Here is a 72,089-nt window from a genome sequence, read left to right as displayed (position 1 = left end):
AAGCAATATTTAAGAGATCTTTGTGTTTACTTTCAACCACTCCATTTTACTGGGGTGTGGAAACGCAAGAATGTTGACGCTCAATGCCCTTATGGTGTAAAAGATTATTCATATTTATAGAAAAAAAAATTCAACTCCATTATCACTATGGATTTTTTTTTAATAAAGGATTGAAATTGACTTTCCACAAGATTAATGAATTTTTGAATATAAAAGAATGTTTCAGATTTACAATGCATAAGAAAAATCCACGTGCAACATGAAAAATCATCCACAATAGTGAGAAATTAACGTGCACAAGATAGTGAAGGTGTTTGATAACCTTCCCAAATACCACAATGAATCAATTGAAATATAATAGTGGTAGATATTGAACTATTAGGAAAAGGTAAACGAGTTTGTTGGCCAAGATAACATATGGAGCAACGTTCATTTTCATGAGAAGAATCAATGAAATTAAATAATGACTTTAGGCGGAAAAATGAAGGGTGACCGAGTCTAACATACCATAGAGTAGATTGGTTCAACAAGGCTCCAGCAGCGCGTGGTTCTTCATTTTTAAGGACATACAAGTCATTTTCCATTCTACCTTCCCAATCGTCCTCATCGAGTGTCGGTCCTAAATAATACAAGAGTGATTATCAAAGATAACACGACAATTGTTTTCAGCAACCAACTTAGGCACATATATAAGGTTAAAAGAAAAGGAGAGAACACATAAGACATGATGCAATACAATAGAAAATTTTAAACAGAACTAACCAACATGAGTAACTGGAGTAGTAGAGCCCTTAGAAAGTTTAACAGGACTATATTGAGCTAAAGAAGGAGAAACGATGTTAGACAAAGAATTGGTAATATGATGTATAGCTCTGATATCAATTATCCATACTTGAAAGGAGGCCAGACAAACAACGGGTGACCCTAACATTCCTGCAAGATTGATTTTTGGTGTTCTAGAGTTCATGAATTCCATAGATTGATGGTACAATTCTAATGTGAAGGAAATCGGCTGCTCTTGGGGCTTTGTAGATGGAGGAATCGGCAATGCATCATCAGTAGAATGAGAATTTACTTGACGCTGCTGACGTTGGCTACTAAAAGTGCCCTTCTTGGGAAAACCATGGAGGTGGTAGCAGCAGGCTTTGATGTGCCCAAGTCGTCCACAATGTTCACACTGAGTCTGGTTCAGCCTTTAAATTTATTGTTGTTGTCATAGTCTTGTCTATTTACAGAATGCCATTAGATTGAAAGGGGACATGAAGCTCATGTTGCATTCTTCTTGGATCAATAGGGCATAAGCTTTGGATGTGTTAGGAATGGGATCCATAAGCAAAATTTGTCTATGGATTGATCCATAGCTTTCATTTAGCCCCATTAAGAACTGAATCAGTTTGTCATGTTCTTGGATATCATGCACTTTTCTCACAGCTCCACATTCACAGGTGGGAAAGGTGACTAGCGAATCATATTCATCTCGAAGGCTCTTGATTTTAGTATAGTATGTGCTAATTGAAGATTGTCCCTGCTTGCAGTTAATAATTTGTTATTGGATCTGACATAAACATGGAGCATTTTATTGGGAAAACCTTGCATTTAATTCTTTCCAAACATTCGCAGTGTTTTTAGCATAAACTACTGTTGATGTCAAGAACTTGTGAAGAGAATTAAGCAGCCAAGAAAGTACCATGTTATTGGATCTTTTCCAAGAAACAACAAGAGAACGAGGAGCTATGGGTTTCGGTATAGAACCATCGACAAAACCCATCTTATTCTTGGCTAAAAGAGTCGTGGTCATGGCCCTTTTTCTATGTTTCATAATTATCTCGAGTGAGTTATTGGGGAATAAGACACGTACCAGGATTATCAAAATGATGGAGGTGATATGGGCTATCATCTTAAGTGGATGACATTGAGCTGTTGCTCCACGAGATTCTGCCATGGTTGAACTTTAGAGTCCCTTTGGCTCTGATACCATGATAATGTGCAATAAGAGAAAACAGAGAAGAAAGCAATATGATTTCTTTACTTTTCTATGAACAATACAAGGCTTTAAAATGTTGGACGACAAAAACCAGTAACGTCTATATCCCTGACTTCACGCAAATGCAAATACAACAGCTTACGAAAAATAAAGTTATCCTTACAATGATTCCTAATATTATGTGATCTCTTAATTTGTACAGATTTGAAACGTCCAACACTAAAAATTGCAAGTGCCGGTAAATAATTCACTGCCGACATTATGTTTCTCACTAGTATCCTGGTCACTGCCGTCTCTGATGCTTTGCAGGGAGATAGAGTGGATGGGAGGAGGAACTGTGGGAAAGGGGTTAGCAGGCGGGAGAGAAGGGTGAGTGTGGGCGGAGGAGAGAGAGAGTGGAAAGAAAGCATGAGGGGCCGGGGAGAGAGGAGTCCCCGGTAGGGCCTGTAGCTGTGAAACTTTTTTCTTTTTCTTTAATTTCAATTTCAGATCATCTGCTAAAAATGAATCAAACGGCCTGCATCTTATCCATCAACTATGTCCAGAAGTTTTATATATATATATATATATTCGAACATGCCCCAGCGAATGGCTGAGTTCAAGTCATTTTAAATGAACAAAAATCAGGCGATGGAGGCCCGACTGAGACCCTCTCACGATCTTCTCTCTCTCGAGTTCTCCCTGTCTCCCTTTGCGGTCGGCAAAGGGGTGGACGGGGATAGAGAGAGAAAAGAGACCCGGCCGAAGAGATCAGCTACAGCCTCCGTCTCGACCCATGGTCACCAGGTAGAGACCAGTCGGAGGCCCTCAGAGCTACGGTCGTCTGACCGGCGGTGGTTTCTACCAGCGGGTGGAAAGGTGGAGACACTGAAAGGTGGAAAGGTCGTGGAGACAGCTGATCTCAGTCATTCAATCTAGCTTCATCGAACAGCTGACATCAAGTCTTTTTAAATGCAAAAATCGGGCATTGAAGCGTACTTCGACCCTCTCTCACCCTCTTCTCTCTCAGGAGAGCTCCCCGTCTCCCCTTTTTCACCTGCCTATAGAAACCACCACTGGTCGGATGATTTTAGCTCTGAGGGCCTCCGACCAGTCTCCACCCAGCGACCGTGGGACGAGATGGAGGTTGTAGCTGATCTCACATGCCAAGTCTCTTTCTCTCTCTTCGTCCCCGTCTCCATCTTTCTAACCGTGGACTTTATTTATTTCTCTCTCTCTCTCTTTCTTTCAGCTTGGTGGCGCATTTGGGAGGAGCGCAATAACAGAGTCTTCAGTGACACCTTCTCTTCGCCAGATTCTGTGGCTCGGCTTGTGCAAGGGGATGTCCACTTTGCTATTCGGTTGAAGCGCTGTTGTCCGTCTGCGACTAGGTGACTGTGCCGCGCTGCCTTCCCTCTCTCTCTTATTTTTTCTGTGCATTGTATTGTATATTTCCTCTTCCTAATTCTGTTTTTGCGGTTTGTCTTTTGCGGATGTACCTAGGGGACCTCTTGTCCCCAAATTTTGTTATATATTCCCATTTTATCGGCTCTCTCTCTCTCTCTCCCACCCACCTATGTTTCGTGGAGATGGAAGTAAGTACCGCCATTGCTGAATAGTGACTTGCTAATGTCCAACCCGCCGTACATTTTTCCCTACATGTGGTATTTGACATCTAAATCAGTGTTTTGTTTTGTGAGAATAAAGTTTGAGATTGGCATTTCTTTAGCATCGTTCTTCATCTGTGTGAATTTTGTTGTCTCTGGCATGTCATATCTTGTGCGACATTCTCCTTGGCCTTCAATCATGGTAATTTACTTACCTTTCTTGAGATCAAGGAATTAAATTAACCACCAGCTTGTCAAAAATTTCTCTTTCCTTCTTCATAATCAACTTGCCTGGTGTGTTTGCGAGGCATTCAAAGTTCCAAGATGAAGGGGCCGGGTCATACAAAGCTATAGCTACGGTGCTGACCATGATTAAGGGTAACACTAACATTGCAGTCTCAGCATCAATCATGACAAAGCAGGAAAGCAGAAGTATGCTTCTTGCAGGAGTGAAACTATAGTTAAATGATTATCTATTTTGTATTATCCCCATGAAAATGTTCTTATTCATGGGGTTAGATCTATTTTTTTTTTTTAAAAAAAAAGTGAAATTGAGAATGAAGTATTGTGCCTTTCTTGCTTTCTTTTCCAACTCAAAAGTTGTAGGACACAATTGAATGGAATATGCTGTCTAAAGGACAAGCTTTTGATGCATCAATTCAGGCAAATCAAAAAGCTTCACATTCAAGATAATAATCAAACTGTAACGAATTTTACCTCTATTAAGATGAAAAAGAACCATATGTAGAGAGAAGGGTTAAGAGATCTATTTAGCGACATCTATAACAATGTCAAGGATGAATTCCACGAGTTTTCCAAGCCTAAATAAGGCCAATAACTTCTTGAAGACCATGCAATGAGCTTCATCTCCTACCTTTTGAGGGATGTTCATTGCTTTTTGCAAGGAAATTAACTAATCCTCAATTAAGCATTCTAAGTCATCCTCGCATGTCAAATCACCTTCAAATTCACTATATGTTGTATACAATGCTCTCTGGATGTTGCTCACCAGGTCCTACACCAAAACAACTTAGTAGGACAATTTGATGTTTGTTCGAAGTGATTCAGCACTTAGAAAACTCTTATTGGTATAAAGGTGGAAAAAAAAAACAATAAATCATTTAATTTTCTGCAAATTGAAAAACTAAAGTTTGCAGATGCTTGAAATAGAAACCAAGATTCTGACCTCACTCGCCTTGAACATCGTCTTTTTCCTATGAGTACGTTGATTTCATCAAAACATTGTAAGATGGCCTTTGCTTTTCAATGGATTGGCACTCCTCTTGTGTTCAAGGTTGCTAGCAGGTATTCTGCAAGACATCCTTCACCTACTCCAGAATCCTTACAGACCCTACAAAGATATAAACAGCCATTACAAATGGAATGAAAGTTTTTTCCTTTTCTCTAAGGTGTAGAGGTGAGTTAGTGGATGGTGAAAAAGTTGGGGAAAAATTACTGTCGGGTTGGACAGCAGCGACCCACTGTCAAGTGGTGGTGGTGGTTACTTTGGCGGTGGTTGGTAATGTGTAAGTGAGAAAAAACCTCCAAATGATTATATATATACATATATAAGAGCAACAGTAAAAGCAACCAATTCAGCCTGTTCCTCCCTTTTGTTGGTCTTTCTATACCGATTCAAGAAAAAAAATGGGATCAAAATCAATTTGTATCATTAATTTAGTTTTATATCATCAACACTCAACTTGTGCCTGACTTGGCCAAGTCAGCCAAGTCTGGGTGTAGATCGCTTGGGTCCTAACCGGTGACCCAGTAAAGGAACGGTACCGATCCAACTCGGGCAATTCCTGAGTCGGATAGCCAGGTTTGCCAACTACGCTAGAAGGGTTCTTACTAGTGAAAATGTTTGGGTAAAAGGTGGAATCTTATTAAAACTATATCCAATGGAAAGAAAGTGATGGAGGTGTAGTCAAATTCTGGGTTGATAGATGCCAAGGCATTGAGCTTGTCAAAAGTATTAGTGGGGAACTTTATGATAGTATAAGAAGAGAAAACCTAACGAAGTTACTGGGAAGACAAACTACCTAATTCGATGTTCATGCCAAGAAATGTTTATTGAACTATTTACTGCGAGCGAGTCAATCACAAGCAAAGCCAGTAGCGTTCAGCTTGAGCCGGTCACCACCCCTAACTGGATCCGATAGGTTTTAGGTTTGGTATATAAGAGAGAGGTGGCGGTTAAGTATACTATCAGACTTATAGAGCTCAGTCTTTAATTATTTGGTTTCGATATAGTTTAAGATGTCATACCTGATTCGTGTTCAACTTGAGTACTTCTAGTAAAGTCGGCAGTTTTGGAGCCCGAATAAGACATGGACCAGGTGTTTTTCATACCCACAACCAGGCACTAGACTACATTTGGACCACCAAATTTAACTTAGCGCGATCCAATCCATGAAACTGATGGCATGAGAAAGGTTGGAGATACATAGAAGCTGGTGTGGGTCACTGCCCATACCACCCGTGAAAAATTTCATTGGAAGCGCTCATAATCATACTCATATGGCCACATCAAAAGTAGACTTGTGATTCAAGTGCCCTTCAACCAAAAAATCATATCTCCGCCACTGCTGAGCCACCAACTATGTATTTTTATACCGGGCACTGTGTGGATCCAAGACTGTTTTGATTCTTTCGACAACTTGGATCCCACAATGTGTGCGAGATCGGATCGGGCCGCTGTCCGATCCAAAGAGTCTTGGTCGTCACTTGGTGGGTGGTGTGCTGCTCTCAAGTCTGAACTCATATGCCAAGAGAAGGATGGATGATCCTCAATTTATTGTAAAAAGGACAAAAAGATTATTAATCTTTTAGGAGCAGCAGGAGTCTTGTGCAAGAAACAGACCTCTTCCTCCGTCTTCTCTGTCAGCTATGGGATCATGAGATCCAACTATGAGTTAAGAAAGAAACATGAACATCAAGTTAATAGTTTTTAACTTTCATGAGATGCGATTTGGATTGTGTTAGGACTCTTCTCAACACCTCTTTTTCTAATGCTAATGACTACCTAATGTTGAAAATTAGAGAGGTATGTACTCTTAAAGCTGGTGAAATCTACAGAGCAACAAGGAGAATTAGCAATTGCGAATCTTGGAGGAAGCAAATCTGGTCAGGAAAAGTGCATGCACGTGCAAACTGGTTTAACTATCTAGCATATAGTAGCAAGCTCCTCACCCTTAACAGATGCCAAAGAATGGGCTTCCAAATTGCTAGTAGATGGCTGGCTATGTAAGAGGAATGAAGAAAACAATATGCACCTGCTTTTTCGGTAAAGAATTACTCTGGAGGTTTGGAAAAGAATTATGATCCTATTTAGAAGAAATAAGATCCCATAGATGGAAGCGCACAATGAACTTCAAACATGGCACAGAGTTGCTTTCAACCAGAAGTGGCTAACTAGCTGCTAGAAAGCTGCTTCCCACATTGTCTGTTGGAAGGCTTGATGGACGAAGAACAATATTATCCATGGTTGTATGTCACCAAATCGCCTATCTGAAATTTTGTTCTATGTTATATGGAAATCTTGTAAACATGCATTTCTGGCACATGAAATGGGACCAGTAGGAGAAGGAGATGGTGTATATGGCTTAGAACTGGCCTAATTTGTAGATAGGACCCAATTGACACCGATTTTATGTCACAACTTTACGTTATGGACATCAAGCGAAAAGGGATCCATGTAGTCTCAGCTGCCCTCGAGAATGGCAATGAGCCTAGCCAGTGGAATCAAGGGTGAAGCTAGAAATTTTTTTATGAAAGGGGCCGAATTAAAGTTTCTAAATTTTGACTAGGGCCGAAATATCATTTTTCAATATTTTTATATAGAATAAGTAAAATTTTCTAAAATTTACATGTAAATTTAAAAAAGGCCTTGTGTCTTGGCTCAGCCACTGAGTGGAAAATATATTCCCTATTAGTGTAGGGAGGAAGTGATGAGACTGAGCTCACGCTTGATTGGGGCCCCAGCAAAAAGAGAACTTTGACGGCTTTTTCAAGGTGGCTTCAAAAATGAAGGGTGGTCCAGACGCATTAAGAAACTGCTTGGAGGAGTTAGGAGCTACCCTAACAGGTGGCATCACGTAAGAAACAACACAAACTCGTTAATAGTGCTGAAGGAAGAGATTCCTAGATTAATTAGTAAAATGAATTTGAACCATGGAATTGTAGATCATCTATATGAATTGAGATGAATTGGTCTAGTTTTATTTTTCTCTTGACTTATTGGTGTCCATGTTCATAAGTTACGGGTTTAGCTGTTGGTGCATCCCCTATATTTTTTGGTTTGTCCAATGTACATATATCTCATTTTAGAACAAATTGTGATAGCTTGTCCCATGCAGATGTCTTTCATTGCAATTCAGATCTCATTATTATACAGAATTTAAGTGCATGATGCTGAGATGCACAGAATCCAGGGGCGGAGCCAAAGGGGCGCCCGCATAAGCCCTTGGTCCTACCTCAAATTTTAAAAAAAAAAAAGTGCATGTAAATTTTAGAAAATTTCACTGTTTTATTTAAAACTTCGACAAAATGGTATTTCGGCCCCAATCAAAATTTAGAAACTTTAATTCGGCCTTCCTCATGAAAAATTTCTGTCTCTACACCTGACTGAATCGATAAGCCTTTGTTAAGTAACGACGATGACGAGCTTTTGTTGGATGGGAAGTTGGCTAAATCAGTTGCAACTGTGAAGGTCTAGGAAAAAGAGATGGAGAAATGCTATTGAAAGTTGTAGAAAATGTATATGATTGTGCATGTGGCCGTGGAAGAAACGTTGCCGACTCAAGATAGGTGAAAGAGAAGGGGTGGAAGAGAGGGGGCATCCATCTGGCGAGCAGATGCTATCTGTGGTAACGTTGTGAGGAATTTTCTATTCACAGTTTTTCCCCATTGCCAAGTAAGTTCAAGTGAAGGAGAAGCTCTCATGTGGATGTTGTAAGTGCACTTAAATTTTAGTTTTCCTGTAAATTTAGAGCGAGGTGGTTGGATATGGGTTGGCACGTATCCGTCCATGGTGTCATTCGGTGGCTGTGGAAAAATACAGGAAACATTGTATGGTTAAAGGCAGTGTGGAAGGAGTGGTGAGGAAAGCATAGAAGACATGCTCTGAAATGTTTCTTGTTGTCCGATATAGCAAGGAAGCAGAGTTAACAGCCTGTAAGGTCTGGGTGAAAACTGAGTTGTATATATCGGGGCATTGGATGGAGTTATCGGGTGAGGTGGAGCTTTGTGTTCAGATCATTTCTAAGAGAGATAGGAAAGGTAATGGCATTGTGGTAGGCATGAAATCGTTCATGCTGGTAGCCAAGTTTCAAGTTTGCGATTTTTTGATTCAGGAGTTTATGCATAGGGGTCAACACGAGCTGAGTAGAGCACAAGTTCAGTCAGCTTGAGCTTGGCTTGACTAATGAAATCACGAACTCTACTCGGCTCGAGCTCAAGAATAGCTTGATGAAAGCAGCTAGGGATCGACTCGGCAGTTACATGTTGAGCTTGAGGTCGACTCGATTAAGAATCGACATACTCTTTTGAATAGAATTGATATTCATCGTTACGTGTTGAGCTCGACTCGATTAAGGCTCGATGAACTCATTTGAATAGAATTGATTTTCATTGTTACGTGTTGAACTCGAGCTCTGCTCGATTAAGATTCGACAAACTCGTAAACTCGTTTGAATATATAGACTTGATCAAGGCTCGACAAACTCGATCAAGGCACGAGCTCGATTTGACAGTTACGTGTTAAGCTCGAACTCAACTCGATTATTTGAACGAGACGACTCATGAACTCGAGCTTGACTTGTTAAGCAAATGACTCGACCCGAACTCATTCACGATTCAAGCTTTAATGAGTCAAGCTCGAGTAGCTCGAGCTCGACTCGATTAAGAATTGGCATACTCTTTTGAATAGAATTGATATTCATCGTTACGTGTTGAGCTCGACTCGATTAAGAATTGGCATACTCTTTTGAATAGAATTGATATTCATCGTTACGTGTTGAGCTCGACTCGATTAAGGCTCGATGAACTCATTTGAATAGAATTGATTTTCATTGTTACGTGTTGAACTCGAGCTCTGCTCGATTAAGGTTCGACAAACCCGTAAACTCGTTTGAATATATAGACTTGATCAAGGCTCGACAAACTCGATCAAGGCACGAGCTCGATTTGACAGTTACGTGTTAAGCTCGAACTCAACTCGATTATTTGAACGAGACGACTCATGAACTCGAGCTTGACTTGTTAAGCAAATGACTCTACTCGAACTCATTCACGATTCAAGCTTTAATGAGTCAAGCTCGACTCGTTGTTCACCCCTAGTTTATGATCTAGAGCTTGAAGTGATGGACTTTGTCATGGAGAGATTCAAGACAAAGCAATTAAAGTTTGTGGTGATCAGTAACCAACAAACAGGATTGGATCCGATGTTTGAAAGGAGACCTGGAGGGTAGGGGAATGTTGCTTGCTGATCTGATATGAATCAATCATTTGCAGATTCCATTGTATATAGCTTTTATTCTTTGCTACTCTTGATTCTTTCTTTCCTTTGCAATAATGAAGGAGGCCGATCCTCCAAGAGGTGTGTTCTTGGAGATCTACAAATTTCTCCCATTTGGACAAAGCACCCAGTGTACGAGTTTTTAAGTGAATGTTCTAGAAGGTGAGCTTTTTCTTTAAATTAAACACTGTTAAATGTGGGCAAAATAAAGGAAAAAATTAGATATATATATTATGCGTGAGAGCAGAAGCGGAACCAAGGGGGGCCCGCATGGGCCCTCGCCCCATCTCAAACATTTTTTTTTTTAAATTTACACTTAAATTTTAGAAAATTTTACTTGTCCTATATACAAAATTTTAAAAAATGATATTTTAGCCCCTGTCAAAATTTAGAAACTTTAATTCAGACCCCCATATAAAAAATTGCTAACTCCGCCACTGGGTGAGAGATTGATAATAAGCAAGAGCTGTCTATGGCTTTATGCCACTTTCTATGTAGAACAGGGGAACAAAGATTGTGGTCAAATCATAACTCTCCATCACTAACAAGCATGAGGAAGGCACTAATGTCCTCCATCCTTCTTGTGAAAGCAGGTTGTACCATTGTATGTTGGGGCCCCCAACACCAACCAGCAAATCAAGTGAAGTCCCTCTGGTGTTAACCTTCTGCCAAAGAATCGACCATGTTTCACCTTATCGAAAGCTTCAGCCCCATGACTAGAACCCTCATGAGTTTTTTCGCCTGCCAATTGGAAGAAACTGTTAGTTTATAATTTCCTAGAAGAATTGTTAGTATGTATTGCCTTCAAACTCTCACCGAACCAGTTGTGCCGAGGGGCGCACTGATGGATCTTTCTCAGTTTAATTCATGTTGGTGCTACTCTTCAAGAATATAAACGATGGCATGCGCAACACTCGACATAAATAATGTGCCGTAGAATTACCTAGGCGCCAAAGCATCCTTGGACTCTAGAGAGTGGGGAAAAGGTTTTTTTTCTTTCTTTTTTTTTTCCCTTCTCACAAACAGCCTCAACAAGCCCCTCAGTTTTAGTTAGGCATTGTGATTATGTATAGTATTGGTAGTTTGCTTGAGCTGAAAACACCCGTTCATACCTGTTCAACTCGAGTGTCATGTATGTCACAGTTTTCAATAAAAAGAACAGCATCCATAAAAATTGAACTGATGACATGTTGTCAGCACAATTCTTAGACCAACCAACTATATTTTCCGCCAAACAACTTTTTTATGTATAGTGTTAAATTGGCTGATTATATTTAGTAATTAGGAGTCATGTTAGCATTTAGCCATTGGAGGAGTCGTCCTCCTCCTGGTTGCTTAGGCGTTCGGATAATTGCTTGGGGTAGTTCCATCCATACATAGGAATTAGCTAGTCCTATATTTTAGGTTAGATGCCAGGGAGTGAGGGTTTTAGGTAGGATAAATGTCAAATTTTGCTTGAGGTAAATTTGTATTTTTCATTTTTTATTTATGTAAATTTTATTTAGCAATAAATTAACATCGATTAACTTGGGACTTTTAGGTAGTGCATTTGTGGCATTAGTGGCTGGCACATTTTAGGAAGAGTTTTTTTTTCTTTTTCCTCTTTTCTCTTTTTTTGTAGGGATCGACCTCCTTAGTTTTTTCGTCTAAATTATGGGATCATTAGGGGTACAACACCTTTTCTTTTTCAGCAGCATATATTAATGTGATATATATATGGCCGAAAGTAGGATGCATTCTTGTATTTTATACGTGTATATTTGTGATCTCTGTTGCATGACTAATAGCTACATGACACCCACATGATAGAAGTGTGATTGTCTGCCATTTGGTTTATCATTTCTTGGTTGTTTCCCTTGATGAAGGGATGCAAGCATGCATCATTCAATTCATTACTGAATTAATATGCTAGCAAGAAGAATGGTTAAGTGCTTGACATGTATATATGTTGACTCATGTTAGCATGGGACTCATGTCCATCACATGCATATATTCATTCCTTCTTATTTAATTATCTCTGCTACGTACAATCCTGTCACTGAATGCGGTTTGTTCACGTATTAGATACAATGCATCTGACAGTGTTCTTGTGTGCTAACATGGAAAATGCATGGTTTCGATGCCTAATTTGAGGTATACAAATCCATAGCATGCATTTGGAACATGATACAACAATGCATGCCGCATAAAATTTATATATAAAACAAATGAAATTTTCTAAAATTTAGATATATATTTTTTTTAATTAAGGTGGGGCCAAGGCCCTGGCCCTACCTTGCTCCACCCCTACGGTATATGCTGTCTTTACATCTTGTGTACGGGCAGTATAAAGAGTTAAAAGAATAATAATATTAACATTAATAAATAGATGAACCAACAATGAACCAAGAGCAAACCGAGAGGCACGAACTGTGTGAAGTATATATATATAACACGAAGCCTATATTTTATTTTAGCTTCGTTAATTCCAGTCCCCTTAAAACTCCATTTTTTTTGCTCTCCTTGTTATGCACAGTTTCTTATGCTGTTGCCTTCCTCTTGTTCAAATAGGTTTAAAGTGGGGTCCTGAATAGGGCCGGAGGCAGAGGCCGTGGCCTCCCTTCCGTATTTTTAAAAATTTAAAATTTTAATTGTAAAATGTAAAACTTTTAATTTAACCTATATAAAATTTTAAAATTGTAGTTGAGTTTATGCAAGGAAAAGTATTGGCTGCGTCCGTTATCCAGAAATGTATAATAATAATAATAATAAAATAACAAACAAAATAAAACAAATTAGAAAAAAATGGTGAACTTTTATTTAACCATGGCTGAAACCCTCCGGCAAATATGGAAATAGGAAACTAAATTGTAGAAAAATAATAATAATAATAATAAAATATATGTGTACCATTGTAAGTACACTTGAGGCTCAGCACTCCATTGCACTTTTAGCTAAAGAAAATATACATTGGAGATAGGGGCCGAGCCAAGGGTGAGCTCATATGGGTTCAATAATATTTCAGTTCGTGTTAAAATTTAGAAACTTCAATTCGACCCTCTTCATGAAAAATTTCTGACTCCGCCTTGTTTAGAAGGGACAGAGTACTCGCCATGAATCAGCTGCATAAAGCTGCTATAGTGCCCACTGCTGTCTTGGGTAAGCCTTGAACTGTCTGGCTAGATAATTGGGGCTAGGCATCAAGCCAAGCTCGGTGGGCCCACTCCTGTTCACATAAGCACCCACCTGGCTCGGTTAGGTGATTGCTGGGCCCAATGTGGCAATGTCCAGCCCATTCGGTCAGGTTGGCTCAGGGACTTTGGGGTGTTGGGCCACACCCACTGTTGATACCCGACCTACAAAGTTAAATTTTTTTGAAAACAAACAATTTTAAAGACAACTTTCACGATTTAGAACAAAAAGGAGGCGTTCAATTAGAAACCTATGTCACCTGAGTGCGGGGTTCGGGTGTCGGTGCGGGTGCCGGCACGGCACATATCAAAAAATTTAGGTGCAACAGTAAGAATATTTATTATTATTATTATTAATTTATTATAATAATAATAATATGTATATAACATATATGACAAAATTGTCTATGAACCATAAAATTATTAAATAACAAGTTCAAAATTACAAATTTAAAATTTGCTAATCATTAATAAAAAACAAAAGCAGCACTGGGAATATATTGAAGTGGGGCGTAACAAAATCAGAATATATTCTATAATATATACTGTGAAGCTGCGATGCAGTGCAGAAAAAAAATCAATAAAATTTATAATATCAGTACAAAAAACAATTTATTTTGTGAAGTTGTGAAGAAGAAGGACAAAGAACAAGGCTTCAAGAAGACGAAGAAGAAGGACGAAAAAGAAGGATGAAGAAGAGGAACTGAGAAGAAGGATGAAGAAGAGGGACCAAGAAGAAGGACGGAAAAAAAGGGACTGATAAGAAGGATGAAGAAGTGAGACGAAGAAGAGGAAATAGGGGAAGAAGAAACAGAAAAAAAAAAGAAACTTGATGCTGCCAGACGGAGATGATGCTGCCGACGCTGGTCGCCGGATGGAGAGGTAGCTGCCGTGGAAGAGACGAAGGAGAGGTAGCTGCTGGTGGAAGAGACAGAGCAGCAAAGGGGCGAGCTAGGTCGATGCGGGTCAAACAAAGAGACGATCGCCGGATGAAGAGGTAGCTGCCGATGGAAGAGACGAGGAGAGGTAGCTGCCGGTGGAAGAGACAGAGCAGCAAAGGGGCGGGCTAGGTCGATGCGGGTCAAACAAAAAGACGATCGATTTAAAAAAAAAAACAAAAAAACCTTAAAAATTGGACCAAAATAGACCGACTTGTATATTTGACCGCACCTAACTCGAGTCAAACGCGACTCGAGTGCGAGTCGGAAAAGGATGATTTTAGTCGGGTGCGGTCAGCCTCACCCGACTCTTGTTTGACCGTTTGGGTGCGCACCGGGGGTGCACCCGCACCCGCATCACATCGACGTGTGTGCAAGGCCAAAATTGGTGCACCTTGGTTGGTTACATAGCTAGAAACCCCATGCGGGCACAAGTATCATATTTGAAAGTAGTGTTTCAGCTCGATTAAGTTGCATGCATTATTATGTAGAGATTAGGATACATTTTTTATAAAGGTATGTACATTTTAATTTTTTAATATTTTTATAATTTTGTTGTCTTTTTAAAAAATTTCTCAGTCTTACTTTAACAAGAACCCCTGTTTATGTCTTCACCCATTCCACTCTTCCAAACTTATTTTCTTTCTATTCTTTATTACAGCTGCACAAAGCTAGCTTTAGGTTTCATTGGACGGCAGAGTAAAATTTTGAGCGGTAAAATTATCGTGGAAAAAAAATCTATGGTAAAAAGTCGGACCTCTTCATGTCCAATTTTTTTTCAAGATAAAATTATTCTGATCTATCAAATTTGGAAGGGTAATTTTTCATGTGTTTGATTTAAATATCAAAAGTCCTAAGGGTAAATTTTTTATGATACACAGTAAAATCTTTGTGAATTAAACGGGGTCTTAATGACAACGGGTCAACTTTGTGTCCTCTAGATGAAAGCTGCCCATAAAACAAGCGGAAGTATATTTACTTTGGGTTAAGTGACTCAAAAAAACTGAAGTTTTCACTCAACCTCTCAATCCTATAGGGAAGTTTTCACCCAACCTCTCAATCCTATAGGGTACAACGTCTGCTTTGGTATATAAAGGTGTCACCCCCACTACACTTCAACTTATACATCGGTGACCTCTCAAATTGAGACTTGAAAAGTTCAAAACGGTGACTGGTGACCCTTTGTACGATCCAATTGTATCAACTTCCCTCAGCATAGAAATGTATATACTTGCATCCCACCAAAAATTCCGGCCGGTAAAGGAATTTTAAGGTGTCGTCAGGCTCGCTCCACCTGGCATGAGACAGGCCAGGCCGGTTGTTTTTTGAGCTGGGCTGGGCAGAGTTAGAATTTTTTTGGCCTAATATGCTAAAACGGCCCACGTCCAGCCTTTTTTTCGGCTGCATTCCTGGCCTGTGCTCAGCTTTAAAAGAAAAAGATAAAAAGATAGAGAAAGTGAAGATAAAATGACAGGAAAGTGATGACAGAAAATTCTGATGTTGAAGTGAGAGTGGAGTCTTTTAAAGCTTTTGTAAAAGAATTTTGAATCTGTTTCATCACCTTCTATGCTTTTCAAACAAAATAATGTTAATGCCGCCTCCCTTTGTTATGAAATATTTGCACAAAGAGGTTTTCGACTCCTGTTTTTCTCCAAACCTTGTAACTCATTCTTTTACCAAATTGTTTAGACATTGTTTTCTCTCAGTTCTTTATAACTTTATTCTTTGCATTGTTGATTTTTTTAACTTTAATTCTTTGTAACATTAATCCTTTGTTACTTTTTTTTGTGTGTTTTAGTTGCTTTGCAACGTTATTATTATTACATATTTTATGATTTAGTATATGCACATGTAGGGGCGGAACCAGGATTTTTTTCAAGAGCGGGTCAAACAGTTCAACCTCGGATCTGGATAGGGCCAAACTGAACCCAAACCTAAAAAATACATTACACAACTAAAACTTTTTAATTTTTTCAATTTTTTTTTTCAATTAGTTAGCATGGCCTAGGTGGGCCCCCTCTCCCTTCCTCCACCCCTCTGGACATGCAAACTACATGTGCAACGATCGTTATGTAAATCGCTAACAGTCATATAAATTGCGAGAAACATGCAAACATTTTCCTTCCCCTTGTGATGTTAAACCTAAAATGAAAATCTTCTTGTTTCTTGTTTCGGGAAGTTGATGCAGGCACGTCTGTTGATCAGTATTAATAACACTATGTGCCGACAGTACTCAGAGTACTGGTCAACACAAGGAAGGAGGATGTCATCGACGGCAGAGCCAAAATTATTCATGAGTCGGGCCAAATTAAAATTTTTAAATTTTGATTAGGGTTGAAAAATCATTTTTCAAAACTTTTATATAAATAAGCAAAAAAATTTAAAATTTACATGTAAATTTTTTAGAAAAAATATTTTGAGAGCCCAAGGGAGCCCTACCTTGCTTTGCCCCTACATGTCATTATCCTCTACAAATGCAGCTCGCTTGTCATCCTTCTCTGCCTCAAAGCTGGTTATGTGCACATCTCTAAAATATTATGCACAGTAATGCAATGACCAAAATACTTTAATTAAAATTTAAAAAAAAAAACTTAATTAAAAAGGTTAAAAAAAGACTCTGAAAAAAGTTAAAAAGTCTAAACTATATAAAATAAAAAAATACCCTCTCTCTTCTTTCGTGCATACTTGTTGCCCAACTAGATCGGCCTCGACCGCATTGCTTACGACGGAAAGAAAGAGGACAACCCAAATTTCATGCTTCTACTGACGCGAAAAAATCATCAGTAAATGGTAGGCAAATGCCAACAAATACTTTACTAATGGTTTGTACAAAACGTCAGTATTGTGCGATGTCAGTGAAGGCAAAGCATTATTGACGCACAGTTTATGCCAGAAATTGTTAATGGAACATCACTGGAACTGGTGGGCAGGTGAGCATTTACTGATGCGCAGGAAATGAGGAAACATCAGTGCAGTGTTGCAGGGATATCTGGAAAGAAAACTTCGCTTGCGTTCAGCCAGACATCAGTAAAGAAGCACCGGACATTAATAATGACTTTTTATTAACCCTCCTTCTGCATCAATAAAGATATTTGACTGTCATTGATATTATTATTATTATTATTGTATATATATATATATATATGTGTGTGTGTGTCTGCGTGTTTGTGTGTGTGTTCTAATGACTCTGACTATTCAAATTTATCCAACCATAAACCAGTATTGTCTATTTAAGATAAATGATTGAGAAAAAAAAATGCAAAAAAGTATGAACTAATACTGAATAACGAAAATGTCTACCACATTTTTCTCTTTGTTTCTCTTTTAACTCCATCATGTTAAATTGATGGGTCCTTATTGGCTGGATAGTTATTCTTTATTTTGTGTTGGTACAAAATTATGAAAATTTGACCTGCAAATTAAATTTAAAAAAATTTTGCAAATCAGCTGACTTAGTTTTATCACTCCTAAAATCTTAAACTTACATACGATTTTTTTTTTAATTTTTTGTACTCTTGGATATCACTAACTTATTAAGGTTCATTAGAAACAAAAAAAAAAATTACATCCACATAAGACCCATATCTGGTCCATGGATTTTAAACACAAACTACACCAAGGCCCCCTAAAACTACCATTGTTGGCCATCACAATTCTTAACAAGGAAATTGAATTCTCCCATACACGGGGAATTTGATCATCATATAAGGGAAATGAATTCCGTCCCTAGAAATATGGCATCCAATGTGCACAAAAATTTAGAAAGGAATCAGGTGAATCAAATTTTATAGAAAAAATTTGTAAACCAGTTTTCTTAAATTTGTGTATGCATTAAAGTTCCATCTAGGCTCTGGAACAACATGAATCTTTTCTTTATTCTTACGTCTTTGAACATCCTGATTTCTTTTTTCTGGTTAAATCTAAAGAAAAAGGGCAAAAATGAAAAAGAAACAGAGCTTAAGTGCAATCGACAGAACGTCGGACATCATGTGTGGAGGAGATTTGATTAGGTTCAGGGACTCGGCTATGTCATCGAGAATACGATGTCCAATCTGTCATCTGGATTCTATAGTGATTTGAAAACTATGTGATGTGATTCTAAGAAAACAGCAAAGGGCAGATTAAATTTTACGAAGTTTTGAAAATCAACAGTACCTTTGTGCATATCAGTTCATAAAATCTAATTTAGACATCAAAATTCCCTTCTTTCTGGAGATTTCAAGTTCAAATATTTAATAAAAAAAAAATTGAAAGTCCGAATCTGTGTATTACCTCATATGTCTATAAGGCATAACATAACAAGGGGGAGCCCGCGTGGGCCTGGCTCTACCTAAAAAAAATTATATGTAATTGTTTTATATAAAAGTTTTGAAAAATGGTATTTCGGACACTATCAAAATTTAGAAACTTTAATTCGGCCCTTCTCATGAAATTTTTTTAGCTCTGCCCTTAAACATAACGAACTCCTTTCAGCCACAGCGACTTTGAATGGATGAATGAAAGAACCTTTGGGCTTCTTTTGCGGGTGATTGATTGTTAACATCACTTGTTCACTTTCTGTCCAAGGCTTTTCAAAGAGGTAATTACAGTGCTTCAAATGGATTGGATCTAATCAGAAACCCTATTCTATGGACTTAATTTCTAAGCAAATTGATTCCAGTTGATAAAGCTACATCCAAAGTAAATCCCTGATCCAGTAATTGCCATTTCATTAATTGGTAATGGCGATATCAAACACGGATCCCTTAATTCCCTTGTTAAACAAACTATTACTGTGACCCAATGAGCAGCACTTGCTTAGTCCCGCATGGATCCAGATCCAGATCCAGGTCCGGCAGAGTTGGAATTTCCAATGGGTAACGTCGCCATTAGTTTTGGGAGAAACAAGGGGTTCTCTTCTTCATCTTCATCTCCCACATGCTTGGGCCGGGGAGGTTGGGCCCCGCTGCCTTTTAACCAAAAAGAAAAGGCCACGGATCACATGCAAGGTCATGTGCACGTACGTCTCCCTCACAATGCCCCTCCTAACATTGCCAGTAGGCCTGAATCCGGACCCGTGATATAAGATGACAAGAACACCCAACCCCTTGCTTTATAATATTTTATTACTTTAATATAAAATATTTTCCTTAATTGACAACTAAAAAGAAAAACTTTTATATATATATATATTCTAATGAGTTTGAAAGCGGTCCAACAATGGCCTAAGCCCACCTGCGTTTAAGGCTGCACTGGAACGCTGAGTTGGCGAGAGCATAACACCCCACCTCTTGCTTTATAATATTATATTACTTAATATAAAATATTTTCCTTAATTGACAATTAAAATGAAAAACTTCATCAAATATATATATATATATATATATATATATATATATATATATAAAATGAGGAGTTCGAAAACAATGGCCTAGGCCCACCTTGGTTTAAGGCTTTACTGGAATGCTGCGTTGGCGAGTTCTAAATAGTCAAAAGCATAACACCCACAAGAATCAAGCTGGCAATGTAATCGCAATGTACCCTCCAACTCAACTAACTAATTTATACCCCTTAGTTTTATATATTAATATGTGTATCACTTTATTAACCATCAAACAGGTTGATCTATATAATATTAGTTTACGTAATATATATATACAAGTTGGTGTTTTTTCAAACACTTTGTGAACATCCAGTTGTTGATTATGTGTATTAATTAAATGCGAAGACTTTGTGAACTAATTGCAAACCACTTAATCTACTTTGTTAATGGTTTGCAGGATGTTAAAATTTCGTATCTTGAAAAGATGAATCACAATTTACTGAATAAAAGAAAAACAACTTTGCTTGCATTAGTTGTTTAAATATCAAATAAGTGTATGAAAGAGCTTCTAGGTTAACCAACATCCGCCTCACATTTAATTTGAGAAAGAAAGTTTTCGCAAAATATGTAAATTGAGTAAGTATGAAGATTATGTGGTCTAATTTTATAGAAAAAAATGCAAAAGAATTGGTATAACATTGCCCAAGAATGAAGATTAAATGTAAAAGTATATAGCTAGAAATGTTGAAAATTAAAATATCAATAAAAAAATATGGCATGATGGTGTTCGGCTAAAATAAACTTTTGATTTCTTCATTAAAAAAAAAAAAACAAAACTAGTAATTGTGATATCATTCCCCCATTTCCCCAACAATGTGCTCAAAGCTTGTTGGGAGCCTCAAAAGAAGTGATGTCATTCCACAATGACCAAACGACTCAATATCAATAACCAAATATGCAAATCAAAATGTTATTTATTTAGTGTTCCTTGAGTACTTTTCCCTAATAAAGATAGTGTTTAGTATGTAAAATCCAACAGTATTTGGTGCAACATGTTTGCACATTATGATGCTGTTATAGGGGAAAATGTACTTGAACTACACATTTCACATAATATGACCCATCTCCAATAAAGAGATGGTACACTACTTAAACACTTCTTGTATCTTTATCCTAATTCCAACACAAAATATGTATGTGTGGATCACTCCAAGTATTATGAGACCTCCCACAGTAGTTAGTACCTTTTTCTAAGGAAGTATATCAAATACTCAGTCCAAGCATTTGATCATATCTCATGTAAGATATGCATCATTGGTTGCCTAATATTTCATGATGAAGTTGCAAGAAAGATTACATTACATTGAAGGGCCTATAACATGAAGAAGAAACTATTGCTTTTCACTTCCCAAACATATCAGTGTATAGAAGTAATAGAGAAATTTATGAAATTATAAGCTTTTTACTAATTAAAATAGTTATTAAAATGTTAACCAAACCCAGAAAACTCTAAAATGTATTAAAATGATTTTTTTAAATACTGTGATAGTTTTCTGACATTTTTATTCTGGCAGTATATTCAAAAACATTGAAACGTTGCAATATTTTCCCATTTCCTTTGCTTCACTTGTTTTCTGTAACTTTGTCACAACAGACAAAATATCACAAATATTTGTTACAGGAATAGATACACAATTGTCTATTCAAAATTAGCTGAAGAAGAAACTCACTAATACTAGAACCTGCCTAGAAGCATAAGGAGAAGAAAGAAAAATGCATATACTTGTTGTTTCTATGCGCACCAAAAAAGCTTGATTGACCCGACCCTATGAGTGAAATCCGTGGATCTAAAGTGGATACGATATGACATACTTTTCTTCATGTAGCAAAATACCCATAGTAAAATTCATGCTTCATCAAACTAAAGATCGTATGTCAAACATAAAATTCACATACAAAATCTTTATTTTTCCTTTTTCTATTTAAGAATAAATAAAATTTAAGATAAGTGAAAGGTCCAATATTAAATCCATGGTTCTCAAAATCCTGATGATTTTAGACTGGGCAACCGCATGCCCTTGAAGAGACTAACAGAATAATTTCTTGAATGCTTTTCAAGACTTGCAAATCACTACATTCAGAGCATACATCATTGTCTACAATGATTTTTATTGAGATTAACTTATAAATGCGATTGCAAAGAATGATGGATTAGGATTAACAAAACAGTTAAGGCTTGACCTTTCTTGGCAAAGTCTTGTATTGTTTTGATTTTGAAACTTTTTGAAGGAACTGGGTTTGAATCGAACAGCGCTTTTTACTTCTTTATAAGAAGAAAAGAAGAAACTTTCTTAAACAACTCTTTGTCTTTCTACCCTTTCCTTTCATGATTGGTCCTTCAACAGAGAGACTAAAGGTGCCATTTGATAGAGGAGTCATGAGTAAGCACGTATTATAGGAATAGTTAACATAATTCTCATATATCATGAGCACCAAGATTTTTTGGCCGAACAACGCTCAAGTCACCAGCACAGGTCTTATGTGGGTGTCTCCTATAATTTTTTAAATCATCATAATATAATTTTAAATTCTTCTAATGGAACTTTTTGATGGGTTGATGTGGGTAGTGGCCCACAGACGTATCTCCGCCACTGATGATGACAAGTGGGCATTGACCCTAAGTAAATAAATAGTATTGCAACTCCTTCTACTTCCCGCATTTTAGGGAAAAAAAAATTAAACATATGCTTTTGAAAATTTTTAACTTGGCACATGTTAAAATTTTGAAAATTGTTATTCGGCCCCTTTATAAATTTTGAAAATATTTTTTCTTGCTCCGCCCCCCCTGCTTGAAAGTATGTTGAATTATGATCTCCTTCAACCTTCTTCTACGTGTAAATAGAACAACCCTTGAAAACAAATGAGGTAACAAAAATCAAACCAGCTTGCTCGAGTTTCATTGATTCGGGTACATGTAACTTGAACACAACTCATTTATAAGCTCAACCTGGAGTTCAACTCCTTTACAAATAAGTCAAACTCAAGTTGAGCTAAACCGAGCGAGTTCAAGAAGGTCGAGTTGGCTCCATTCATTGCACCCTAATCAAGAGTTCTTCGTTTTTCTTGTATTTGATTATGTAGGCATTCACCGAATTGTTTTGATGAGTAGATAGACAATTTTATTGCCCAATGACTTTGAGAGTACGTCATTATATCATTACTCTAAGATTATTATTTCATGCTATTCTCCAATGTTCTAACTCAATTTTTTGTATATTTTAACTGCATCAAAAAAGAAAAGAATGATATCGCAATTTATAAGTTGATAAGCCTAACATAATAATATCTTAAACTCGTATAAGAAACAGTATACTAAATTGTATGTTTTTTATTCTATATTCAGGATATATAAAAGATTCAACAATACAGTTGGGTTTGTAGAAAAAAAAAACTGCCTGCGTGCTGCAATGAAGGATCCAGATGGCCGAACAAATAAAAAAAAAAAAAAAAAAAAAAAAAAAAAAAAAAAAAACTTCTTAAGCTGCAAGTTTGTCATGCATGTTCAAATAAAAATAAAAAAAAAATCCTTTGAATAAGTCATGCAATTCAAGGGAAATCAAAAGTTTTTTTTTTCCTTACACAAAAAGATATTTCTGTCAGTGCTATTCAATTTCATCCATAGTTGAACATCTCATGAAATTAGAAGATGAGATCTTTACACCTTTATAGGAGAACCAATTATTGCAAGTTCCACAGTTGGAACCGGATCCGATGAACATACCACTGACAGTAAGTGGTTTGGATCTGCAGGAAAGCTAGCACGGTCCAGATCCGACTCGCCCCACATTGGTTCCTCAAAGCTGGTCCGGGTCCATGAAGACCCTGAATGATCCAGATCTGGGTTCAAATTTAGATGCCAGGAACCCGTCCACTTCTCGCTTTACCTTTGACCGGGAACTTGTTCATCCAGGTAAATACAAATACGATCCGCAATTTAGATCCAGAGGAGCGGCTCACCTGAAAATGATTGGATCGGGTCCGGATTGAACCTACCGATCCGCCGAATTGGTAGCGAAGGGAGGATATTCAGCTTGGCAGGGGCTCGATTCCTGCTTCGTCCTAGCTGGCAGATTGGAGAATCCACACATGCTGCCAGCTGTCGTGAAACAAGTACTTTCAACCGAAATTACCAAAATATCCCTCTTTAGGCTTAATCAGACTAAAACAATCCTGAGTTCTACTTCTACAATGACCAAAGAGTCCTCTCACACAGATAAACAGAACGAAATTGTCCTTTTGAGTAAAAGTCGAAAACACCCCTTCTTTTTTTGTCTCGACAATTGCAATGCTTTTCACAACAAGAGGGGAATCCTATATAGGATGATACGGGTCCGACTACTAGTACCGGAAGCAAGTGAGAACATGGTAATTTTGAAAATTATGAATATATGATGATATATATATATATAATTCTAATATATATATATATATATATATATATATATATATATATATATATAGTAAAAATAGGTGAGCAAAACACAAAACATGTGAAAAAAAAATATTTTTGAAGAATTTATATAATGCTTTTTTAATCAATATCTAAAATGCAAAAAACTAATGTCTATCTTTTAAATAAAAAAATGTAAGAGTCTACACAAATGGTAGAGTCATTTTGCCGTATCCATGTGACCTAACCCGTAAGATGATCAGAAAAAATTCTGATTAGGATTACAAAGTAGGATACTTTTGGCAAGAAAATCTTGAGAATTGAAATTTAAATCTTTATAATAATATGCAATATTTGAATAAAAAAATGAAATTGACAGTAATGTATAACTAATAATGCAAATAATATTAAGTTTTCAAAGTATAAGAAGATTTCCCGAGTTAGTAGTAGGTTTAAAACTTGACGAATGTTTAGGAGCTATAGAAATTAAGAGATTCTCCCAATCAAATAACAGAGTTTTTGGAAATCGACCTACATATGCGATTGAATAAGTATTTGAAAACTCATAAGGTTAGATTTTGTACCACCAAAAATAAAAAAATAAAAAAAAAAACGGTTACATCAAACCCAGCCTGTTGACACCCTCATTTGTCCCCACAAATGGAACAAAAGCCACTTTTCCGGTCAATCATCCTTGACGTCGTTATTTATTCGTGTTTGAGTGGGCACCCTGCCAGACTTTTTTCACCTCACCAATCAAACACGGCGGCTACTTGCTCATCACCAGACCAAAAAAAAGGAGTCAATCGGACTAAAAGGGACAACAAGATGGGACCATTTTCATGAAGCCTCTAACTAATTTCTGTTATAAGAGAATAGGAAATGGGATCTAAAAATGCGGCACGCCGGCAACCCAGTCAGTGGATAATATAAGCCCAAAATTCCAATACCCTGAAATGGCGCATGGCCCGTTGAAATCCTGTGAACAACCCAAACCCCTCCATGTGGTAGCATGTAAAATCGTGTACTTTTCTAATTTTAGCTTTAATTTTCAACAAAAATTTTCTTCTTTAAAAAATGGTTTTTTTTTTTTGGTTTATATTCTATGGACTTTTTCTTTTCTTTCTTTGAGAAGTGTGGATTTAAGATCAAACACTTCCCCCTCTTTAATTCAAACATGTAAAATAAAGATCTTAACTTTGGATCTTAGATCTGACCTCTGATGCTTAGTTTGATAAATTATGAATTTTATGGTGGATCTTTTTTATCACATTAGTAAAAACATACCATGCCAGATCTGAATTTCAAATCTCGATTATTCAAATCCCCCCCCCAAAGAAAAACACAAGAATAACATTTTTTGGGTAAAAAGATATCAGCCCCTTCCAGATCCACATTGTCATAAGTTGTTCAAAGCATAACACAAGAAGCCTCAAAGGTTCAAAGACATCATCCCCTGCCATCCTCTTCCTTGGTAAAAATAACATTTTTTTAATTATAATTTATTTTTTAATTTATAACTCTGCCAAGCTAGCATTTAACATTGGCCTTTTGCCCAAATTAATAAGCAATAAAAGGAAACCCAAAAAATCTGAATGTGTATAACGCTAGGTCTTATAGGAAGTGCTTTTTGTCTCTGTTCTCCATCGACTACTCAAATGTGAAATAAATCCCTTGCAAAAGAAAAAACCAAGAAGTTTTCAGGGCTTTGTAAACTCTCTATCTCACTCTTTCCTCTCTCTACATTGGAAAAAGAAAATATTTTGTTCCCGCAACTAATTTCTTAAGGGCCCGTGATATGTCGTGTAGCCATGTAAATAAAATTTAAATTTTTGAATTTTTTTTTTGCCCATTAGACTTGGGATGAAAAAAGTAAAGTTGGGTTGGTTTTCAAAAAGTTTTTTTTAGAAATTTCTTTTTATCTCAAGGGTGGGAAAAAATTTCTAAGATGAAAAACTTACCTTGGATTCTCAAGCAATGCTTAATCCAACTATTTTGTTTTTTCTTGTTTCGTTCTTATGAAACTGAGAAATTTGATTTTCTAAAAAATAAACCCAACTACAACAAACACAAAAAAGTTTTGAAAATTTGGATTTTGTTTCCATTTTCTCAATTCTTTAAATGAATTTATGAAAACTTCTTTCCAATTTCATATTTTAAATGCACCAGACGGCCCCTAAATGTTGCGGAGTCCTTCAGCTTTTGGGCATAATTAATTAAATTAAATGTGTAAAAATATTCTTAAAATGACATTTTTTTGTTATTAAAAATATAAAACACGTTGGGGTAAAAGAGACATGAAGGACATAAAACTCCCACCCCCCCCCCACTTTGGAGGTAAATCCTTTTCAAATTTGAATACGATAACAAAGTCTCAAATATGATTTGGATCTGGATCTCGAATCTGTTATCAACTTTCGATCCGTAGTGCTGATAAAATTTTCCTTTGAAATCAAATCGCATTTTGTGAGACAAGTAAAAAAAAAAAATGAACGGTTTTCAGTGCTCCACTGCCGAAGGGTGTTTTCGTAATTTAATGCTGGAAGAGAATAATGATTCGAGGGATATCCGTCATTTCTTTTGAAACACGGGTGGTTTGGTAACTTGACCAAAATTTATATATAGGAGAACGGCAGCTTGCCGAGAAAGGCGCCCTTCGCTCTCTCTCCGTCACTCGATTTTCTTCTCCTTCCGCGGAGAGAGCTCGGAGGAAAGAAGAAGAGGAGGGAGGGGGGAGGAAGAGGAAGGAGGCATCCCTCGGATTCTCTCTCTCTCGAGTTTCCTTGCTCAGATCTGCGGGACACCCAGCGGGTTTGCGTGAGGAAACTCGTCGCTCTAGGTGAGTGGTCTCTCTGCATTGTTCGCCTTTCTTCTCCCCTCATGTTTTCTGGGCTTTCCGTCGTTATAACCGCGGAGATCTGTATTTTTTCTAAGATTCTGGTCCTCATGCTCCATTTCCGACCCACTTCACTGGCCGAATCAAATTTCACTGCGAGTTTTGGCTGCATTTTGGGTGTTTTGCCCCGGAGAACAGTTCTTTTCAAAAATAGCATTCTTCTTTGTTGCTCATCAGAGTCTTATTTGGAGATCGTCTTATTCCTGGTCTTGCTTCTTGGTTTTGGTGCTTTTTCTTGGGAGGATTCACTGTTCGGGGTTTGGTTTTGTTGTATTTCAACAATGCGAGTGGGCTTGTTAAACGAGAATTTTGGAAAACGTAAAATTTATGCTTGATATTTGTCTTTGCGTATAAACATTTCCTTGTTCATTTTGTGGTTTTTATTTGTTTTTTGATCTCCTGCATTCTCACGTTTTTCGTCTAATTGTGAGGCTTTTTCGTCTTTCATTTTTTTAACTTTTCTTTCTTTTCCTTTTTCCGTCGTAGGTGATTTCTTTCTTTATTTCGTTCAAATGGATTCTCTTGAGATTTAGGTATCAGAAAGGGTTTGAGATAGGGGAAGGACGCTCTTCTCCTATGACGGACCTCAAATGCACGATCGGTGTGTGTGTATGTGTCTATGTGTTTATGTTTTCCGCCGAACTGCTACACTTGTGAACCTTCCCTTGCATGCCCACGATGAAAGGAAAAGAAACGGAACTTAGGAAAGAAGAAAGAGGACAAGTGGTCCAGAAGTTGCGAATATGTGCAAGTGGTCCAACTTGACAGGTAGTTTACCTCTGTTTGACAGGAAGGGAGGGTCCCTGCCGTCATTTCCTTCCCATTATTTGGTTTTAGTAGCCTTCTTGGGATCAGTGGCGTGGCCCACTTGGTCGAGGACTCTTTCAGATGGACTGGGCTCCTTATCTTCTTGGACATGAATGGACTTTATGATGAACTAGGTGTACTACCATCACAAATTGATGTGCCACAGAATGGGGCATCTGTGCGCATGCAAGGGCAGTTATATTATTGTTGGAAACATAAAAAAAAGATGTAACTGACGGTGGACCCCACGCCAAAGTAAACAGATACGAGTTGTTTGATCTGTTAAAAGTTATATGAACCCGTCGGTAGGACTGGATGGAGTCATATAGAATGAGAGGTTCGTTGTTGAAAAGGTACAACAGATTTAGCTAGTTAGATAGAATAGTTTGTTATTCTATAACTGTTCCTTCCATTGTTCGTCTTGGACCTTTAAGGCGTTGTAATTGTTGATGTCTAGGGGAAAGTTGGAAAGTGTCTCCTTTCTGGAGATCAAAAGTTTCATCTCTGGTGACTACAAATAATTGCAATACTATGTCTTATAGCATAAAATATCAATGGTATCATCTCTATCATTAATTGCATCAGTGATACTTCATGAGTTTTTTATGATAAGTTTGGTATGATTAGATTGTGCCATACTCATTTTTAGCCATAACAAATAGGTTCACATTTTCTCCCAATTCCATTCTCTTAGATACTGTTTCTGCTTTATCTTCTTTCCTACGGTTGGTGAGTGTGGCCATTTGCTCAAGAATCCTTTTATGTGTAGCCAAGTCATCTGAAAATGGCCTGGTGTATTTTTTTACTCTGTTCTTGATGCGATTTCAGGATCATTTTTTTTAATGTTCAGAAATCTATTGCTTGATTTTTTTCAGATCTGGCATTTTCATCATATAATTTGAATTTTGCTAATTTTGTTTGTCATTGTGTTCGGGAGAGTGCTGTCTACTCTAGAAACGATATAAGGTCTTTTATGATGGATTGTTCTTGATGTGGTACATAGTGTTTGGAGAAGATTTTGTAGATCTCCTCAGTGTTATCTGTATCATACGATAGGGAGCCGTATTATAATCTTATAGGTTGGAACAACTTATGCAGTACAGACATGATGCACAAAGGGCTTGTTTTTTTCGTGACTGTATCAGCTGTACCTTATCCCATGGCCCTCCATATCGTACAATACAGCTGATATAGGTCATATTTTATTATATGGGTCTGTTTTTCAAAAGGAGGTTTCACACCATTTTTGCTTTCAACGTTTTTAAGAGCTATGGGAGGGGGAGTTTTTACCATTTTATGGAGAAATCATCAAAAAATCATCTATTTAAGAGAGAAATCGCTGGTTTGAAGGGATGATGGTGAAAATGGAAAAGATGATGATTATTGTATTGATTTATGATAACCATGACGTTACTTTTCAATTCTCATTTGACAGTGAACGATTACAAATAATATGTTTTGCTGTGATGTAAAAGATTTTAAAGTTTAAACGTTATTATTTTATTAATGTGCCATTACTTATGTATGATGAATCAGGAATGTTCATTATCTGTATGATGCGTTTTTATTATATATATATATATATATATATATATATATATATATAACACTCATTTCCTTGATTTTTCAATATTTTTGCTGATTTTTTTCTCTATTTTCAAGATTTATTCTGATTTTTTATGAACTAAAAATAATTTTACGATATGCTTACGGTGCGTGTATAGGAACTATAGGTTGGCATGACTGATTATGATGTACCTTTTACAACATTGATCTCCTTTATGTTGTTGTAGTACTTGGTGATGAAGCTATTCCTTTCATTTTCTGACTTGGACCTTTTACATGGTACAGAAACATAATAAGGTGCAAAGCATGGTTGTACAGGGTTTTACAGTGGATCTTAATAAGGCTCTGGTATTTCAGGTAAAAAACTTCTGTAGCATGTGCTTCGTGCTTTTGCTACTGGTGGATGGTGTTGCTTTTGTGATTTTTTTTCGTCTTTTTTTGGAGTTTTAACATATGCATGTGATCTTCGTGCTTTGTTCATAGGAATCTGTTCTTAAACATTCAATTACCAAATTCAAGTAGGCATCTGGGGTTCTTGACATTACCAAAGGCAATAGGCCAAACTTTTAATATTTTCAAGCACTAACCAACAAAAAAACCTTTGATACAAAAATATAATGAAGGACTTGGTTCTTCAAAAATGATAATTTCTTGATCTATTGTTTGGAAAGCATGGCTTCTAAGGTAGAAGATCAAAATTATGAATGGTTGCTGTCATGTGGACAGCAGGAGGGAAAACAAATTTCCCTTGTATATTTGACATCATAAATAATTTTGATGGGTAGAACCTGCATTTCAGCATCTAACAAAGTCCATAAGTGATGGTGTCTGCTTGCTCTGAAGGAGGTTCATTTACTTTCAGCAGCATCTTAGGTGGCTGACAGTTCCACATTTATGTTTACATCTGATAATAAGGAGGGGCTTACTTTTTCAACTTGAAGAAATATTGGTCAGCTGAATCTGACTTTTTTTTTTTAAATGCAGCAGACTGTCCCAAATAAATCAAATGTATTGTCCTCAAATAACATCTTTGTGTTGCATTGTTTTGGAAATGGCTTGATTTGATGCTTGGCCTTTAAATAATGTTTCTAGGTTATTTTACTAGGCTAGATTTCAACTTGTACTACATGGAACTTGTTGATATGCATTTGCCTTTATTGTTTTACATTTCATTTTTTTGCCTGTTTACTAGTTGCTCAGTAATATGGATTGACCTCTATCATGGTTCTTACATTGGAAATTTGTGTTAACAATTTAATCTTTTGTAGGTTGGCCATCTTGGAGATGCTTACCAGGAATGGGTACACCAGCCAATTGTATGCACAGAAGGGCCTCGCTTTTTTGACAATGAGATATTGGAGGTACATCTCTCTCTCTCTCTCTCACACACACACACACACACACATATTTGCTGGTTTTTCAAGAAAGTGTGAAGGGAAAAAAGAAGAATGATAAAAAATGGAAGAATCAATGGCATTTCAGAAAATCAATAAAATGAAAATGTTGCTTACTTATTATACACTTTTTATTCTTTTTCCCTTTTCTAAGAAACAATTTAATATAGTTTAGTTTTTTTGATGTTTCTTTTAATAGTTTTACTAACTATGGATTTTGATCAATGTTTTTTAAGAAAAGTAGTTGAAAACTCAAATTTTCATGGTCTTTTATATTATATTTTAAAATTTTGAAATACTTCCGGAGAAAAAACATATTTATTGTTTAATACCTGTGTAAAACCTTGGTGATACTCGAGAATGATTTTTTTCTGTGGCAGTGGTTCTAAAAAACTCACCATGCCATTGTGGTTGGATTGCTCAAATTTATAAATCCGACGTGTAGATTGGATTTTAGAAGGGCCTGAAAAATTAACCAAAAGTAAAAGCAATGGTCTAGGTTGATAATGTCTTCAAGTCTGATATATACAGACCATTTACCATGTCTTTTCACACACATAGATTTGGGCAATGGCTGACTGACTGTCATAAAATGTTCATGAGCAGTAATTTACCTAGTGGCTTTCTTTCTTCATGGTTGAAGCTTTCATTTGTTAGATCCCTATACACTTGACCTCTAGTTTAGTACTAAGAACAACATGGTAGGTTTATGGTGTTTCAAAATTCATTCATCTTCCTAAATCATCAAAGTAAACATGTTTTTAAAATACACTAGAATCCCCAACGGTCAAGGTCCTATTTGAATAGATTTTCAAATTTCAAAAAGAAAATGATGAAAACCACTTAATTGCTGGAGTAATTGGTTGTAGCTATTTGTAATTGTACCTTTTCACTCATACACAGATGCATGCATCTCTGTATGTGCTTGTATGACTTCAAAGTAGTTCTATTAAGATTAGTTGCATTTGACTGATCGAAATAATCAAACCACCCCAATGATATGCTAAAAAAAATTATTACTTTCCAAATTCTAATTATAAGTGCACTTATTTTTAAAAATTACATTTAAGATTTTTTTTGGCCTTCAAGAGGGAGGACTCAGTTTGCTTCTTAGCGTGGCTATATATTGCTTTTTTAAAAAATAATGCTCTGTGGGGATGTTTGAATAATTTCAGTTAGCTGAGCTGTTAAAACTTAAAAGTCGAACATGACAGCATGGATATATTTGCCTTCATGCGTTTCTCTTTGCTTATTAATCTGACATTTTTGTTTGTAATATTTCATGACTGCACTGTCCACTGAATGCAGTTCTTGACAAAGACAGCATGGTGGGTGATTCCAGTTACTTGGCTTCCTTTTGTCTGTTACTTCATAACGAAATCCATTTCACTGGGGCATACACCATTACAAGTAGCCTCCATGGTTGTTGCTGGAATCTTTGTGTGGACTTTGATAGAGTATACACTGCACCGCTTCCTTTTCCACATAAAGACAAGAAGTTATTGGTGAGTGTGATTATTTTATCATGTAGTTGCTAAAATTTCTATGGCACAGTTCTTTATATTTCTCTTCATATAGGGGAAATACCATGCATTATCTTCTGCATGGTTGCCATCATAAGCACCCGATGGATGGTCTTCGCCTTGTCTTCCCGCCTGCAGCAACAGCTATTCTACTTTTTCCAGTATAAACTCTTCCTAGTTCCTGTTTTTTCTTGTTTTCTATTTATGAATATTTCTATATTCAATTACTTGGTATTTTTTTTCTTAGTTCTGGAATCTAGTGAAGCTTATATCCACTCCTACCACTCAACCTGGCTTATTTGGAGGCGGCCTTTTGGGCTATGTCTTGTATGACATCACACACTACTACCTGCATCATGCTCAGCCTTCACAAGAGGTGCTGAAAAATCTCAAGGTAAATTTATTTATACTGGTTGGGGATATTTGGTTGGCAAAGATTCTACTCATTAAATTGAGTGTAGTAACCAGACCTTGATTTTGAGACAATTGTCAAGGTCAAATGAACAAAGCACCCTTGTCCACAGCTCCTCTCTTGAGCCCAGGTAGACTTGGGATCATTGAGATCGGTGCCAGAACTTGCTTTTTTGCTGAAGTGTGCATAAATTTCACCTGAGAATCAGATACAACGTATCACTATTCTTGACTTCCATACTCAAGGATTTAATCGAAACCAAATTCCTTCCATATATTTTGCCCGGCTTGTTTATTGGCTTTTAAGCCAATGAGAATATCTTCTTGATTGTACTCTCTTGTTCTTGCTTTTTTTTTTTTTTTCTGGTAAATGTTTTCACAACGATCCATATACAGGCACTAGCTGTTGATCAGGGATTTTCTTGATGTACACTGATCCATATTTTTATCTCAAAAAGGAAAAAAAATGGCCTGAACAGCTTACCTGTTGATTGCAGAAATATCATCTGAATCATCATTTCAGAATCCAGAACCGGGGGTTCGGGATAACTTCTTCATTCTGGGACAAGGTTTTTGGAACTCTGCCCACAACAAAATCAGCGGACAAGCAAAGGTGATCAGTTATGAGCTGTCAAATTGGCAAATGAGCTTGCATGACAATCCAAGGTCTCCCTTCTCCAGATTTTTCCCTCTTTCTCAGTTTGTGTCCATTCCTTCTCTTGTATAACCTCCGGTGAGATAGATTTTTCGTTGTGCAGTGAGTTTAATGGGTTATGTTGTATAAGACTTTCCAATAGTGAATTTATTTGTTGGTTCAATAGTTTGTTTTTAGCTCTAAGCTGCATGCCTGCGACATAATCCTGGGATTATACTGTTGTTGCGTGCACATGTTCTTCAATAGCAGGTAAAACGGAAAAAAATAAAAAAGAAAGTCAGGGAAAAAAGCTCCTATCTGGCTTTAGATTCCATAATCTCTTTTCAGGATAAAGTATCAGAATTTTTGGTCTTCATTGAAAGAAAAGAACGGGTCTCTCCTGGATATATGTGTGCTGCTGGTAGCAGTGTCTCATCTTAATGGTTGCTCGTCTCTGCTGTCTTCGGTTTCCTAGTAAATGCTGGCTTCTCTTTCAACTTTCTAAGCATCACCAAGGTTTTTTCGCTTCACAAATATAGCACGATGAGATCTAGTAGACTGCCAACGAAGCACATCGCTTCAAAGTTTGTCTACCTGCTCGACTCTTTATCCTTTCAAGTGAGTCTTTTAGCGCTTCCTGTCCTATTTACTTGGCCTTGCGTCCCTGTCGTGCGCATTCTCTTCGTCCTCCCATTTGAACACGTTCCGGAGAAATAAATAAGCATATTTTGGTGTCCAAGAGAACATCCTCATCTGCACACCTCTCAAACAAAAGCATATTTCATATTTTGCTGGAAAAAAGAAAGGTCTCAAATTTATATCTAAAATCATAGACTATGGGATTTCAGCTTCAATTACAAAAAGTCATCTCATAACCTTGCCAGCTTGATACGTTGGAAAGAAATTGCGGAGATTCAAACTCTTACACGTCTAATTTTGATTTCTGTGCCAATCTTCTACCCACGTGAATGAACTTATATTCTTTTTAGAATTTTTTTTCCTTTCCTGAACGTCTTAAGAGTTTTCTTCGTGAGAAATACCTCAAGTCACGGATATGTGCCTAACGTTTCTTATGACAAGTACAAAGAGGGCGTTTGATTTGACATCTGCTCATGAGAACTTCAGTAAGCTGGGGAGCCACTTGAAGTACTTGAGCCTCCGTCTTGCTCTTTGAACTTTCCTGGTAACTGGGCATTATCAGTAAGCATTAATGATGTGTCACTATGAGTTTACAGTTTCAATCTTACGGTCCCACTGCTTTTGACATGGGTCTTATCAACGCCGAACTAAAATAGCTAATCAATGGGAAAAAAAATAATCAAATTGATCAGAAAACCCTCAGAGAACGCTTCGTGCTTCAGTTGACCTATTTATTATACGTAAATTTGTTGGACAAATTTTCTTAGTTATTAAAGCTGAGATATAGCATTTTTATTTCAAGCCGCAAAAATTAAAATTTTCTTTCGTAGAATTAAATGCTCGCTAATGACACAAAGGCTTGGGGAAAACGTTTTACTAAACTTAGCTATTTGTTTTCGATTTTCTAATTCTTTCGACCTACCTTTTCTGAGTTTTATCCTGTTGGATTTGACTCTATGAATAAAAGATGTCGAAGCCCAACATCTGGTGGCTACCTGTGACTAGCTTAAGTGAAATAGCCATCGTTATGATTAGGGATAGGTTACATGAGGATTCTATTACGGTGTCGGCAAAGAAGGAATCAGGTAATACCGACCTGTTTTTACACAAGGAAACTTGCGTCAAAAGCCGGACCAATTAGCCAACCACTTCCTCAAGTTTCAGGTGGAAGCACTTTTTGGAGACTGGCAGATCACAAGAAGATGATGAGAGCTTGAGAGCCCGTTTTGAGATCGGCCAGCCCGACATGCTTTATGCACGAAACGAGATCAAATGAACAGAATGCAGACCATATGAGCTGAAAGCTAAACGGGCGATCCACCTTGATTCTTCTATCAGCATCAGCAATAGGAAAGTAAAATGAAATGATGCGCTGCCCGGATCATAAAAAACTATGTTTCCAATCCGAAAAGAATGCAATACCAGTGATTGAATTTGTTATTAAATTTTAGGTGTTGCCAACTCCAAGTCAAAAGGTACTTAGTCGCATACTAAAAGAAATCAAATACAGAAAAATATTGAGACGATCTGATATAACAAGGAATAAGAAAGACGATTTTGACCAAGTCCAGGTTCGATGGCAGAGGACAATGCTTACGTTATAACTTTATGATCCAAGATAGCATGCACTCGAACAAGTTATTTACTGCAGATGGACTAAGTCAAACCCATGAGATGAAAGCTAGAGTACCCAACCTTCTTATCATTGCCAGCAACAGAAAAGTGAATTACTCGACACAACCGAGCAACTCTATGCAGGTGTGCACAGACATACAAGCGAGAGAGATAGAGAGTAAAAGTTCTGATATTAACTTTATAAAATTAAATAATAAAACAAAATAATGGTGCTTATACAAGTGAAAATACATATGAAATAGTATAAACACTTTCTGTACTTTCCTTGGTTCTCCGGTTGACCCCACTATCTGGCATTTCCCTTGAACCATGTGGAGCAGCTTACAGGGGCTTCATCAGCTGCTCCTATCAAAAACTCTAGAAACATTTTAACTCGGTAAATTGATGACATGATTACCTTCAATCCAGGTATTTCTTTGAAGTAGTTCCCAGCATGAGAATAATATTTTAGAATCCCACTAGCAGCTCGGTTGGCCTGCTCTTCTTTTCCTCATGGTCCAAAAAGCAGCGGAGTACCAGTTCTATGGTAAAAAATATTGGACCAAGAAGAGCAAAAGATTACTGATATAGAAAAAGCTTGTATGCATGCACAAACACATAAAATGAGTTACCAAACACCCAAATCGTCAATTCGGACTTAGTATGTCAGATTTGAGTCTACACAATTTGATGCGTTTCCAGCCATTGATTGTTCAACACCAAAAAAGAGTTTGATACAAGTCACCTTGTGAATGTGCAACACCACCAGGACCACACACTACCTGGTTGGCGTACCATGAGCAGCATGAAAATGAAGTGTGCTGGACCAGGTGATAACTATGGAATGATAGTTATCATGAAGAGCATGGCATATCAAACATAAAATGTCGTGGAAGACCATGCTAAATTGAAGGAGAGAATCTCAAAAGAAAACATATGTCTATCATCAAGGAAAATAAAATATCGGCAACAAGTTTTGTAAAATCTCAACTTAAATGGTGGTGTTGTAACAGCTTCTTCAACATGAGGAGAGGTATTTATTATGAGACTGCTATATAATGAAACTCACCACCACTCACTCAATGGATGAAAGTCGATGTTGGCCTTCCATGTACTAGGTATTATACCAACCACGTTCTCTTTTATTTATTTATTTATTTTTCACTATGCATTAGAGCAAGAAGACCTCCACATGATCCCAAACCAGGATATGGTGGGCTTAGAGCATATTGATCATAATTTTGAAGTGAGGCTCAAGTTAGAAAGGTTTCTCCAACAGTAAACTAACAAGCACTACCAGTGAATGTGGTCCCTGGTGGTGTTGCACGTGCAACACCAGGCACTTGATATGAATTCATACTAGATCACAAAATTTACAAAGTGAAAAAAAATGGACAGCACAAAGTCTCAAGCTTACTTGCATCATCGACCTAGGATTTGCAGTGTACGTTGTTCTGATAGTCTTCTCCATCTGCACATGAGTTTTACAGCCATTGAAATGAAGTGATAATGTCACCAGAAGCACTAAAACTTACTATGGGAAACCATGACTTACCTCTAATTCCAGCCCATAATGCAGAGCAACTCTCTTAACATCATCCAGACTTAGTTCAATAGACATCTACGATCCATATACAAATATTCCCATCAGATCAGCAATGACATTTTATAATGACCTTACTTCCAGTGATTCTTACCTCATCTGGACCATAAGCATCAGCAAAATGGTAAAGAAGTGGCCCAAGATTTATCCAAACCTGCCAAAAAAAGAGGTCAACGATATGAGCAAGCATGATTGGGGAAAGCAATGTCTGTAACAGCCCACGAGACTTACCCCCCCATCTCGAAGTATTTTAGAAATAACTTCGATGTACTCAACAATATTATGGGCAGTATCAATGAAGAAACAAGTCACGACAGAATCCCAGGCCCCTGCAACAAAATAGCATGTTTTCTGCTGTGTTACCCATTGGCCATAACAATGGGACAACAAGAAAATAACATCTTCTTGAACAAAAAGTATCACACGTTCAATAGATGCCTCTACAGAACATAAAACGTTGGAGAAATTACAACAAGAAAATAACATATGATTTAACAAAAAGTATCATACGTTCAATAGATGCCACTACAGAACATAAAATGTTAGAGAAGTTCCTTTTGCTGCAGGCTAGTGTTACAACTTACAACATAGTGGCAAAATCCATGATAACTGGTGACTCAGGACTTATCAATCATGAGCCTATCTTGCCATGCAGTCTCATCACAGGATAGTACATGTAAAATATGAAAATCTGTTAAACTATTGACAAGAAAGGACAAAAGAGTAAAGCGATAAAGAGTCTACAAGAGGAGTTCAAGAATTGACAAACTGAAAAGGGAGGCAACATATTGGAGCAATACACACGGATGAGAAAGGATGCATGAACATGATTCACAAAAGCTTCTTATAGTCTGGGAACAAAATTGAATGATGTTTATGTTGTAAACACTATGATGCATGTACCCCTATAATTCCAGGAGTAGTATGGATCCAGAAGACTTACAATACATTCCCAAAATATTTAATTTCAGACTGTAATGACCTTGCATCTTATAAATCTTAAAGGTACGAGCATTGTCATGTTGTACACCCTAACAAAGAGGTTATCTTATCATGTATTGGTAAAACCTTATGAAATCTAACTATTTCTGGACCTAATTAGTTAGTTTAAAGAGTTTGACTTTGAAGCATTCTGGCTTCTCCACTCTACCATTTATACAAAAATTGAATCTTAAATGTCTGTAAAATGCTTGTATAATGCATGTTGTTCTGTGAGTCTCACAATCATGAATAAGTGATTTATTGATTCACGTTACAGTTAGAGAATTAAGTGCCACACAAATTTTTGTGTGTCATGAACATCATCAACAATTTAGTTAGAAAGCTAGCAGACCTAGTTGAAAAAGTCAAAAAACCCCACAACAAAGCCTAGGAAGATCATTTAACCGTTGTCCCCATAATAAGAAGAGAAGAATCGTGTAATTGTAGCATAAGATAGGGTTCAATTAGTGATCGATATGGAGTGGTTTTATCCAACAACTTTTCATCATTGTTTCATCGCATGAATCTTTGATGTCTCAACTACTTTATCATCTCAGAGACTCAGACACGCAATCTTCCAATAATGCCCCAAGCAAATTTAGTTTAAGGTAGAAAATATCCACAAAGAGAATATGCAAATTCAGTTCAAAGAAAGGAAGTCAGAAACCCTGAATCGAATATTTTACGAAATCCTCTGTTTGTCTATCACTACCAGTGAGGATCCTATATAACATGAGAGGACAATAACACCTGCATGAGTTCCTTTTGTGAAAAGAGTTGTTATCTGTATAACAGGATCTGAATCCAAAATTAAGCAACTGATGATACCTACCCTTGGAGCTTGTTCCAGAACAAATAAAGCTTTTCTATCAAGAATACCATTCCTAGGAAGGATCAAGTAAATTTTAACATTTAATTTGAAATTTAGAAAATCACTTTTTACATTCATTTGAAACAAGAGTCATTTTCCAATATGCTGCAACGTTTTCATAATAAACATTTGCTCATTGTATTTGTTAGAATGAAACTAAAGTTCAACAACCAAGGAAGCACATAAGAACCAGCATTTCAATTAGGTAATTACACTTGACTGTGGAATAGATGCATCTATAAGACAGCTTCAACAAAGAAAAGTGGCCTAGATTGCATGTCATGCGATGGCAGCAATTTTACAATGAAACGGTTTCATAGGTGGAGCTATAATCTACATGCATGCTATTCTGATGTGCGTTGGACATGGTAAACAACTATACTTTATTGAGATAAATAGTCAACTACCAGGCACCAGCCAATTTCCTGTACAAGAAGTTTGCTTTTGTACCTTCCTGGCTGGGTTCATTGTAGACCTCAACGAAATCTCCAGCACACATTGAGAAACCCTCAGTTATTCCTGCACTGTTTATGAACAGATTGGATTTACTGATATTAGACAGTAAATGTGGACTCCTGACACCAATGTCAGTTTCAAAGAGATCCGGACAGTCAGAGATGAGAAGCTAGGCCTTCTTCAGCAGGGGACAAAGAAAAATAGATGCATATATATAAATTCATGGAATTAAGGAGACATTTGGAAAATAAAATGCTTGACCATCTTAACAAGGCATACAAGCAATGGATTAGATTTACACAGTTCACACAAAATATTGCCACAACAATCGTATTTTGGTACCATAATCATAATCATGCAGTAAACAACAAGGGGCACATGAACAGAAAAATAAAAATGTAAAGCTATTGTTAGAAAACAAATATTGTTCGCCATTAGTAATCTTTCCATAGTAGAGAGGCTTCAAAAGAATGAAAAACACTGCAATGTTGTTCTGAATATCATTGCCATTGTTTTAGGTCCAAAGGTCCTTGAAATTTTCTATAAGTATTTGCTAATGGGAAATACAGTCTCACAATGAAAGAGCATTATTAAAATCTAAATTCTTCAGGATATTGTCTCCATTTATCAAATTTTATGGAACAAACGTATCAAAATTACAAAACAGAGGTTTTGAAACATGAAGACAAAATTAAATGTTTTATACATCACAACTGTTAATAAGGACTAGGTAATCCTGGTTCCAAATTCACTAATAGCATGGCATAAAGCAGCATAGCTTCTTATCTGACATCTGAGACAGATATCCCAAAAGCTTATTTCATAGTTGTTATCATCCTCCTTGGCAAGTTCAATGATAAGAGGAACAGATTCATCAACAATGAATATGCTGGCAACCAGGGCATTATGTTATGTCTAGGTGCAATGCAGGTAAAGGCAGTGAAGGCAAAAATAAGCTGAAACTTTCTTAACTCAATACTGATTAGCCTTTTGGAAGATAGAGTAAATTCAAGCAAATTAGTAAGGTAAAGAGCTAACTTGGTCCAGACTGACAGCATAAGATTCAGGGTTCTTGGGGGTGGAAGGAGTGACAGAAGAGCATGTTTGTGGCGTAGGGAGCTGTGATAGGGTCACTGCGAGATGGACAGCAGAACAAAATTTGCTGATTTGTGGTTTGACCACACTTCACTTGTCAGCCTGATAGAGAGGCTCATCTCACAACCACTTTTACAAAGATATTTTGATGCAGGAGCAGTTCATTTTATATTGAATTTATATTGGATCCATGTTATTTGATTTGTTTATTTCGCACCTAGGTAACAGGGGTACGGAAAAATTTGCCCATGTACCCATGTCAGTATGCCGACACAGCAGTATGGCAATGGGAACACATCCGGGCACGTTTCTCAAATTGCAAAACAAATTCTTGTGAATTGAAGAAAAAGATAGCCGACTGAGTCCCAGAATCTATTGGAGAGCTGGAGATGGAACGATTTAGGGAGAGAAGACTTTCAACCAAAGGAGACAGGGTTTTTAGATAGATAGAGACAGAAGGAGATGTATATGTGCGGAACCATGAAAGCGTATCTTCAGAACGTTTTCAGACATGCGCGCGCACACGAGAGAGAGAGAGAGAGAGAGAGAGAGAGAGAGAGAAAGAGAGAGAGAGAGAGAGAAGGAACGTGGTGGAAGCATGAAGCATATAGCAAGGGAGATTGGGGCAAATGGTTTATGTTGAAACCCTTTGCCTCCTTTTTCTAGTTTTTCTTTTATAAAATTTCCGCGACCCCCTTTCAAAGAGGTCTTATATTACAAATAATAATTTAAAATTTTCAAAACTTGCAAATAAATATAAGAAAACTTGCATTTCTTTTAAAAAACTTCCAAATATAATAGATTTTGCTTGTGCCCTACCGTACCCATTTTTCAACATTATTGTCCTTGTGCCCGCATTGTCATAACCGTACCTATGTCACTTAGATGGATGGGTAATTCATTTGTACTTAGAGAAGTTGATTAATCAAAAAAACTAAATTTACTTTGCTTTCCTTTGTGTCTCTTTTCTTTTCAATTTGCTTTCCTGTTCTTCACTAGATTTGTACATTGTTGCGGGATTAGAGCCAAGCTGCTAACCCTAACCACTGCATCAGATTGGTACCAGAGCCCAGGTTGTCCTTCCAGGTGCAGAAAGCAAAGGACAAACCTATTGTTGAGAGGGCTCAAGAATCAGGAATTTTCCCCTGAAGCAACGTGGACATTGTGAGTTCCAATGAAGGAAATTTCCCTTTTAGTACACATATTCAGGAAAGGGTATGGACATTACACAACAGTGAATGTAAGAATTCAATGATGTTGTGTGCCTAATGTGGCTGGATGGTTAAAATTTTAAAATTTGTTGCAAAAAAAAAAATCACAAAATTCATATTAGCCATGGTTTATGAAGCAGCAACAACTTATGGTGGTTTATATGACAAATTATCGCCATTTTTAACCAAGAATTTTTCAAATTTTAGCCATCTGGCAACTAACATTGGCTCTCTCTCTCTCTCTCTCTATATATATATATATATATATATATATATATAATATGAATTAATAAACAAACATTACCAAAATATACAAAAAAGTACAAAATATGAATCAGCCATGTCCAAGCCATGTCTCGTTTGGTCTGGACTATTTTTCATATCTGCAGCTGAGTCGACCTCTGTACCTGCACCTACATGATAGGTTACCATTTGGCTGGTAGAGAATTTTGGTTCAGAGCTCAGACAACATGGCAAGAGTCCCAGAGAGACCTCGTCAAGTTAACTACAGGAGTCCATGATCCAAAATTTTGGTACACTTGCCTAGATTATCCTATAATGCTTGGAATTAATTGTGCTATTCGAATTAGAAGTTAAACTCAAGAACTATCTTAAATGGGTATCCCAATGTCTTCTCAAAGTGATTATAGATGGGTATTTTAGATTCCTTGGCAACACACTTAACCCTCAAGGAACGGTCAAGAAAAGACAAGAAATGAGACATTGCTACAAATGAAAAGCCTGAGTACCTTGCAGGATGAAGATCAGGAAATTCAACAGGACGAAGCTGGTCACTGTCTGAAAGTGAGTTGCAATTGCTATGTATCCAAGGATATATTGTCCATTCCCTTGCCCTCTGAGTGCTTAAACCAGAAGAGGACACATCGGTCAACTTACAAGCACACACGCAAAACCACACGTGCATTTGATGTTGATGCATGCATGAAAACTTGTATGTGCACACACACATGATTAAAAAAGTAAACCTTTTTAGACTTTAAAAGACCCCCACAACAGATAAATTTTACCGATATGATACATATGACAGGTAGAAAGAAATATGAGGCTATCTTACTGGTTAAGAATAAAGCTTGAACATATCATCATGTAATATGAGAATTCATTGCCTTGACTTATAAATCCTGTCAGCAGAAAATTTCTTCCATCAGTGCCTGAATAGATCAAAAGCATAAAAAGTCATTAATTTGCAAACGGGTTATATACCAAGACAGGATATCTCCAAGGCAAGCCTTCCAAGTCCAGCACCGGGCACTAAGCAACTAGGTGGGCTGAACATAAATGCACAAGTATACATAAGGGTTTGATTTACAGAACAGAAATCAAGATTGGCCGAGCTCCAGCATCAGATAGATTTAGAGAAAGTGATGTTAAAGACTGACCAAAAGTTTCAAACAATACGAGAGAACTTCAAGAAGTTAAGGCCTTAAGGGTAGCAACCCAAATAGGTTCTGTAAATAACTATTACGTCTTCCAAACTAGGATTAAGTTTTTCACCCCTTTCATCTCAACATATAAGCATCTCAAGTACAACAGACATATGAACCATCTTAAGTCCGGAGTGCTGCTAAACTACTAAACCCATCCAAGCCAGGGCGACAGACTACCAAGAGAAAGGAAGATAGAATATGCAAATATGGATATGGAGCCATCAGTCATAAAAGGAATACATTGTTTGGTTCATATGTCGCATAGTCCTGTTTGGAGACTCCATTTTTGCGGACTTTGCTAGATGTACAAACAGCCAAAACAAGAACAACTTCAAAATGGGTAAGTGCAGCAGATGTTAGAAAGCTGCCATCTCATATCTCATATGATAGAAAAGAACAGGACCACCCTGAACATAAGCATGTGCAGTTTGTACCACAATATTGCAAGTTTCACTTTCCAATAGTAATAGTTCCGCAAGCACAAAAAGAGACAATTATACATGTAAGATAAAGTTTGAATGAAGGAAAACTGTATATTAGCATTACCAAGCTGTGAGAATTTTTCCTGAAAGAGGAAAATCAGGTCATCGCTGTCTAAGGGTCACTGGGAAATCCATCAATAAACTGTTCATTCAGGATATTTATCAGGTCATTTTTTCATTTTTAGTAACTAAAGTTGCATTTTTACAAGCTAATTACTATAACTGCTAACCCTGGACTTGGCATCACATAAATTGGATTTGGCCGCTTTCTTTCAATTTAAAAGAAGAGATCCTCTTCTTGGCTAGTCATGGCTACTTTCAAAATTGTTAGTTCAGGTTTTGTTAAGCACATAAAAGGACAAAGAACAACCCTGTAAGAAAAAACACAACATTATTAGCAAGCAGATAAACGTCCCTGCACCACAGATCCTCCCTTTTCTAGATGATATGATGCTGGCCAAATTAAATCAAGTTTTTCTTCAATTAAGTTATTGTACAACCCCACCCTATTGTTCTGGGCATGTCTCAGCAAAGTTTTCACCAGACACAATTAAGAAACAAGATTGTCCTTGGTAAAACTCATAATAGCTTTTAAAGTCCCAATTTCACTGATCCCCCACACAACAAAAAAATTAAATTCTACAGATATGAATCAATAAAATTGATATGTAGTTTCATATCTGTCAATGGAAAGTTGAAGAAGCCAGTCAAGGAAAAGCTGTACATCGAACGAGTGCTATATCTGATTTGGCGGTCCATCAAACTGATGAAATTACACACCTACTGGTGCTGCGATCAGGAAAAAGTCGATTTAGCTCATCAAGAATAGGCTTATAGCACTGGTCACGCTCTCTTTGTCCCTGTGAAGAAAAGAAACAGAATAAAACACCAGACGTTTGATTCCAAGGACAATCTAGAAATATCAATGAAGTAGACAGGCACTTACTTCTACAGTCCAATCTCTAACAATACTTCGTATGACACACCGTACCTTCACAAATAGAATAACAAAATCAACACATTATTAGTTTGATATCTAGGAAAAGAGTGTATGATGAGAGAAACAATTATCATTTAGTAGTTCCAACATATAAATGTTTCATTATCCTCAAGTTTAAGGTACCAGCCACTAGGGCTGCACAACGAGTTGAGCCAACTCGGGCTCGACTCGAACTCGCTCGCAAAAGCTCGGCTCGAGCTCGACTCATTTATAAACGAGTCGAGTTCGAGCTGAAAGTTAAACTCGAAATCAATAAACGAGTCGAGTTCGAGTTGCAAGAACTCGACTCGTTTAAACTCGACTCGACTCATTATATTAAATCAATTAGCTGAAAGTTAAACTCGTTTTTAAATTTTCTAATTTCCCTACTTTTTTCCCCTCTCTTCACCCTTTTAAATTTTCTAATTTCCCTCCTTTTTTTTCCTCTCTTCACCCTTTTAAATTTCCTAATTTCCCTCCTTTTTTCCCTCTCTTCACCCACGTTTCTCTTTCCTCACCACTCATTAATTTTTTTCTTTCCTTTTTTCTCTTTTCCCAACACGCTTCCTCCTCCCCCATCGTCATTTCCTTTTTTCTCTTTTCCCAACACGCCCCTTTTTCTCCTTTTCTCCTCCCCACGTCTTCATTTCCTTCCCTTTTTCTCTTTTCCCAATACGCTCTCCTCCCCACGTCGTCCCATGCATAGCCAGCTAAAAAGTAAGGCATTGTCAATAAATGAGCCGCTCGAGCCAAGCTCGAGCTCAACTCGGCTCGTGTGCAGCCCTACCAGCCACCAAACCCGGTAGAATCAACAAATTTTGTCAATAAAGATGACCGGGTGAGATATAGTACCAAAATAAAGAGATTAATTTAACTGAAATAGATGACTATTGGTGGCCTATTCTTTTCAAGAAAAAAAGCAACACAAAAATTAAGCTACAGGTAGTTGAAGACAATAACTCCAATGACTTTGTCCCAAATCCCTCAGGTTCCTCTTTCTAAGGGATAATTTTTTCTTTAGCTCATTATGATGGCTTAAACAAGTTAAAGCACATCTTATGGACACATCAATGAATATTAAAGAGCTAAATCTCTTTCAATTCCTAAGCATTATGTTTAGTATCTAAACCTTAATAGTGAAAGGACCATATAAAGAATTTTGTAGCAACATGCTCTGTGCAGAAACAAAATACCCTGTTTGACCTGATCGTAGGTCCATCATATGAACAGCATTACCATGAAAGTTATCATCATGTAAGCAACCTCAAAAATCAGAACCAAAAAGAAACATAATCGTATTAATGACTTCATCATACTGTTGTCATATATATCGTGTATGGGTATTATACGGTGAGGAATTTCTCACGAATTATCGACTGGAAAGACGATTGGTGGAGGTCGTGAAGAAGGGGGCATCTATTACTTACCTTGGCCAGTTGGAGTTACACCATGCCATCATCATCCATGGATGACCAAGTCCCTATTCAAGTGTTCTATCCTAGACGTCCATTGTTTCACATGGCTCCTAAGATTTCTGCCTCTGTTTGTTTTGTACACATATTGGGACCAAACAAAGATAAACTTGTTGCTCAGGCTGTCAAATGTGTGTTTATAGGTTATCCCAGAAATCAAAAGGGATACATATGCTTTGATCCTATCTCCAAAAGAGAGTATGTTAGTGCAGACGTTACATTCTTCGAGTCACAATCTTACTTTTCTCGTCCCATTGCTACAGTTGATTCTGAGGTGTCTCGTTCATTTTCCTCTTTCAATTCTCCCTTTTCCACTAGAGTTTGTTCCTTATGTTCCTACTTTGGTTCTTCTGTAGTCATCTATTCAATTCCAGGGCCCTTCCTATGATTCCCCATCAGTTTGTTCTTGAGAGGTAAGTGCCCTTGATCAGTCTAAGTATCAAACGAGCCTGATATTGATCCTAGCAGCCTGACATGGTCGTCTTCAGCTAGCAGCCATAAAAAAGCCTCCTAAAAATTAAAAATATAAAATAAATGAGAAACTAATAGAAAAGTGAAAAAATCATCAAAAAATTGTGAAAAAATCACAAGAAATCGCCAAGATATTCAATTTTGCCAAGATTTTCTTGATATTTTTGTTTTACTTGTTTTTCCCTGTCAATATTGCAAGATTTTCGAAAATCTTGTGATTCTGTGATAATGAATAGAAGACCATGGTTGATGTGTTCACCAAGCCAGTTGCTAACTCTATCTTTCTAAAAGTTGTGACAAACTAAGACTGATAGATACCTACGCTCCAACTTCAGGGGGAGAGTTGAGAGAAATATTTGTAAGTTTGTGGTGGTAAGTTGAAATATTTATTAGCTGGTAATACTCTTTAATTTTTTTTGAAACATGCTAGACTACTTTGTAATTTTTCACTAATCTCTATTTAAGTAGAGATTAGGGATAATGAAGATCGATTCTTTTGCTTTTTTCTCAATGATTTCAACAGTAATTTTACAACTTAAAACATTACACTACTCCAAGGCTTAACTAACTAATTGTTAGAAACAAGTAATCCTTAAGTATGGAACTCCAGAAGTCAAATGCACTAAGATGCGATAAAAGCTTTTAACAAACATAAGAGAACTTTGGAATAACATGGCAAGGCTTCATGGGTGTTCAAAAGCATCAGATGGGGATGAGAGAAGACCAAGAAGGATACAATGTGGCTGTTAGGAAAGGGTAACATCAAAATTTGGCAAGACAAGTGGATGCAGAGTACTTGATACTCCTTGATCACCGGTGAGGACTATGGAACTTGCAAGCTGCTTGAGATACTTAATTGCTCAGATCTGGCAATTTGACTAAACTTCTAGAACTTGCTCCAGAGGAATAGAATGGATAGACCACTCTTGAGGGATGGTGAAGATGTACTGCTTTTTTATGGTCATAGTCATATCTTAGAAAATATTTCATATTTTGATATTTGAAGAACTGAGAAGGTTAGAAGGCACTATGAAAGTAGCCAATGGAGGAAACGGGTTTGGTTTAAAGGGCACAATAGAGCTAACCGGTTCTTGTTGGATGTTTCATCTGGTAGATTGCTGACCTCAGAAACTCAGAAATATAGGGGATGGGCCATGACCAACAAATGTTTTGTATGTAAGAGGTATGAAGAAACTGCAGATCACATTTTATTTAAATATAAGCTCCCACAACAACATGGATCTGATTAGTGAGAAAATTCAGGTACAAAGGATTGGCTTGCCAAATGCTGGAGATTATCCTCTGACCTGGTAATATGGAACATTTGGCAGATTCGCAACTGGCCTGCTATGGAACAGGAAGATACATGCATTTCAGGTAGCTTCTGTTTGGCATAGTGGAGTGAAGACTGCTGTTTATGGGATCAGCAAAGGTGGGAAGTCAAGAAGCATGACTGGAATGATCACACTGACGGGCCGTGTTAGATTTCCTTAAGGACACATATTGGAGCCGATTTTGGAGGAGTTAGACCCTGCTGACTGTGCCAGGATATGGCTTTCATCCAATCAGTGGAGTTAGTTAAATACGTTACACAAATGTGTGGAGGGTGGAGGCCAATTCAACAGAGATCTGGTTAATACGTATATCTTGATTCACAGATTGCAATCTGTATACAGGGATCCTTCCATGGAGATAGCTTCAAACTGTTTGGCATTAAAAAAAAACATGAAAAAATGAAAAAAAGCGAAAAAAACACAATTTTAAACAAGAACGCCTTTTTTTAAATTTTAGACAGCAATTTAATTTATCACATTTTTTTCGTATTTTTTGTGACACTGGTTGATATAAGCAGGAAGAACTATCCTCCAGCAGGTTGCTTTCAGAAGCATGTGAGAACCTAAAATGATTCCTTTCTTCACACTTCGGCCAAATTTCATTAATTAGCAAAGTTGAAAAGTGACCAGAAAAATGTCATTCATATGGTATTCCAAGAAACCACAGCCAGTCTAGGCTCTGCCACATATCAGAAACATTTTATGGTAATCACTACCATTTTATGTCCTTGTTTTGCCATAAAATATGATGCCTTATGCAACTAGCATCTTAGTGACAAAACGAGTCACACACTAATTCCAGCCAATATGAGTGTAATCAAAATGACAACTTCTGGATAATACAGATAATCTACGAAAGTGACTGTCCACAACTCACTAGAAAAGCAGTGAGAGAGAAAATTATATTGTGGTAGAATAAATGAGAAGTAGAAGAATGAGCAAACCATCAATGATCTCTTAAACATCAGGAGTGTAATCAAAATGACAACTTCTGGATAATACAGATAATCTACAAAAGTGGACTGTCCCAACTCACTAGAAAAGCCGTAAGAGAGAAAATTATATTGTGGTAGAATAAATGAGAAGTAGAAGAATGAGCAAACCATCAATGATCTCTTAAACATCACAACCTTCAACAGGCAACAAGGTTGCAGCCTGCAGGAAGATTGGATAATTCCATGCCCGGGAAGCAGATACTTTATGTAACTAGATCATTGAAAAGCACATTAAGATTGGTCATTCACCAGAATACTGGTAAATTTCGGTGAGTTAGCTAGCCATGAAAGCATTTATAGAGGAACACATTTTTCCATCGTAAAGAGTGACTACCTTGGCAATTGTTAATGATTAAAAAAATAAAAACTAGTTTGTACTTTGTAGCATAGAGTGATTAGCAAAAAAACTACACCTTGTCAACATCCATTAAGGGAACGTCCAATTGAAATGATGGATCAAACCAAGAACGTGGTGGAGAATTTACCTATACATTAGAACAATCAGTGATAAGAGAAATTGCCAACTGAAATAATATAAAAGCAGAAAGCTCCCACTGATAAATGATAAATCATAATTTACTGAAATGGTGCATGCAGGAAAAGCCAGAACACTAATCAAATTAAGATGAAGTTATGAATGCATGATCAACTTATAATGGTCACAACTCAAAGTAGAAAATAAGAAATATAGACCAGAAAACTGTATACTTTAGTACTGCCCATAGTCAACAACTGCAGCAACTTGACACTGGAAAGTCTTAAAAAAATAGAAGATAGAAAACAAGAAAAAGCTTACTTTTTGATTCATTGCAACCGAATCAACAATATCATGACTGATGGAAGAACTGGCATTAAAACCATGCTTATCCACAGAACAAGAAGAGCTGACAGCACAATTATCCACCATGTAATTGCAGGAACACTCCATTTGAGACCCCTGTTGTCATCTACAAAGTCAGATTCAAAACTGAGAAATCAAAGAAACAGTGGAACTGAAAGTTGCAAAGATTGTTAAATCATTAAAAATGCATTCACATGCACGGTTAGAATCAGTGTTGTAAAGTGTGTGCCATAATAGGTACGTTGTATCGTAATAACTCATAAGATCTCGTAAATGTATATAACTTTTATAATTGAAAAAATCCAACAAATAAGAAAACATATAGAATATGGAAAAACAAGAAAAATATGTTCTCTAGAAAAAAAAGCACGTCATGCATAAATATAGGCTTATATAGCTATGAGCATTCATCAATTTAGGCATTTAATATAACATATTTTAATGTCATAAGTATAACCCATAACACCTCAAGGAATAAGTCACATATGGAATTGTTCAAGCTTCAAAGTGAATAACAAATGAAAATATTCCAACTCATCATCTCCACCTTCATTCCCATCTGCATCTTCATTCACATTCTCATTTGAAGCATCTTCTTCAAATTGAATGTCCTCACTAACATATTGAAGCTTTCCTTCATCAGCATCTCCTGCTCTTTCAATATATAACCACTGAATATTCTCCTCATCATATATTGCAGTTGGTTCTTCTTCAACCAGAATCTAGCATGTCAAAGTTGTCCAAGCTGATACAATCAAATTGAGATGTATGTTTTCTTGTTGAACCTCATATTATATTGAATATAAATAGGGTCATTCAATCTTTTATGTTCCATCCTATCCTCTTCTTACTGTGAATATGTTGGAAAACACTCCAATTCTTTCATATCCACTAGCACTACCCGTCTAACTGAGAACTTTGGTTGTAAAATTTCTAAGGTTTGGGCAATCACCCTTACTCCACTAGAAATCCAAACAACGAATAAATAACAAATAAATATTATGATTCTATGAAAAACAACAAATAAATAACAAATAAAACGTAAATTAAAATTTGTGGTTTAATACTTAGATGCATGGTTGTTGTGTTTCAAAAGGTTGTACTTATTCTTGTGACATATAAAATTATCATATAGATCCAACTCATTGTCGACAACTCATTAGGTTTCATGACTAATATTTCAATACAGTTCAACAAACTATGCATAACCATTCTTTCATTTTTAAATGGAGGACAAAATCTGATGGCATGATTTAAAAATAGGTTGCTACATGAAGGGGTTGATGAAGTTATTCAGTCAAACTTTGATTTATATTCTTCCATGTAAGCACATATTGATATAACTTCATTTTTCCCTTCAGTTTGCCTCTAATGGCCTCTTGTGCTCTATCCATTAGCTTTATATAGGTACCCTATGGAAAGCTTGTCTTTGCTATCACTAACCTGAAGCTTTGGTTAAAGGTATACATATCTTTAATAGCTTCACACATGATTCCCAAAATTTAGTACTGAATACATTATCCACAATTGCACAAGACTGTTCTATTATCATATGAATATGAAACTCATTCATCGCAAGAGAACATCTGCCTCAAATGATTTATTTGCTTCACTATACTTTGCACAGTCAAAACATGCAGCAAGAATCTAATTTGTGCAGGTTGTATCTTCAAAAAGCAAATGAAAACCTATGGTAAACATAAGAAAACAGTAGATATGTATGGTCAAAATGAGAGATTTCATACCATTCATAGAAGAAATTAAAAAACATCTTTCTTCAAGCATAAATCGGTCACATGCACAAATCTTCCCTTAAATGGACGATTTCTTCCCTGAATCGATCATTTCTCCCTCAAATTGATGATTTCTCCTCAAAACTGGCAAGAGCTCCCCATCTTTCAACTCTTAAAAGTATTTAGAAATGAGGGGCAGAAGGGGTTTTAAACCCACACCGGAAAAGGAGAACGGTGCCCATTTTTTTCAGCTCATCCTATATCATGTGATAAGGGTGACATGGACACGGCTAATTGAGGTACCCGTGTTGACACGACTTGACACAGGTACAGATATGGGACACGGCAGTTTTGATTTTTGTACTCTTTATTGTATGTCTTACTATTTTTAGTATTTTTATGTTCAATAATATATATTTTTTATGAATAATGAATTTATTTGTTTATTTACTTAAAATCCTATATTGTTTATATAAATATATATATATATATACACACAGACACACACACACATATGTATATATACATATGTGATATGTGTATGGATGTATCTCCATAGCCAAGTTTTTTTAAAGTGTTTTCTACACTCACACACATAACCATGTGACATGGACATGAAGTATGTATTGTATGACAGCACGGGTGCAATAAACCAGTAACATCACCCGTTTAAGCTCTAGGTGGTGCATTGTATCACAAACTTAGCTAGTCTAGCTCCTAGAGGTAGCTTCTTTCCACTCCTTTCTTATGTCTTGTATATATTGAGTCTCAGCCTTCTATTCAACATATTAGTTACTCAAGCTCCATGATTATTCTTAATATGTTCTTCTGCAATTCAATTCCTTGAGTGTGATTTGCGACTATGAGGATGGTGCCTGTGAGGTATACGTGAACCTATTGTTATTTTTTTCTTGGATTCCTACTGAATCCTATCTTGGATGTTGTGCTAAGTTGCTAACACTTCTTAGAAACACACCCATACACAAAGACATGCTATACAGACATACACCCCAAATACCTCTTGGTATGTCATCTTCTTGGGTGATTTACCAGATGCATTGTCATGATCATCACCATTGGCCTGATTATCATGAGAAACAGATGTGCCTGTGCAGGCTAATACGTGCTTCTCACTACACTGCATAGTGCTTGTTACAGATTGAGTAACTGATGTAGCTTGAAATTGCTCACTACCACTATTTTCTGCCCTTTCATTCTCAGAAATCTCCATATCCTGGCTCATGTCAAATGGAGGCTCAAATGCCTACAGAAAAATTACATTGAAAACATAAAATATTCAGAGGTTATTGTTCACAGAAAGGCTCAAATGCCTTTCTGCAGTAATTCCAGAGGCAAGGAAGAAAAAAAAATTAACTTCAACAAAGAAGCATTTATTAGAAGCAACAAAAATGAAGTACCTGAAGCATGTGCAAGACGAAGAAAGAATTAATGGAGATACACCTGTATTGTAAACGATGTTTAGTAACCTTTGGTGCTTGAATTGACAGCAGAAAAGTTTCTTGGTGCCAAAAATTCAAAAATTGACCAGCTATTCTTTGATAACATCTGATCTGTATAACAGAAAGTATGGACCTTATATTCATCCAACATGAAAATGAATCTTAATAGGAACATTGTTTCAATAGAATTGATACCCCAGCAACAAATCCTCTCCTGAGGATCTTCTAAACGAGCAAAGTTGCCCTTTCTTTTGATAATATTATCATGATATTTTGAAAATATCACCCATATTTATGACTACAATTCAAGCAATATTTTCAAAAGAAAAAAAATGAAATTGATAGAATCATAGCTTGCCAACTGTTAATTTTGTTGTTCATGGACAATATTGTTTATCTTAATTGTACATACACACACACATCCTTACCACACCAACACCCACATTCCTGCCTTGCACCTGTGTCACATGAATATCAAGGAATAAATAACAACAGAAATTCATGGATTTCCAGGAACTCATATAATTATTCTAGGGGGATACAATTAACCAATTGATAAAGTAAAGGTGGACGCACATACCCACACACATTTATGTAGTCAAAAGGTTCAAAATTATGCCTGAGCTTTCCAGACTCCCTAGGCAAAGCTCCCTTTAGTGCACCCATGCATGCCTAGTCTGGGCATAGAAATGTCTTTTTTTTGGTAGAAGAAAAAAATTTGAAGCGCCTCTCTCCTATGTCTTGCCTGCCAGCTTAGTTGTCAACCTAGGGACTAATTGACCTGACTAGTCGCCCAGTCATCCAAGGTGCTAGTCAACTGATTAATTCCTAGATGGTATATTTGCACCCAATATGGGGACTAATCGAATGACTTGGTTGACTAGTCTTTGACCAACTAGTCCTTCAAGTAGGCTTTCTTGGAAAAAAATGTTTTGAACCATAATAGAGTTTTACCAAATTTCTTTTTTTAATAGCTTTCCTTTAACTTACCTTCAACCACAAATGTAAAATTTTACCGTCTGCTTTTCCTTTTAGTAACTTTCCTTTAACATTCTCTCTCTCTCTCTCTCTCTCTCTCTTTCTCTCTGTGTGTGTGGGGCAACAAAGCACTTGCAACTGCAGCCTTGCACGTACTCACACTCTCCATCTGATTATAATATATTTCTGTGTGTATCTTCTGCATAACATACATTTTTTTCTGTGTGTATGTGTCACGAATAACAAATGGCATCCTCACTTTTAAATCTCATCAAATAGGCACTTAACATTTGCATGGAATTCTCAAACAGTCGCCTCTCAGTTAATAGAATAAAGTACAGAATTACCTTTTACAAACAAAATATTTCACAAAAAAACAAAATGAAAAACCCTTTCTGAGCAGCTCATGAACTTTCCCACTCAAATTGTGATGCTGCTGTGCATGATGCCAGAACTCGTCATGCCCAATGGTCAGGCCCTCATTATGCCCAATAGCCAATTGATCTATATGTTGTTTACTGTATTCAAATATTCCATGATAGCCATATTGCATTCAAAGTCATGCTCGAGGAGCAAACTCTTGGCCTTAGATACCTAGGAATATAGGGATGAGAGTTTGATCTCCTTTCTTTGTCATCCTTCTCCTCATGTCCCATAAACTTTAGTGAGATCATATGGATCCATCTAGATGACTAAAAAGATTTTGACTCTTTTCCAAGTCAAGAAATAAAACTATCGAGTTTCTCAAAGAGAAGCTGACTAAGAAAGTTCAATGGTAGATCAGATAGAAACGGCCAAGGAACAAACGAAATTTCTGACTACAAATTGTTTTGAATGTGTTTCTTGAGAGCCAGTGCAATGAAGAAGAGTGTTGACCACTGGAAAAATAGCTAACTTCCTTTTCTTCACAAAATGCGCATCACACCGATATATATTGATTTGTGTCATGCAGTGCATTTACCACAAAAAGCATCTATGTGGTTTACAAGAATATCAAGAAACATAAAAGTAAAGAAATTAGGACTTTGAAGATAGGGATGCATGATACAAAGGTATCAAGAGTAAGAATAAAAAGGACTATAAGATTGGCAACAAAGGGAAAATATCTAGGTCTTTGAGAAAGTAGGGTAATAGGGTTTATCCTTGGCAAGAAGAACACTTAATAGGGAACAACAACAATGGTTGATTTGCCGATGGTTTTAAGAAGGAGATACCTGAAGAGGATGAAGACCCCCAACAACAGAAATTGAGATCAGAAATTAAATCTAATGAGTGAACAGGCCAAGGAGAAACAAACATATTCAAAGGGAGAAAAAAAGGAAGATTTGAAGAAGGAGAAATCCTTTGACTCAAACAAAAGTATGTAACTTTTGGAGCTAATAACAAGCCCTAGATTTGACCTTGCTTTGGTACCATGTTAGATTTTGAGAAAAAACTAGAAATTGTCAACATAGAAGAAATAGAAGTTGATGTCGTAACCTGTCAAGTTCTCAATACACGGACCAGGACCATCTCTTCATTATACATGAGATTTACAATATTTTAAATGGAAAAGACTGTCCTCTTGCACAAACAACAGTACATAGTACCTCTCCACAAAAAAAAAAACCATGCAGAATAGTCAATGACACAATTTAGAGATAAACTGGCTCATAATCTGATCCAGTCCATCATTATGTCATCTTATTACAAGCAAGTGTAAATCAAGTGTTTAAATTTTCTTTTGGTATAGGAAGAATATTTAGAATATGCAATGTCCATTGGTCTGTTATATTTGCTTATCATAAATCAGTTGTTACGGAATTAAGGTTATACTTATTAAACATTATGGAATTAAGATGGAATTATTTTTGCTCTGATAGTTATTTCATTAGGTAGCTCATAATTAAATATCTGGAGAATTAAGAAAGTATTTTAACTGTGAATAACATGCTATAATAGTCAAGGGGTCACCTCTTCAAATGCAGACTATAGAGACTAAACTTTGGAATGTGACACATGAACTATGCCTTCTTCTACTTCTGCTACCTTAGATACTATCACATCCTTGATTCATGTTTTGCTTTTCTTGCTTCCCCTTCACATCCAGTAGAGAATTTAGAAATGCTTTTGATCCTTATGTTGCTGTGTGATTGTGCTTCCTTTCACCAAAAAAAAGTAGGGAAAGCTTCATTTTAGCTGCACAAGGTTACAGAATGATCGTGCCATCAAAGTGTTCATTAGAGAGAAAAAAACTGCAGTAATCCACTTGAATTGCAAAACAGTATCAACCAAACAAGCATCTGTTCTTAATTTGATATATTCTTCTCCTTTTCTTGTGGCATTCCTTGCCCCTGAAGAATTAGACAAGAGGATATCCTCTTTATTGTATCAAGTTGAGATAATTGGTCCAAGAAGATGAGAAAGATCTAGGAACAGAAGTGGCAGTTGGAATTTTGGTGGCTAGTGTAGGAAAGGAACACCCAGATTCAGTGAAAGATTTTGTGTATTTCACTACTTATTGACTGTTTAATTAGAGATTACTAATCTACTCATACTAAATCTCTTCGGAGATACAAGGCAAAGCGATCGCTCTCCCTTCATTTCTCAAATCTCAATACCATTTAGTTCTGAGGATGTGCTTTACTTGTCAATCTGTTTTGGTCTTTGTCCATGGGGCTTCAAAATAAGTAAAAGACACATGGTAGACAGCAACATCATTTAAATGCATGAAGAAATGAAAATATTAAACATGAAATCTAAGGGTTTCTGAGATTACACAGCAGTTTAGATTTTCTTGGACACTAACTAATCCATGTAATCCAACATGTTCAATAAGGGCATTTTTGATAGTCTTGACAGTGTCCCGTGAGACACCCAGTCTCAAGCTATGGTCATGGAGAAGGTGTCTCATAATGCTCTCTCTCTTGCTAGCAGTTGTACATATAGAAGTGGATGGTTGTAGATTGAGAAGATGTTTGATAATTTGATTTTTCCATTCTTGGGACACCAAAAATAGGACATCCTATTCCAGGCATCTCAAGAACAAGAGGAGCGAGCATGGCCCCTCTCACGGCCAGGATTGCATTGAGCATAATGGACACTCCACAATAATGACGAATATCTATTCTGCAGGTTCTAAGCAGGCAGTTTCTGTGTGTCCAATGTTTGCGATGCTTCACAATCTGCAAAATGTGTCAATAGCCCAATCTTGTGATTTGATTAAAGGTACGTCCTTTGAAGATGGAGTGTCTCGAAATTACATTTTGAGAAACTCCATCCACCCCATCAAAGACGCACTAAGGTAGGATCTAATGTTAGAACTTAGAAGAGACTATAGGCAGTTCAAATAAGAGACCAAATGTACTCAAACATAAAAAACTCGTACTCCAACTTTGAATTTCTTGTTCGAAAACTAGTATTGCTGAGCATCAGTGTGAATTGTGACCTTAAATAACAAAAAAAAAAAACAAAATCTTTTAAATTGTTGCCTGACTCCAACTTATAGTTTGAAGCTAACACAATACTTATTAGCTATTGAGTCCATCACAAAATTAAGTGCACAGCTGGATAAGATGAGTTTAGAAGCTAGACGAATAAAAATCAAGTAACTATACAACTCACTCTTGGACATCTTTCCATATAATTGTCTCAAATAAATATCCAACACCAGGAATAAGAGAGATACAACATCTGACAACCAACCAAGTTACATCACATGTTTCTTATCAGAAAAAACGTCAGATACCATCAAGTTTCGAGTGACCATACCATCTCAGCTTCTGGCACTTAAGGAGATAATTTGGAAGAAGAGCCTGTACATTCATGCAGACAAAGTCATTTTAAATAGAATTTTGACGTGAGACTGCAGAAGTAGTAGCTTCATTAAACAGATAAAGGAAAAAGAAGCAAAAGGACCAAAGACCATGATTTCGCCATGATAGACATTTCCAGAACCACTAGATTGTTTGTGTTAGGTTACCATATTAAAGCATTGGACATACATCAGTAGCAGCAGCATAAATAAAAAAAGGCTGCCAAAAGCATTATGGAACTTTGCTCACTATGTACTACCTTTATATCAATTAAACATACGTCTAGGCTTAATCCAATAATGTAGCTCATAAACAACATTAAAAATGGAAACCGCCACGTTGGTCTATAGATTTTTTACATTTTCCGACAAACACGATTGTGCTCTCTACGCACTATCAAATCATGAGGTTCATGTTTTCAAGCTTCACGAATCATCAAACAGAACAGCAATATTTTATGTATTCACAGTTATACAAGTCCACATCCAAGCTCTGTTGTTTAATAGAAAATAACTACAGAAACAATGGATGCAGAACTTCTGGTATATCAAACCTTGTGTTTGGGTGAAAGCTTTTCAAATGATCTTTCATACTTCTTCACATCTTGTCTGGCTGCTGCAGGATAGCTACGAAACAAATAATAACAACCAAAACAAGTAAATGGTCTTCAAGTGAGACGTAACTACACTCTATAAGTTAGGTTTCACATTGTCGCCATTACGGCGGGCAGAGTTTAAATCGAGAAAACAAATTGAAGAACGAAAAGAAGAAGAGTCCTAAGCAAAACCCCGCTTGAGAAGATTATTACTTGAGGAAGGCGCTAATAATCCGCCTTAACGATTGAATCTCCAGGGCCTCCTCCAACTTGCTCACCCCCATTCGCTCGCGCTCTGTCACTCCTTCTTACCCTTCTTCTTTTTAGGTCTGTTGAAGTTCGATCCGAGTAGTAGGATAGCTCAGACGCGTCAAGTTTGTTCCTCAGTCAGCCTCTTCGTTCTGCTTGTGCTTCTTATTCGCCGTCCCCGAGCCAAACGATCACCGATGACCGCGGATTGCTCCATGACCGACAAAGGTTCCAACTTCCAAAGATGAGACGGGAGCCATTGATGTTAATGACGGCGACCAATTTCTTCGCCCCACCGAGTTTTGTGCGCCACCCGGTCTACGGAAATTGCGCACGGGGATAATAAGGCCGGCCACCGGCTGGGGGGGCGCAGGTGATACAGGTCCTCGTATGGAGCCGGCCGAAGAGGGAACTGGGAAGGAGCAAACCGGGGTTTCGGTTGGAGGAGGGAGAGGGATTGACGAAAGTCTCCAGTTTTGTCAAACAAAGCCTGGACTATGGGTCAGCTCCCCAGTTGTACGGGGTGTCAATTTAATGGCTGAAGCCAATAGAGTCCGATGGTCCACCATCCTCCATACGTGCCATATGCTCACAAGTCGCACACGAGTCCCTTGACTCACCAGTCAGACCCACCCGACATTGGCGAAACCGCATCGATCCTACTTCAAAATCTCTCGAGGGTAGCCGAAGTCTAAAACCAAAACAAGTTAAAATTACAAATCTTAAACCCAGCCGGATAGCAACCCACTGTAGACTAGGATACACTAGGATACAGGAGTTCCACTCCACGGTTTCACTCTCTACTACAAGCAAATTGGGTTCAAGGTTTTACAACCACGATCAATACACAAGAACGCTCACAACTCACTCAACCAAACCATAGCAAACTATACCAAACCATTCACAAACAATACCTAGAGAACGACCAAACTATACCCCAAAACCCTTAGGTGGTCTCGCTGACCCGCGGTCGTGTCCTAGGCTAAGGTGTCTCAGAGGTACCACAAGTGGAAGCAAATGGCCGGAGCCGGTTTGAAAATCAAAGCATGCAAGAAACACCCGAGAATCCCACGAGTCTATAGGGGAGGTTTAGAGATTACCGACCGAGAGAAGCTCTGCCAAAATCAGAAGGGTATCCAAGTGAAACCCAACAGCGAAGCGCTGCCCTCAGATATCTTAGCAATGGAAGATGACGGTCGCAGCTCCCTTGGCCGTGGTGGACAAGGTCGGCTGCAATGGATGACAATGCGAAGCTCCTTCGTTGAGGGTCTACCTCGATGGCGGATCGCCTGGATGTTGATCACGAATAGATAAATAGCTACACACGGGCAGATATCGAAGAAGAGCAGCTACACACGAACGGATGAACAGCTACACATGAACGGGCACGGGACCTTGAGCTAGCTTTCTTCTTGCTTGTTGCGGAGATATCTAGCTAGGTCGTAGGGATAGGTTGCAAGCGGTAGGGTGCACCAAGAGGAAGGTTGATAGCTCAATGGTGAGGATGATGGGTTCGGGTAAGGCAAGGGCAGGTCGGTAATTAGGAATGGATAGGTTAGGGCAAGGGAGTCTGGGAGGTGGTGCTAGGGTTAGGCGCGGTCGGAGAGTGGGGATGGATTAAGGTCGAGTATGGCAAGTGGCAACAAATGAGAAGCGGTTTCATGAGGGGGAAAAGGAGTGTGCCTCAGAGGTTGGGCTAATGGTGATCGGTTATGGAAGGTGGATGAGGTGGAAGGGCGTAGGAATAATGCCCTTGGACGGTTATGGAAAGTGGAGGTTAGAGGTTGAGGGCTCATGCGCTAGGCCTTGGGGAGTTGCCTAACGTGCGAGTTACTGTTTTAGGAGTGGACGAAGTGGTGGAGAATAGGAATGGGAGATAGGGGATAGGTGGCACTGGATGGGAGACTTACCTTATGCGTTGGGGGTCGTTTCTCCTAGATTGGTGGCGATGGGATGAGGTGGTGACGGTTACCAATTTTGGAGGAGGCGTGCGAGTGGAGGGGTTACACCCTTTGTGTAACTGATTTGGCGAGCTGGCCCCTTGACTGGCCTTCTTATTCTCGATGTAATACACGTGGCAAGATGGAAGGCTGCAATTTACAAACGATTGGAATTTGAAACTCCCACCTGAATTGGATCCGATGGGTAAAGAAAGGTGGCTAGTGCGCTAGCAGCTAGGGTTTTATAACCCTAGGCAATAACTCCCCAACGTACCAAAATACCCTCATGAATATGTCCTTAACTTGATGATAATTTTAATACACCAGGGGCAAATATGGAATAATTGCTGGAGATACACAATTCACCAATGGATCGCCAGAATTTGTGCAACGGCTGCCGGCGGACGAGTTGGTTGTTCGTGGACTAAGCACTGCCGCTGAAAGGACATTTTCTAGCCAATAGGTCCTTCTTTGCCGAGAGTTCTCCGATCTGGTCCGGTCTAGGCAGGAAGAGGACTAAATCATATTGAATCTGCTGGTATACCTTCTGCCAAGATATCGACCTGGTGGAAGTAGATCTACTTTCGGTGGGTCTATCTCTCAGTCCTTCCACAATCGGCTGAGAGGAGGTGATGTTTAAAGCTGGCCAGCCTATTGATGTTTACTCCCAAATCTTGCCCCCAACAAGTGATTCAAGGGAGGTGTTGGGCGGATGAGTCGAGCAGGCTACACTTGAATTCCAGCCAAAGAAGACTAGGAGACCAACACCCAGAGGTAGCCGGAGGATGATGATCAATCTCCTTGAGCCGAGACACAAGCCTAGCTAGAAATAACTTCAAAGCAAACACCGAAAGGATGATCAGATACTTGCCTTAGATGTTAAATCTGAAATATGTCGTTGCTGCTTTGTAGGATCTCACCCAAGAGCTTGGACAAGATCGGTTTTGGCAGCCTTCCCGGTAGAAGTCCCCACCTCTAATCAGCCTTGTGGTGGTGGCTAATTGCACCGTGAACCTTCGTGTCTTGCTGGTTGGGAAAGAGGATGGTAGGTTGAAGATGAACACGAGGTCGCTGCGGTAACTCCTTGGATCTTCAAACCTGGTGTCCTTCGGCCTTAGGGGTTGAGGAGAAGAAGCTAGAGCAGAGAAGGATGAGAAAAAGCTGTTGGGTGTTGATGGAGAACTTCCAGCGCCGCCGGTGGTATCTTGTGAAGAATGTGAAGACGAAGAGGAAGAGGGAGAGATGCGTGAAGATGAGAGAGCAAGGAGAGACGAGAAGGAGAGGGAAAGTGGCAGAGAGAATGAACTCAAAATTCCAATCACATTATTGATAAGCATAGTGTTTAACCCTAATCACAAAGTTTATACAGTCTTCAACATGTCTCGGTTCACTAGAGTCTCGAACCAAGACACCACACCATAAACCAATGCAAAAACATTAAAGTAAAACGAGACGAGACGTCCCAGAAGTTCAACAGTGTCTCGAGCCTTGTGGGCTCGCGGTTAACTTGCCTAGGTCTGGCCCTAGGCTGCCTCGTTCGACATGGGTTTGGACTCGACACTAGATTGGATCAAACCTTGGTCGGTTCTAGGTCCTGTCCTCATGCGCTGGCCATTTTGCGCACTGCCCGCTATCACCATTCTCTTCTATATCCTTAGCCTTCCTAGGCTTTTCCTTGCCTTTCGTCACATACATTCTAAGCCTGGCTGAGGCCACTCAGCCAACCAAGCTGCTCTCTGTGCCATTTGCCGTTGCACTTGATTGCCCGATAGGAAGGTCTGTAACAGATCTTCCATCCTTAAATCGAACTTGTCCCCAAGCTCGTGTATTAGGGAATCGATGGGCGATCTGTTCGTATTCTTCCCAAGATGTTCCGCTATTAGGCCCTCCCCATTCTCCTCATCCTGCCGTTCCTTTGAACATGACTGTGTCTCAAAATACGATAAAGCATAGGCAGTTGGCTTGGTAACTGTTCGATCTGTTCTGGTATTGGTCGTGGTGCGGTTTCAGACGAGTGACATGGAATATAGGGTGAACCAGGGCCGCTTGTGCTAGAGCAAGCCCATAGGCTGCTTTCCTGATTTTTTGAAGTATGAGATATGACCCATAATATTTAAAGAGAAGTTTTGAATAAGGTTGTTCGAAGTGGGACTTCTACCTCATGGGAAGTCTTTTGCCCACTTCAAATTCTTGGTCTTTGCGGCCTTTGGCGTACATTTATTTCATGCAATTTTGTGCCTTAAGTATGTTCTGCTTAAGAGAGGCTAATACTTCCTGTTTGGTGCGCAACTCGCAGTCCACCCCATCTTCTACTGCCGTTCATCCTTCATATCTTGGGATTAGGGGTGGTGGAAACCCGTAAAGGGTTTCATAGGGTGTGATTCCCGTAGATGTGTGCCAACTTGTGTTACAGGACGATTCGACCCATGACAAGAATCTCACCCATGTACTAGGTCGTTCGCCTACAAAACATCAAAAGTATGTTTCTAAAGACCGGTTCACTATTTCACTCTGCCCATCGATTTGTGGGTGGTGGGCGGTACTGAATTGAAGTGTAGTGCCCATAAGCTGCATGTATTCCTTCCAAAAGAAGCTCAAAAAGATTGAATCCATATTGCAAACGATGGGCACTACACTTCAATTGGCAGGAGTGCAAAGTGGCTATACTTGGTTAGCCTGTCCACTACTACTAGTATGGCCTCTTTACTCTCTCACTGTGGCATCACATCAATAAAGTCCATTTTGATATCAACCCACAGGTTGGTAGGTACCGGTAGTGCATTTTGGTGGCCTAGAGGCTTGATCGCCTCATATTTCTCATGTTGGCATACCGAACACTACCTCACATATTTTTGTACATCTGCCTTCATTCATTGCCCCCAAAACTAGGCTTTGATTCGGCTAAGGGTCTTAGCAACCCCCTCGTGACCCATCGATGGAGTGGAGTGGAAGTGGTGCAGTAGATCTTGCTTTAAGGTTGATACCAGAGAGACTATTGCCCTGTTCTTACATTGAAGGATGCTACCCTTTACTATGTAGTGTGGTATTGATCCCAGGTTCTGATTTATGGAGGCTTTTATGAGCCTAAGGCCCTCATCTTCTTGCTGCTCGGCAGCCAACCTTTCCCAAAGATCGGTTTCCAAAATTGATAACGTAGCTAGTTGCTCGCTCAAATGTGACAATGCATCTGCTACGGTGTTTTTCGGACCTTGTTTGTACTCAATATCGAAGTCATAGCCTGAAAGGTTTGCCAGCCATCTTTGCTGGGTTGGAGTTGACACACATTGCTTTAACATGTACTTTAGGCTATTTTGGTCTGTTTTCACAATGAACCTTCGGCCGATGAGGTATGGCCGCCACTTCTCAACTGCAAGGACGATTGCCAAAAGTTCTTTCTCATATGTCGATAGAGGTTTGGCACAACTAGTAAGTGCCTTTGACATATAGGCTACAAGATGGCCTTTTTGACTAAGAATTGCTCCAATACCAACATCACAAGCATCCGTTTCTACAGTAAAGGTTTTGTTGAAAATGGGAAGAGTCAGTATGGGTGCTGACATGAGGGCCAATTTCAATGGTCAAATGCCTTAGTCTTCTCAGTCCATAAGAATGCCCCATTCTTCAACATTTACGTGATTCCATAGCCTTGTATAAACCTCCTATTGTATCCTCTCAATCCAAGAAATCATCGTAACACTTTCAAGTCCTTGCACAATGGGCAGTTCTCCATTGCATGCAGCTTCTCGGGGTCGGCTCTTACCCCTTCTTTGGATACGATATGCCCTAAATAGCCTATCAAAGATTGGCCAAAACTGCACTTAGATCACTTCACGTATAGGCTATTCTCTCTCAAGATTTGCAATGTCATGGTCAGATGTACTGCATGTTGTTCAAGGGTCTTGCTGTAGACCAGAATATCATCGAAGAAAACCAGGATGGAATCACGTAGATAGCGCTTGAAGGTGTCATCCATGCAAGGTTGAAAAGTTGCAGGTGCGTTAATTAAACCAAATAGCATTACTAGTAACTCATAGTGTCCGTCATGAGTCCTAAACACCATTTTCCCAATATCATTTTCATTCATCCTGATTTGATGGTAACCCGCACGAAGGTCTAACTTTGAAAATACTGAGACACCGGTCAATTCGTCTAGCAATTCATCAATGACCGAAATATGATGGTGGTCATTAACGGTAGCCTCATTAAGCACCCTGTAGTCTATGCAGAAACGCCAGATGTCCTTTTTCTTCACTAAAAGAACCGGTGAAGAAAACAGACTACAACTAGGCCTAATAATGCCTTCGTCCAACATTTCTTTTACAAGCCTCCCTATTTTTGCCTTCTGATCATACCCATATCTGTATAGGCGCACATTCATAGGTTCGGCCCCTTGGTCCAGCACTAGACGGTGACCATAAGCTGGCTTCGGGGGCAGACCTTTTGGTTCCTCAAATACAGCTTCAAACTTCCCTAGTACTTGCTGGATTTCAGCGGTACTACCTACTCATCTTTTTCTATGACTGGCACATTCGATGCCATGGCTACTATCCAAAAAAGCTGGTTGCTTTGCGACGATGACCTTTAACGCAGCCTTGGGCTCCACATTGGTTTTCACTATGGTAAGGGTGACAGGGTTGTCACCACCCTCCTTGGCAAAGCTCATACACATGTTTTTGAGGTCCCAAGAAATTACGCCCAATGTTTCAACCCATTGCACTCCCAAAACATCTACACTAAAACAAACAAGTCGACTGTGAATGGTATTATTTGCATGGTTAGTTCTACACCCTTGCACTTATGTTGATCCATCACCAACCATTACTGTCAAGGGTAGTTGTTCTTCCAACTGGCATCCTACGGCTCGGGTAGCCTCTTCACTCATGAAATTGTGAGTGGTGCCCGAATCTAATAGTACCAAAACCTTAGGTTCTCTAATCTTTCCTAACACCCTCATAGAATTAGGATGTTTTGGGTCGGTCAGGGCATGACACGCCCCCTCTACTATCTCTATTGGTTCTGGATCTGAACTGGGTTCATGGGAATCTAGCTGGATCATGGATTGAATCTGACTCATCCTCGCTATCAATGACTTCAAACACTTGGTACCTTTTGCACTTGTGGCCCTTCTCTCATTTTTCCTTGTAGTAAAAACATATGTTGTTCTTGATCATCTCTTCCCTTTCCTGCCTACTAATGTAAGTGGTAGGCACTCTGTCACGGTAGGCTGGCTCAGGATCCTCCTTTTTAACGGTTGGAGGGTTCCTGGGAGGAGGCGCGCTATTCTTGTTGACCTCATTTACTTTATATGATTTCCGCAAGGCATAGAGACGGTGATTTTTTTCTTCAATCGTACAGGCCCTTGCAAAACACTCCACCAAATCAGTAGTCTGTTGGGATTGCATTTCTATTCTTATTTCCTCTTTCAATCCACCAAAGAAATTACTGATTAGGGCCTTGGTTGGCCACTCTACCATGCACGCTAGATTTTCAAATTTGCTTTGGTATTCCTGCACTATGGAGATCTTCCTTAAGTCTTTTAGTTCAATATCGAAGTTGGTGTAAGAGGATTCACCGAATCGCACTTGCAGTGCTGCCTTAAAATTTTCCCAATCGATAACCGGGTGGGTGTGCTTCAGCCAGCGATACCATTGCATGGCTTCTCCTTCAAAGTGAAGAATTGACAATACAACCCACTCGTCATCCGACACGTTTTGACAAGCGAAATATTGTTCTACCTTGAAGATCTAGTCCTTGGCATCCTTGCCGTTGAACCTTGGGAATTCTATTTTTACAGAGGGTGTTCTATTTCTGGTTTGTTGCCTTTCCTGTCTATCCCAGGTTGGGTCCCACATATAGAATTCGTCATCATCGTTCCTTCTTTCCCAACCTCAGTTTTTACTAACATGACCAAACGGTGGTGGATTTGGCTGATTATTGCCACCTAGTGGGCTCCTAAACTCTATCTCTGGACCCGGTTGCCATCCACCATTTACTCTTCCTCCTGTCTTACTTGTCCCGTTAGGAGGGAATGGATTATTTCCACCAGTGTAGGTCGGACTAGGGTTACCACCAAAGATTCCTTTACCCTTATCCATGCCCGGTGGTGGCCCTTGGATACTTCTATCAATTTGATTCATTCTTTGATTGATGGCTGGAGGTCATAGTCATCATCATTTGTTTAATCTCTTCAAGGTCATTAAGTTTATTAAGGGCCTTTTTGTATTCGGTGAGTTCGTAACGCATCTGATGAAGGGTTGATTCAATATGGGACATACGATCGATGTTGCGAGGTCCCACTTCCGCTGAGGTAGCCTCATGTTGATCCTCATGACTCAACATATCAGCCTCAACCTCGGGCGAGTCTATGACTGTATGCTTGCCCTTTTTTGCCATTCTATCAACTCCACACAAACTGCCCAAAAACTAGTCTATACTGCTCGAAAAGCTCTGAAAATCTGCTCTACCGGCTCCACAACTGCCCGTGCACTATCTGAAAGGGAGATGGAATGGCGCGACTACTGCTGTGCTCGCATGGTGCCTCTACAGCCTCACCTCGCTCTCGAACAGGCTCTAAAGTGGAGCCTTGGACTGCTGCGTCCTCCCGACCCCTCGGCAGCATGCCTCGAGCTCAGCTACCCTCGGTTGTGCTTTACACAAAACCCATGCCCTGCTGCTATACTTAGCAGGCTCGGCCTTAGGCACACTAACTAAATAAGCTGGCTGAAAACCCAAAACTAACTACACTTATTTTGAACAAAAGACCCCAAACTGCTAAACTACTGACTCCTACTGAAAAACCGAACTGACCAACTGTAAACCCGGCTCTAGAAAGCCACTACTGACTGCTTGGCTATACTCCTCAACATGGCTTTGATACCAACTGTTATGACTTAGACCCGACTTTGACGAAACCACAATCCAGACGTCGATCCTACTCCAAGATCTCTCGAGATAGCCAAAGTCCAAAACCAAAACAAGTTAAAATTACAAAGCTTAAACCCGGCCGAACAACAACCCAGTGCAAAAACCCATAGGACTAGGATATAGGAGAGGCTTTCAACCCCACGGTTTCACTCCCTACTACATGCAAATTAGGTTCAAGGCTTTACAACCGCAATCGATACACAAGAAAGCTCACAACTCACTCAACCAAACCATTGCAAACCATACCAAACCATGCCCAGAGAACGACTAAACCATACCCCAAAACCCTTAGGTGGTCTCGCTGCCCCATGGTCATGTCATTGGCTAAGGTGCCTCGGAGGTACCGCAAGTGGAAGCAAATGGCTAGAGCCGGTTTGGAAATCAAAGCATGCAAGAAACACCCGAGAATCCCATGAATCTATAGGGGGGTTTAGAGATTACCGACCGAGAGAAGCTCAGCCTAAATCAGCAGGGGTTCCAAGTGAAACCCGGCAGCGAAGTGCTGCCCTAGGATATCTCAGCAACGGAAGATGACGGTCGTGGCCCCCCTGGCCGTGGTGGACGAGGTCGGCTGCAATGGATGACAATGCAAAGCTCCTTCGTTGAGGGTCTTCCTCGATGGCGGATCAACTGGATGTTGATCATGAACAAATAAACAGCTACACATAGGCGGATGTTGAAGAAGAGCAGCTACACACAAACAGATGAACAGCTACACATGAACGGGCACGGGACCTTGAGCTGGCTTTCTCCTTGCTTGTTGCGGAGATATCTAGCTAGGCCGTAGGGATCGGTTGCAAGCGGTAGGGCGTGCCAAGAGGAAGGTTGATAGCTCGATGGTGAGGGTGACGGGTTCGGGTAAGGCAAGGGCAGGTCGGTAATTAGGAATGGATAGGTTAGGGCAAGGGAGTCCGAGAGTTGGTGCTAGGGTTAGGCGCGATGAGAGAGTGGGGACAGATTAATGTTGTGTATGGCAAGTGGTGATGGATGAGAAGCGGTTTCGTGAGAGGGAGAAGGAGTGCACGTGGGAGGCTGGGCTAATGGTGGTCGGCTGTGGAAGGTGGACGAGGTGGAAGGGCGTAAGAGTAATCCCCTTGGACGGTTATGGAAAGTGGAGGTTAGAGGTTGAGGGCTTGTGCGCTAGGCCTTGGGAACTTTTGGAAGTGGAATGAGGGTCTTGGTGTGAGATGGGGAGTTGCCTAACGCGGGAGTAATCGTTTTAGGAGTGGGCGAGGTGGTGGAGAATACGAATGGGAGATGGGGGACAGGTGGCACCAGATGGGAGAGTTACCTTATGCGTTGGGGGCTGTTTCTCCTAGATTGGTGGCGATGGGATGAGGTGGTGACGGCTACCAATTTTGGAGAAGGCGTGCAAGTGGAGGGGTTACACCCTTTGTGTAACTGATTTGGCGAGCTGGCCCCTCTATTGGCCTTCTTATTCTCGATGTAATACACGTGGCAAGATAGAAGGCTACGATTTACAAACGAATGGAATTTGAAACTCCTGCCCGAATTGGATCCAATGGCTAAAGAAAGGTGGCTAGTGCGCCGGCGGCTAGGGTTTTATAACCCTAGGTGATAACTCCCTAAAGTACCAAAATACCTTCATGAATATCTCCTTAACTTGATGATAATTTTAATACACCAGGGGTAAATATGAAATAATTACTAGAGATACACAATTCACCAACGGATCGCCAAAATTGTTGTAACGGCTGCCGGTGGATGGGTTGGCTGTTCGTGGACTAGGCACTGCCGCCAAAAAGAGATTTTCCAGCCAATAGGTCCTCCTTTGTCGAGAGTTCTCCGATCTGGTCCGGTCTAGGCAGGAAGAGGACTGAATCATGGGTCAAACTGCTGGTATACCTTTTGCCAATAGATCGGCCTGGTGGAAATAGATCTGCTTTCGGTGGGTCTATCTCTCGGTCCTTCCATCAGCCAAGAGGAGGTGATGTTTGAAGCTGGCCAGCCCATTGATGTTTACTGCCAAATCTTGCCCTCTACAAGTGATTCAAGGGAGATGTTGGGCGGACGAGTCGAGTAGGCTACACTTGAATTCCAGCCAAAGAAGACTAGAAGACCAGCGCCCGGAGGTGGCCGGAGGATGGCGATCAATATCCTTGAACCGAGACTCAAACCTATCTCTTGCCTACGTAAATAATTTCTAAGCAAACACTGAAAGGATGATCAAATACTTGTCTTAGATGTTAAAACCGAAATATGTCGTTGCTGTCTCGTAGGATCTCACCCAAGAGCTTGGACGAGATTAGATTTGGCAGCCTTCCCGTTAGAAGTCCCAGCCTCTAATTAGCCTTGTGGTGGAGGCTGATTGCACCGTGAACCTTCGTTTTCTTGCTGGTTGGGGAGGAGGATCGTAGGTTGAAGATGAACACGAGGTCATTGCGGCAACCCCTTGGATCTTCAAACCTGGAATCCTTCGGCCGAGGGGTTGAGGAGAAAAAGCTAGAGCGGGGAAGGATGAGAAGAAGCCGTCGGGTGTTGATGGAGAACTTCCGGCGCCGTCGGTGGCATCTCATGAAGAAGGTGAAGACGAAGAGGAAGAGGGAGAGATGCGTGAAGACGAGAGAGCAAGGACAGAGGAGGAGGAGAGAGAAAGTGACGGAGATAATGAGATCAAAATTTCAACCACATTATCTATAAGCATAGCGTTTAACCCAAAGTTTATATAGCCTTTAACATGTCTCGGTTCACTAGAGTCTCGAACCGAGATGCCACACCATAAACCAATGCAAAAACATTAAAGCAAAACGAGAGGAGATGTCCTGGAAGTTCAAGAGTGTCTCGAGCCTTATGAGCTCGCAGCTAACTTGCCTAGGTCTAGCCCTAGGCTGCCTCGTTCAACATGGGTTTGGACTCGACACTGGAATGGTTCAAGCCTTGGTCGGTTCTAGGTCCTGTCCTCATGCCTTGACCGACTTGGATATCCTTTGCCCACTGCCCGCTATCACCATTCTCTTCTATCTCCTTAGCCTCCCTAGGCTTTTCCTTGCCTTCCATCACATACATTCTAAGCCTGGCCGAGGCCACTCGGCCAGCCTAGCTGTTCTTGATGCCATCTGTCGCTGCACTCGGCTGCCCAATAGGAAGGTCTATAACAGTTCCACTGGAAATTGATCGTCTACTCTATTTTCCCTTGAACAAGTATGTTGTTAGTGCCAAGACTTGCCCTTTCCAAAGACAAGTCTGCCCCTGTGCTGCCATCGTCAGTTAGGCACAAGTCTTTGTCGTCTATTCCATGCAAGTCTCCTTTGATCGACTGTAGAAACTATTCATCCCAAGCTATTAGTCAAGACTTAGAAAGAGCCAGTGATAGAGCAAGAAATTTTTTTTAGAAGGCACTCATTTACATACAGATTTCTACATCCAAAGGAGCACTATGCATATAACATTGCAAATATTTAAAAATGTTAATACAAACATAAAGAAACATTGAAGCGCTGGTGTTACACCAACCTATATGTGGCTCTGCCTCTGGAGAGAGCACTAAGACCTAGAACTAGCCAAGAGCATAACAGTTTATGAAAGTAGCTTTTGGCGGCAAGGCATAGTATTTCGCCTGCTGCTCTTTCATTTATTGCTTCTCATTTTGGAGTTTTTTTTAATGTTAATGAAACATTTTTACTAATTTTACAGTTTGGTTGCAATGGCAGGAATGAAGGCAGTGGGAGCAACGAGGACATTCGAGTTCATTGTAAAGGAGAACGGACTAAGATCTTGGGAAATAAAAAACATGATGGTAAGATGACATAGGCACATAAGAAGAGAGAGCCAAAGGAAAAGATATAATTGGATAAGATAGACTTGGTGAACTATGACATTAGTGCACTAGAGGACTTAAAGAGAAGGCAGATTCTTTTATGGCTACTCCTAGATAAGAAGGACATGCATATGTTAGAGGTCTGCAGTTTTGCAGATGATGACACATTATGAGGCGGCAAAGAAGTGTGCTCTAACAAAAAGCAGTAGGACATATAGAGTGCTGCCATTATAATGGATAGCAACATATCAACTATAGAGTTTGGAAGGAGCAGGACAATGTAGCAGAGCCAAGCAAAACCTCAACAAAAGGTAGCAAACAGTCAGCCATTCAGTTCAAGGCAGTGCTTACCTGATAGCACCACTAATAGAAAAGGATAACAGAATGCAATCAGACAACACACCCAAAAAACACGTTACAATAGCTATAAACACTACAACACTACCCTTGGAGGTGCATGGAATAATGTGTAGATAAAGCAAGCAAACCAGCACTAGGAGAGGACTTGTCATCCTTTGACTTTCTACGGATGTTTAGCAAATACATCCCTGACAATGACGAACTAGAATCTACTGATGGCACTATTGCTACAGTGTTGCAGTGGGAATTGGGAAAGAAAGCATTAGAATGGGTGTCTATTTCTGGTGTAGATCTTCTATGGGTAAACAGAGATAAAAGGAGATTGGATGAGAAAAAAATAAAGTAAACAAGTACAAAATGAAACTGAAAGAGAAAAAATGAAGTGACAGAGAAAATGAGAGTAAAATTGTGGGTGAAGAAATTAGTAAACATGAAAACAAGAGAAAGAATAGGAGAGAAAAAGGAGAAAAGAAAAATGAAAGCACAAAAGAATTTGCAAGTCAATTCTAAGGAGGAAAATAAGGATTACAAGGAGGAGGAGGAGGAGACATACATACAGGAAAGAGGGGGACATAGAATAAAAGAGAACAAAAAGGAGTCAAAATGGC

General features: G+C 38.6%; 2 protein-coding genes across 5 annotated transcripts; one reads left to right on the top strand and one right to left on the bottom strand.

The window, feature by feature from the left end:
* Window positions 1–26,590: 26,590 nt before the first annotated feature.
* LOC116255392 (dihydroceramide fatty acyl 2-hydroxylase FAH1-like) lies at window positions 26,591–33,362 on the top strand. Its single transcript, XM_031631193.1, has 7 exons — window positions 26,591–26,786; window positions 29,502–29,573; window positions 30,485–30,577; window positions 31,919–32,115; window positions 32,189–32,294; window positions 32,381–32,527; window positions 33,042–33,362. The coding sequence occupies exons 2-7, from the start codon at window positions 29,523–29,525 to the stop codon at window positions 33,159–33,161; spliced, it is 714 nt and encodes a 237-aa protein (XP_031487053.1). The 5' UTR covers window positions 26,591–26,786; window positions 29,502–29,522; the 3' UTR covers window positions 33,162–33,362.
* A 2,241-nt stretch (window positions 33,363–35,603) lies between these two features.
* LOC116256886 (uncharacterized) lies at window positions 35,604–58,981 on the bottom strand. Of its 4 annotated transcripts, none has more exons than XM_031633425.2 (18): window positions 58,444–58,981; window positions 58,189–58,261; window positions 57,592–57,635; window positions 52,822–52,864; window positions 52,422–52,667; window positions 49,626–49,766; window positions 49,243–49,314; window positions 44,525–44,569; window positions 44,359–44,438; window positions 42,873–42,937; window positions 42,724–42,790; window positions 42,398–42,504; window positions 39,337–39,405; window positions 37,266–37,363; window positions 37,129–37,188; window positions 36,987–37,052; window positions 36,849–36,902; window positions 35,604–35,973 (listed from the first exon to the last, which is right to left on the bottom strand). In XM_031633425.2, the coding sequence occupies exons 1-18, from the start codon at window positions 58,512–58,514 to the stop codon at window positions 35,911–35,913; spliced, it is 1,464 nt and encodes a 487-aa protein (XP_031489285.1). In that variant the 5' UTR covers window positions 58,515–58,981; the 3' UTR covers window positions 35,604–35,910. The 4 variants fall into 4 exon arrangements, with proteins under 4 accessions (XP_031489285.1, XP_049934144.1, XP_031489286.1 ...); XM_050078187.1 differs by adding an exon at window positions 55,795–56,019 and having other exon boundaries at window positions 39,337–39,410; window positions 42,398–42,511; window positions 58,189–58,980; XM_031633426.2 differs by adding an exon at window positions 55,795–55,982 and having other exon boundaries at window positions 39,337–39,410; window positions 42,398–42,511; window positions 58,189–58,980.
* Window positions 58,982–72,089: the final 13,108 nt, after the last annotated feature.

This window comes from Nymphaea colorata, chromosome 6 (assembly GCF_008831285.2).
Source record: "Nymphaea colorata isolate Beijing-Zhang1983 chromosome 6, ASM883128v2, whole genome shotgun sequence".
NCBI lineage: Eukaryota > Viridiplantae > Streptophyta > Magnoliopsida > Nymphaeales > Nymphaeaceae > Nymphaea > Nymphaea colorata.
Note: the sequence above shows the minus strand (reverse complement) of the source record. Positions and strands in the feature narration are given on the sequence as shown.

Coding starts and splice junctions, on each gene's coding strand:
- LOC116255392 (XM_031631193.1), top strand. CDS start 29,523: ATGGTTGTACAGGGTTTTACAGTGGATCTTAATAAGGCTCTGGTATTT. Junction 30,578..31,918: donor TTGACAATGAGATATTGGAG/GTACATCTCTCT, acceptor CACTGAATGCAG/TTCTTGACAAAGACAGCATG. Junction 32,295..32,380: donor CAGCTATTCTACTTTTTCCA/GTATAAACTCTT, acceptor TTTTTTTCTTAG/TTCTGGAATCTAGTGAAGCT.
- LOC116256886 (XM_031633424.2), bottom strand. CDS start 58,514: ATGGGGGTGAGCAAGTTGGAGGAGGCCCTGGAGATTCAATCGTTAAGG. Junction 42,938..44,358: donor CCTGATCGCAGCACCAGTAG/GTGTGTAATTTC, acceptor ATTTATGTTCAG/CCCACCTAGTTGCTTAGTGC. Junction 36,903..36,986: donor ATTATGGGCTGGAATTAGAG/GTAAGTCATGGT, acceptor ACTCATGTGCAG/ATGGAGAAGACTATCAGAAC.